General features: G+C 52.1%; 1 protein-coding gene across 1 annotated transcript; it reads left to right on the forward strand.

Moving 5' to 3' along the window:
* The first annotated feature begins 29,706 nt into the window (after positions 1 to 29,706).
* Positions 29,707 to 60,719, forward strand: Pgr (progesterone receptor). The gene is made up of 8 exons (XM_048340782.1): positions 29,707 to 31,049; positions 31,920 to 32,071; positions 41,866 to 41,982; positions 49,818 to 50,123; positions 54,023 to 54,167; positions 55,425 to 55,555; positions 57,103 to 57,260; positions 60,298 to 60,719. The coding sequence occupies exons 1-8, from the start codon at positions 29,707 to 29,709 to the stop codon at positions 60,451 to 60,453; spliced, it is 2,508 nt and encodes an 835-aa protein (XP_048196739.1). The 3' UTR covers positions 60,454 to 60,719.
* Positions 60,720 to 63,078: the final 2,359 nt, after the last annotated feature.

Raw genomic sequence — 63,078 nt, forward strand, 5'->3', positions numbered from 1 at the left:
TGCTCGGCCTGGGCTCATTACTGGGTCTACCATCTCATTCCTCGGAGGCACTGACTGTGCCAGGCCCAGGTGACTCAGACGCCTTAATACCAGCCAAACACTTCGAATCAGCAGCAATTTTGGACACATGATCATACAGTGCTCCAGATTCAGGCATTTGCTCCTCTTCCTCTAAAAAAAATGGTACTGGGTTTGAACTCAGGGACTTGCTTGCTAGGCAAATGCTGTACCATGTGAACCACACGCCCAACTCTTTTTTTTTAATTGGGGGGTTGCCTCATGTTTCTCGTGTTGGATGGCTGTGATTTGTAAACCTGCACCTCAAGTCTGCACCACATCAGTTAAGCGAGCCACCCCGAATGGTGAGGATGGACGAACGTGCAACAGCGGCCATTCTCTCAGCATTGGTCACGTGGGATAAAATGGAAATCTGATTGTGAGTGCCTCTGGAAGTTCTATGCGCTCCAGCCGGCGGGCGTGCCATCCTGTTCACTGGCCACCATTTTTCCACAGCTGGAATAAAGTGCACTGGAAAGGTGCACGGATGGGCGGCTTGCAGGGCAGTCCTCTCCAAACTCAAGGTATGAATCGGCTCTGCCAGCTATGTATTCCTGTCCCACAGAGTTTAAATCACTGTCTCAGTTCACACATTTAGTATGGGACAGACCTGGGTTGCAAAAAATAGATAAATCTTACTCTAAACATCGTGCTCTTCCCATACCTCACACTGAGAAGAAAATTGAATTTGCTTGGACTTAGGTAAGGGGTGGCAGCCCTGGCCTGCCTCGAACCTTCTTAAAGTGCAGTCAGTTCTTTTTATATTTAATCTCAGTTAAACCTGCATTACATCTCTTTTTAATGAGAAGTTATTTTTCTCCCTCCAGAAACTCTGGGATTCTGATGAGCTTGTTCATCTACCCAGTCATTAAATACCAAGTTGTTGAGCCTAACTTGTGTGTCGCACGCCATTTCAGGAAGTGTGGAAAGAAATATGATAACAGGCAGGGACTCTGCAGTCTAGTTAGAAGACAGGCAAACAACAACAAAAACCCTCAAAGACAGCAGTAATTAGAAAAGAGATAACTAAATCACAGTTATAGCGAGTGCCAGTGGCTCATGCTTGAAATCCTAGCTACTCAGAGGCCAAGATCTGAGGATCAAGATTCAAAGCCAGCCCAGTCCACGAGACTCCTCTTACCTCCAAATAACCATCAGAAAACCAGAAGTGGCGCCGTGGCTTAAAGTGATAGAGTGCTAGCTTTGAGCGAGAAAGCTCGGGGACAGCGTCCAGGAACCTGAGTTTGAGCCCCATGACCAAGAAACAACAACAGCAAACCAGTTATGCCCAACCGAGTGGCAAACTTAGAATGTCATGCACTTCCGTGGGTGAGCAGAGGTGTAGGAGCCCAAATTGGGGAGGGGGGGTGTTGCGAGTATGCAGTAGAGACAATAATGGGGTTCGCTTTAGAGACGCTATGTCTGAAATGTCTGTATGACACCCAAGCGCAGACACGGAGTAGGAAGTTGCCCGCCACAAGGTTAGGGCTGGGAGAGAAGTCTCCGATGGAGAAACCTCTGGAATTCTTCATGGCCAAAATAACAAACCTAAACGGAAAGGTCTCCGGGCACAGAAGCTTCCGGGTCTGGACACCCAATCTCCGGCCTTTCGTCACCGTGGGCCGAGGCGCACTTCCCGGGAGTGGCCGGCAGGCCAGCCTGCAGACGGGGCATGGCTACCGGAGGCCGCTGCTGGGTGCGCGTCGGAGGGAGACGGAGCCCTGCAGCTCTGCCTCCTCTGATGTGTGAGTCTCTCAGAGGAGTTCATGGAGACGCTCGATGCTCCCCAGGAACAAAGAGGAAACCCATGCTCGAGTCACCGTGGAGGCCTGGGCCCCTTGGGACGGGCTCAGAGGTGAAGGACCCCGGTAAGGATGGATGATCATTGCACCACTCGTTCCTCTCATCCATCTAGCCTGATTGTGGTGTGTGAGCTGGTGAAGACGGAGTCACTGCCACGGTGCAAAAGGCAGGCCGGGCACTAAGGTGAATTCCACTGCTGAACGAGGCTGCCTGGGTTAAACTAGGGGTGGGAAGGGGGAGAACTAACCAATCTTGTTCCAGCTTCTAGAAATGTATATAAAAGAGACCTAATCGTTCTTTTGTTCCACGTTCTTGCCTTTGTGTCTTTGTGGTGAGTCTTGCTGCTTTATCTAAAGCTACGGTGCCTTCCAGATGCCATTTTAGAGGTCCAGTGCCAGTCTCACAGGGCCGAGGATGCTGAACCTGAACTTGGCTCTCCTGAATGAAGACATGACATGCCCACTGAGGCAAACGACAGGGTGGATTTCACCCTGTGACCTGGGTGACAGCCAGTCCTAGGAACCACGCAATATAAACGCGGCAGCCGCGGTAATGAGGGGGTGACAGCCCCTCTGGATGCGAAGGCTGCTCTCAGGCACTGACCTGGCCCTCGGCGGTGAGCGAGGACGCGCCGCCCAGTGAACGGCGGCAAGCCTCATCGTACCAGCCAAAGCATTTTCCTCATTCCAGCGGAATCCTAAAGTACTGACTTTCTCACTTTTTTTCTCTTTCTGTCTTTATATCTGACAGTAGTTTTCAAACAAAATCCAAGACATCTTTAGCTTTCGGTGTTGTCTGTGTATAAAGATATTAAAAGCAGACCATCTAGGATCAAATCACGCTCTAGACCACCACTGCGGGTGCTGGAGTTAAGTCCCTACACCTCTGCAGGTGCTGGAGTTAAGTCCCTACACCTCTGCAGGTGCTGGAGTTAAGTCCCTACACCTCGTTCTCAAAGCGTAGCTCACACGTGTCTAGACCAACCTTCGAAAACACCCACCCCATCCTAGAATGAGCCCTCTACACCCTACTCCCACTGGCCAAAGAAAGACACCTGGGAAGTATGTGTCTTTCTTTGATAAGAAAACAGCATACGGCTACAGAGTTGGCTTCAAAACAAGCAAGCAAGCAAGCAAACAACCTCAGGCGCATGAAAGCCCTATGAAAAAGTCTTTGTAGATTTTATCCAAAAATAAATTTGATTTGCTATTTGGTTGTCCACTGCTGATTCCATACGATATCCAGCTTGACGCACTATGGATTGAGGTGCTGCCCGAGTTCCTGGGCCATGTGGCATCGTGTACGTAGTTTGAAGAATAAGGCTGTCGGCAGGTTATGCTTCTCTTTTATACCTTACAAATCACAATGGGCAGATTCTTTTGTTTTCAACACCAAAACTCTAGAGGAGCTACACTTAGGAGTGGGGCAGGGCGAGCCTAAGCCTCAGGCCGTGCGAAGAACGGCCTCGTGCGAGGAGATGTGTCCGAAGGCTGGCGTGCCCTCCGCAGGGGGTGCCACTGAGCCCTGGCGAGATGAGCACGCACAGCCACGCGAAGCGGATGTCTGCTTCCTCATCTGTGAAGGAGGATGACGAGGACCAGGCCAGCGTGGTGCTTACGAAACCCGGCGCTGAGTCGGACGGTGTGTCATGCCATCCGCCGCAGCCGGCCAGGGCGGCACCGCTCGGTGCGAGATGGGCGTTCACCATCACCACCCAACGGGCCAGACGCTCGGGGTTTGCTTGTGTTTCAATGGCTTCTGCCCTGTACTAGTAGACAACTGTAGTAAGAGACAAAAGGAGCAGTGGCGTTAGGGAGAGATTAAAAGACAGCTGGAGAGGACATTTTGGATTTCTTGATGCTAAAGGAGAATATAAAACACAAGTAGGTTTTGACAAACGTTCTGAGAGCCTATCCTTAGGGAACAGGAAATTACCAATGGCTGACAGCTGTGGGAGGGAGGGCTTTGCCATGTGTCGGCTATATAAGGTTCCTAGATTTCTTGTAGTCATGAAGAAACTGAATTATAATATTAAGTATAGTGAATCAGTAAGCTTGTTGTCTGTAATACTATCATATGTGATTATATTTTCTGATGAACATCGAATCAACTCTTAGGAAAGTTTTAATTGCTCCCTAAACATGGGCTTAGAGGCTAAAATAAAACATGAAGGGAATGGCTAGGATCTAAAAGAGGGCGAGAATTTAAAAAAAGGCAATTTATATTTTTAATCAGTGTAATTACTATGATTTGGAGTGTACAATGGCCCAGAAACAAAGAGTATTCTTCTTAATCTTTGATCCATGACTTCTTTCTTTTTAAAAACTTGGTCCACGGTATACATTTCCACTGATTCTTATCTTCCCCCTGTTGAAGCCGAAGTTTTAAAAATGATCACTCTGATACTTTTTTAAGTCTTATTAAAAAAAAATCTAGAGTGAGTTAAAGATTTCTGATTGACTGAATTACTTCTAGATTTTTCAGGGGTCTGGAAAGCTGGTATTTCTGACTTACCAGAAATATTTGTAAGACTCCATAAAGCCTGAAATTACACTGGCTTTTCTTACAGTCCTAGTAAATACCTAGTTAGATCTTGATATGAAATGCCATAACGTTTCTCAATAAACTCCTCTAATTCATGATGAATTTATAGCTCTGCTGATGGTATCACAGTGAAAAAATACATACAGAAGGCAGCAAACAATGCACAGAAGTTTTGCCATGGAAATGTGGAATCAGTTGTCAGTTCAACGTTTGAGATTTAGAAGTAGATTAGATAACCGAAATTAAAAAAAAAAGAATGAATATTCTGAAATTAAAGTAAATATATTTCCTATTGCAAAACCCAGCATTGTGGTTAGGTTTATGATGCCTTATTTAGACAAAGTCATTCTTCACTGTGAGGCTGGTGACCTAAGGCCATCCATAACCCAGCTCCTAGATGACCGCGTCATTAGTCTTGTTTATTAGGAGTGTTGGCCACATACTTGCCGTGGCTCGGGCCTGCTCTGCTCCTCCTCCTTTAGAACTTACACGGCCTTGGCTGGTCCAGTTGGCTCTGCTGGACATGAGAACAGCTGACCCTCAAAGTACCTCAGAGTAGTCTTATTATGAGGCTGTCACAGCACACAGAATCATTTAGAAAGCCAGAATCATTTTTTTTAAAGTCACTAAAAATATCTATCTAAGGATAAGGAATTTTTGGAGATGAAACTCACCAGACATTTTTTGGTAAGGAACATGTCACCTATCTTTGGAATTATCTTAAGAGTATGAGAAGAAAAAATTCAACAAAAGCCCTCCAGAGATTCTCTGATAAGCAATTGTCAGAGCTCAAGCAGCACATCAGGAATAAATTCTTTCAGTGGAAAGAATTACTTCAAGGCGTGACTTGAAAGAGTCTCTCCATGAAACAAAGGCCAGAATACACCGGAGTAATTTCTGAAGTGGAAGCTCATCCCTTCTTTTGCTGATCTGTGAAATATATTCCGGGGAAGGGAAAATGATGTTCATTAAGCGATGAGTAACGTGAGCAAGGAGCAGGAGGACACAGAGGCCAAGAAATGATGAACTAAACCTTCCCTCATTTGGGGTTGACTTTCTCACATGCTTCTTCACAGCAAAAGAAAGCTAACCCCACAGGTGCGGGAACAGTCCAAGCCCACTGCTCCCCAGCAAGATAAGAAATAAAGGTCAGAGCCATAATGAGGGATGAGATGGAGGATCCATTGTGGGCCATTTTAAGGACTTTGACATTTACTCAAAGTACAAATCCTGAGCAAGAAAATGACTTTTCCTATTTAGTGGTTGGAAAGATGCATCATTGGTGTATGTATTGTATATATATGTTATATAGCATGTATTTTATATATTATATATTACATATATAATTACACTACATATTACATAGATAATATATAATGTATATTACACACAATGTATGATATAATGCATCTTATATATTACATATATATTACACATACAATATGTATTAGTATATGTTAGTACATGCTAGTATACATCCAAAACTCTGAGATCATAGTGTGCTCCTATTTTCCCATTTTAAATGGGGAAGCCCAAGACAGTATCAATACAACTCCATTAATGCCAAATTACAATTTAAAAGTGGCTCTAAATATAATACCTCGGGGGTGTTAAATGGAATGGAAGAACAGATTCTTCACATAAAAGGATCATACAGAAAACCATATCTAGAATGGATTCACTGTGATATGGGGATATGCACATTATGGGAGTTTGATGTTAAATGATAGGATTCAGATCGACACTCAGAAAACTGTAGCCAAGTAATATAACTAGAGACCAAGTTCTGATCTCTGCAGGAATCTGAGGAAATCACAAAGCTGCCGGGTCCTAGCTTCTCCTGTCTGTTTTGTGTCTCTCCAAAGATTTCCACAAAGATTAAGACAGACAGCGGAAAGAGGCCCTTCGGACTGCTTAGTGGCTTCCCAGACAGCCTGGGCTACACCAGCATGCTCTGCTCTAAAGAAAAAGAAAGGAGTTCTTCTATTTTTCTGGCTTCCACTACCCAAAGAAACACTAATTCCAAGGGAATGTTCGTATGTATTCATTTGCTAATCACAGTATAGCTAAATTCAGCTGTATTAGAATCCTAGAACCTGAATCATGGTGATCATTTTAATGTTAGGAAGCATAGGCATCTACTTAAGCATCAGCTAAGTTGTCAGTGTCACCAATAACATAGGTCAATTTTCTCAAGAGGAAGGGTTTCCTCTCTACTTATTCTAAGTGGTTTATCAAATAACTATGAAGAATGTCAGAAAAACCTCAGAAATGCTTTGAAGCAACTCCCAGTCATCTACTTGTGCGTCTCTGGACACCAGGCACGCTTCTATTACTTTGTGCTTATCTCCTCCACTGGCTCACCTTTTGGTTTTCCAACCTGGTAACATTTCACTCACTCCTCAAATGCAGCTGAAATAGTTATCTGTGACAACTACTTCACCAGGTCATTAGGCCTTTGTTATTATTTAAAATACTGAAATCTCGAAGGGAGAGAAAGCAGCTGTAGAATGTAAGAGCCTAAACTAGATCAATAATGTTGATCACAACAACACATACTTCACTAAACATTTGAGCACTGTATACAAGCACATTCACAATGTACAATAGGGAGCACCAGTTCAGGTTCAACATGCTGTGGAAAAAGCCAGAATCCTGGAGCCAAACAGTTGGATCAGAATCTAGGGCGGGACATCCATTGGTTGTGGGAAGTTAAGCAACTCGAATCTCTGTTTTAGTTTCCTCAAACTGAGGGCGATAGTAATATTGTCACCATCTCTGTGTGTGAGGAAAGTGATCGAGTAAGTGGGGGAGGGCGGTCCACGCCATCAGGGATGAAGGTGGTTAAGAAGCAGTCCACCGGAGATGTGTGACATGATCCATCAAGTGTCACAGTACCCAAATATCCACAAATCATGGGCAGTCTTTTCAGCTCCTACTTCAACAGCAAAGTTACTTTTCCTACCCCAAAATTTACTTCTCGGCTAGAATCCAGAATGCTGCTCAAGCGGAACGTAGCATCCGTGTAGAAGCGCTGGGTGAAATAAGAAAAAAAATAAAAAAAAGGCCCTTGCTGAGCCAAGTACTCATGCAGTGTGGTGAATAAAAACAATGCTCCCAGTAGAGAAGTGAGTTACAGTTTCTAAACTGAACTTGAAGGACATACACAGATTGTTTTCTTCAGCAGGTAAGTTTGGTAATCAATCCCCACTTCCAGCACACCCCATCAGCCATTGCGAGCTGTGTGCTCACTTAAAACTCCACTTCGTGCAGGTCCCTGGAACACATACAACCATGGCAGGCATACCCTAGAAGCTTGGCAGAGCCTGCCCAGGACAGATAGCAAAGGGCTAGAAGAACCCGATCAGCAAGAACAGGCTGATGACATAAGCCAGGATAGACATATCTTCTTTTTTTTTTAAACCCTTTAGTTGGGGTAGCCTCTGGCTGATGTAAGGGAGCTTGATGGGTGGGCGGCTCATTACACAGGGTGTGTCTTTTTGCCTTTTAAAACACATTTTTTTTTTTGTCAGCATATATTGGTTGTAGGAGGGAATTTCCATATGTGCTTGCAATGGCCTTTGAAAAAACTCATCCCCTCCATCTTTTTCCTCTTCCAAGCTCCTTAGAACAATTTCAACGGGCTTCATGGCCCTTCTAAGTTGCCTTGTAAACTTTAAGTGTTGTTTTAACTGGGGCAACTTTCTCCAATGACTGTTACATATTCCTCTCTGGACAACATGTAACAATATATAAAATACTGCAGCAATATCTCATATAATGATAGGGAACATTGTTTATCCATTTCAGTTTCAGGCCTCCATCCCACATAGACTTACTAGGAAGTTAAAGTAGTGACAGAAAATAGTCTGGGAAACAATTTTTTTTCATATACCAACACATCTTTAAGGGTCTTAAAACAATTTGGGGGTAAATTAAAAATCACTAAAGAATATAATTTAGGCTTATCCATTTAAACTTTTCTATCCTATGGACATAGATTATGTATCTTCTCCCAAGTTCCCATGTGATTTGGGGTAAGTCATCTTTATCTTTAGCATTAGGCCTTAAACACAGGCTGTATGTGAGTAACTAAAGACTGAAAAAGGTTTCTGCTAAGATCTAGGTCTGTAAAAAGGAAGGAAAACAATTTGGGCCTTGCTGGTAGCATGCCAGGATTCACTCAATAGGACACCGTGACCCAGGGCGTGGAGAGACAGAAATACTTTAGGCAATTTCTGTTTTAAAAAAAAAATCACCAGCTTGTTTGGTTTGAAGCTGATGCTTCCTCAACCTTACTTCATCCAAATAAGTAAGACAGGGAAAAGGGATTGTAAAAGAGGCTAGAAGAAGACTCAAAAGAGTTTTAGTAGAATATTATGTGCTGGAATCACAAGGGGTTTAACTTAGTAGCTTAAAAATGTTCTGCTCACCACACATCCCAGTATTTTTTTTTTTTTAATTTCTCATCAGCTTTATTCCTCCCAATCCTTGACCAGTTGAACTGCTTGTTCCAGGTCATCAAACCCCTTTAATAATTTAAACTCTCAAAGTCAGAGAATGGGTATGACTGACCACATATTGCTGTCAGTTCATGTGGCAGAGAAAAATAAAGCAAAGCACGCAAGACAACGCTAACAGACACATAGACACGGCACACACACCCAAACAATTCATTCAAAAGCTCAGATTGAGACTCTTATCAACTGAAAACAATAAATGATTAACAAACGATATACAAATGATCCAGTATCTTAAGACTTCAAATAATTAAAAGCCTCTAGGATTTAGTTATCCAATCTATGAAGAGACTCTAGAATCTCACTATCCAATCCATGAAGAGACTCTAGGATCTCACTATCCAATCCATGAAGAGACTCTAGAATCTCACTCTCCAATCGGTGTAAAGATTTTAGACATGTAGCTATCCAATCCACGAAGAGACTCTAGAAATCCAGCTTTTCGGTATGGTCCGTGTTAGCACCACCAGGCTTTCCAGAGAGCTTGCTCACAATGCTCCATCCCGGGCTGCGCTCTGCCAGCTGCTGCCTGTCATCTATCATCCACTCAAGCGTCCAGTCTTGTCAGGCCACACATAGACCACCTCAGCAGGCTGCGGGAGAGCGGAGCGCATGTCCCCAGTGGCTCAGAAAATGGCTGTGAAGATGCAGGCCAGGAGACAGGCCTGGAGTTCTACGGAGGGAGGGAAAGGGCACCATGGCTAGCTCTGTGATCGGGATATCTAGATTGCAATTACCACCACCAGAAATGTTTTCTCTCACATTGGCGAACGAACTGGATGACCCCTTGCTGGTGACATTTGACTCTGAGCAGCCAACTGGCATTTAGGGGCAGGAAGTGCACGTGGGTCCTGGACAGAGTGACCCTGGCCCACACGTTCCATCCCAGACCCATCGCGTGCTCCCAGATACGTTGTGTCTCGAGTCCAACAAGCCATGTTCAATGTTAGGCTCGGATGAACAGCTCTTGATCTGGGCCCCCTGGCTGGGAGGCCTCACCCAGGGGTTGGAGAGAGCACTCAGAGAAAGGCTGGCTCTGTGCCGTGAGCCAGCCCACTGGGGGCTCGCTCTCGTGGAACAGAGGTCACCAGGGGAAGCGCTGAGGTCGCACTCCCCATGCGGATGGTCCCCAGGACCCTACAGAATGTCTATGTCTCTGTCACTGCGCCAGAGCTGACCCTCGAGATTACAGGGGAGCTGTCTGCGGCACACCCACTGCACAGCCAAGGCCTGGCTCACCTGTGCACGGAAGAGGCCCACGCTGAGGGCGCTGGCTTGAGCCTCTTCTGACGCTCTCAGGATGAAGGAAAGTATAAATAGGAACAGGGTAAAGAACTTCAACTGCCTCTTCCAAACCAACCCAGCAATCCCCAGGGAAGGGAGGAAGGAAGGGAGGGAGGGAGAGAGGGAGAGAGGGAGGGAAGGATTGAGGGAGGAAGGGAGGGAGAGAGGGAGGGAAGGAGGGAGGGAGAAAGGAAAGGAAGGGAAGGGAAGGACAAGAAGGGAAAGGAAGGGATCAGTGCCTTTAGTCTTATCCATTACCTATGCAAATATTTCCTCTCCTCCTTTCTTCCACTTCCACTGGCCCTTTGTCCTTCTTGAGTCCAGCAATGAGCTAGTGAAGTAAATTTTATTTGGGATCTACTTGGTTGTAGCAGGAGAAGCAGACTTTGCTGTTTTCCTAGAAGCAGAAGTTTGGGCCCCTGTGGTAGAGACGATCGGGGGGACCTTAGCTCACACCCCAGAGGCTGCCTGGCCCCGCAGGGGTGTCTGGGAAACTCACCATGCGTGTAGGCAGAAACGGGAGACACTGCAGCTGGCAACTTCCCCAGACTCTACTCCTCTCTTCTGGAAGTATATTTTCTTTATTTTATTTATAATAATATATTACTTTTATAATTATATAATGAGTGTTTCTCTTAATCCAATCACCACAACTATTAACAAACTTATTTGGGGGGATATTATTTTGTTTTGTTTTTGCTTTTTTTAGAGGGCACTCAGCACTGTTTTCCAAATGTTTCAATCGGGTGGGGTTTACTGAAATAACACTCCCCGAGCCTTTTATGCTCTCACGCTAATAAATTTGAATAGAGCTAAAAACCTTTGTGGGTTTTGTCAAACTGAAGATTTGACGCATACATCTTGAAGAGTAGCTTCAGCATGGTTGGGTGATTACTAAATTTTCATTTGACAGTACACCTTTTCCTGAACTATAGTTTCCAATCGACACAATTACTGTAAAGAATTAAAATAGCTATTTGTCACCTTGCCTGCAATGATAAGAGCAAAACAATCTTAAGAGGCCAAAATAGCTTAGTGACAATTAAACTAAAGAGCCATTCCAGAGAAAACAAGTAACAAATCTGAGTCATATGTAAGACAGAAAAGCTTCAAAACCTTTCCTAAGTATCTGGTAGCAAGATGACGCTGCAGAGAGTTTACCTGTCAAGCAGAAAGCCCAGGCAGCCCTGTTCAAGCCTTTAAGCTGGCCAGAAAACTCACATTTTGCTTTTTATTTTCTTGTCTCAGTCTTTAGCTATAAAGGTTTATCATATATTAAACTCTATGTGAAAAAGTAAAATAGCAATCAGAACACAAGATGCTAAGTGATCTCCATATGGTAGTAATTTCTCAAAATACAGACTTTTATATTACCTAAGAAGAAAATAATATTAAATTTCTTATTAGTACTTTCACTGAATGAAAAGCTAAAAAAAATGTCCAAGCACTCCATAGACTCCTATTATAATTAGAGAATCTGTATTATGTAACAACTGCACTGCTAACCAGAGGATTTCTGCTCTTGAGTTCTGTCTTCATAAAAGTAAAAGACCCTTGTATGGCCAGGAGCCAGTGGCTCAGGTCTGTACTCCTGGCTACTCAGGAGGCCGAGACCTGAGGATCCTGATTCAAAGCCAGCCTGGATAGGAAAGTCTGTGAGACTCTTATCTCCAGTGAACCACCAGAAAACTGGAAGTGGCACTGTAGCTCAAAGTGGTAGAGCACTAGCCTTGAGTGTGAAATTTAGGGACAGTACCCAGGCCCCCGTGTTCCTTAATAAGAGCTTTGAAAGTCATCAGTCATATTTATTAAATATATAAAAGCTTCAGATTCTATCAGAAAATAGTCATTACTTGTGGGAACTACAAGGTTTTGCTCCATGTACAATACTATTTCATCACACGAAGGCATGCTAGGGTATCGGCAAGCCACTGGCAATAACCCTTGCTCAACTACTCCCTTTGAAAAAATAAATCGCATCATAGCCACACAAGCAACTGATTTTAAGCCAGAGACTTAATAGACCAACAATTGTAGGTTGAACACATTTCTGGAGGTATATTTTGGTTGTGTCTAGTAATTTCAAAAGAATAAACACCAAATTCAATGAAAGGCATGTTTGCTGGCAGATAAAGATTTTTAAAGTCACTTGCTCTGGCTTGATGGGAAGTGTGCAAGGTAATTTGTACAGACACTCATAGCCCACAGCGCCCCCCTTCACGTACCATTTCTCCCCCATTGTCTCGCTTTCCCCCCAAGATATTCTGTTTCCCAATGCAAAACCGAAGGGTGGCTTAGCATCTTGAGAGGCTTTTATATATTGCCAGTTTGTGTTAAATTCTGTTAACTACCTTTTATAGTTCCTGTGTAATGGGGGTCTTCACTTGAATATCTGGTCATTGCTAAATACCAGTCATAAGAGCTGTTTGAAATTCCTTAACTTCTTTATGCTTGGCCTTCCTGATGCAATTCCTATTCCGCCTCCTTGAAAACAAAACTATAAAACTCTCCAGGCACAATTTGTAACAGAATGTAGTTAAATCTGCACCATAAATTTTCTCTTAGTATCAGTGTGACTTAGTTACATTATCTGTATTTAATTCAATCTTAAGGCCGTTAAAAATCCAAAAGATGATTCAAGTGTTTGTTTTGAAATAATCTGTTATTCATTTGTTTTCTTTTTGCATAGATGAAGACAGCTATGCTATCTGCAAATGTAATGCCTTCAATAAGGAATCCGGAAGATCTAAGTCATTAGGACAAGGCCAAATGTGGCATTCTTTATTGATTCACATTGTGGTCCAAGTAAAGTTACTGCATACAATTAAATCAAGACAAGAATTCTCCAGTAGCTCAAGACAGAGCACCAAGAGATTGTATATTGTCAAAAATTCACATTAGCATTCATTTGCAATGGTGAATACACCCAGGTTTCCTAAACATTAGAAAACTAGCTCTGTTGCTACTATGGGTAACAAGATAATTTATCATTGATGGTAAGCTAGCACTAGGTAATGATTCACTTATTAAAATGGAAAGCTTTTCTTCTATAGAACATTTAAATCAGATTTGTAAAAAACAAAAGAAAAAAGCAAAAACGAAACCCTCCCAGAAAAAAATCTTCCAAAATTTTCTCTTACAAGTAGTTATTAACTATTCTGTTTACAGATACGCTGTCATATTACATTTCTTATTTTAAATTACTTAGTAAGTATCTAATGAGTAATACTACTAAAATTTGCTTTACAAAAGAATCAAACTAACGAAAAATCCTAGATTTCAATTGACTTATATTGTAGGGCAATGTATCTAGTTACTTGTGTTATAATGAATTACAAAAAATACATATCAAGTAGGTTAATTTGGAAATTATGCCATAGTAAACCAAATGCTATGGTTGTTTGTTATTTCCTATGCCTTTTAAGAATTTTCCCTGTTACTTTGAGGGATAACCACAAAATTTACACAAGTGGGATTTGACGTTGAAAGCATAAGAGTGGCTGATTTTCCTAGATTTGTATTTTGTGTTCACGAGATAAGTACGCTGGAGTTAATCTAATTACACTTATCCTGACCTTGTTTGTCTAAAAACAAGGCAAGGAAACATACGACGTACATCGAAGCATTTCATGATTGTTTCCAAACACTGTTTTGGGCATATCTATGTCAGCAGATCTGCTGTGTGTGGTGGGTGCCGCTGGTTAGCCTCCTGACAGCTTGTGCAGGAAAACGATCACAGCAACTTCACTATCAAGATGGCTCTGCGCCAACACAAACACTAAGCCAGAGGGTTGTGCGACAGCATTTCAAGTAGTGGCAGCCTTTATTCCCATCCACTCTGTCCCCTTAGGATACCTCCTCATGTAAAAGTGATTCCCTAGTCTGCGAGGCCTCCAAGCCCAGGGGTCTGCAAGCATTCTGGAAGCTTCCTCTGAGATGCGGCCCTTCTTCTGAGCCCCTTGGGCTTTCACTCCCTTGCCCAGCCATAACCGCTCACTTCCATGGGAAACTTTGAACTTTACCAAACTTGCATCCGTGACATTTGTCTTGTTCACAGTACTGAACCAGAATGCTGAAGGGGATCATTTTTATATGTCATTTGAATAAGTACAATTATATTTTTAGGACAAATACCCAGAAGAGTTGAGGGTTATGCTGCAGGGGTAATGTTAATAATTCTGCCAATGAAATTTTGCTTTTTAATATCTTTGCCTCCGCTGTTATCGGATACTTTGTTCTAATTATTAAACTGATAAGAAAACGTGTGATTTCTCTTGACTTTTCTCTCCTGGGTGAGACTGAGCATCATCCTTAGCTCCCAAAGTCATTTCTACCTCACTTCACGTACACGGGTGGCTGGCCTTTTTCCATTCTGCACTGGCACAGTCCTTATTGAGTTAGCTAAAGTCTAGGTGCACGAGGAAATTATCCCGCTATTCATAAAAACTGCCAACATTTCCTAAGTTTGCCTTATGTATCTGGGGTATTGGGATTGAACCCAGGCTCCATTTTAGAATGGCTAGATTGAGCTCATTAGCTTTGCCCCACATGCAGTATTTTGCCCTGTGTTCTCATAGCCATTTCCAACAATATCCTGCCTTGCTCTGAACTACCATCACCATGTTTGACAGTGGAGCTCTTGAGCTTGCTTCTCTTCCCTGCCTCCAATGTTGTGTTCTCTCGATGCTTTCTTCCCATTACCTCCCCACCCCTCCTCTCCTTCCCATGTTCCCAGCAGTGACAGTCCCTGGTCCATCAATGCTTGTGGAAACCTTTCAATGTCGAGGGGATTCTATTTTGTTCTGATAAATTACGTAAGAAAAATACCACCTCGAGAGATTCTGAACAGAAGCGCCCAACATGGCCATGGCCTAGGCCTGTCAGCAGGAGGACTGAGCTCCGGGAGTGCCTGGGGGAGGGGAAGGCACCAGGTCACATGGAAACGCATCCAAGCCAGGGAGGCTGGAACTGTAGCTCAAGCTCCTGCGGTGCATGGCCCTCAGGGCAAAGCCCAGCACCATCAGAATGGGTTTTTTTTTTTAGAGATTTTTAAATCAAAGCAAATAGGAGACAACTTCCCTAGTTTACAATGGCAAGGACTGTGAGTCTGCTTGCTGCTTTGAACTTGTAATGTAGGCGAACCCAACAGCTTCGCAACAGCATCGGCATTTGCCGATTACATCCTCACCGAGAAAGGGGCCAGGCGCCGGCGCTGGTCGTGGGCTTGGCTTTCCAGTAATTCCTGCCTGATCTTCTGAACAGGAATGGCATCACTCTTTGATCAGGTAGAGTAATTTTACTTTATTATTTTTTTACTGCTCAATTCTCTCCTGACTGGGTTCCTGTTCTCCTCCTTTGCCTGGGTTAGCAATGAGCATATTTGGTCACTATAGTTGCACCCTGTGCTCTCATTTCATTCACGTTTAGATCTCATACCCACAAACAGTTGCTGTCTCCCTGCCTACGTGTGCTCTCTGATGGCGACCCACGAACCTGCATAACTTCTATCTTGTGTTTCCCTTCCTTCCGTCATCCTACAGCATTCTTCTTCCTACTTTCCACACACCTTTACTTGTTATGTAGTCATGTGGCTACTACGTATGTCAAGAAAATGGTTTCAAAGAATAATTAAAAGATCTAGCATATTTAATACATGAACAAATTTAAAAGTATAATTCAACATTCATTACATAGGTATTAAAGTACCCAGAGACCTTGGTGAGAAAATTCTGTTTTGAATGCTGCAAATGTGGAAACAATAAGGTAAAGTCATCACATCAGGTATTGCAAAAATTATTCCCAGAAGAGGGAGTTGGATGTAGTTGGCAATCTTAAACCAGTGAATTTAAACTCTGTATTAAGTGATTAATCACACAAGAAACCTATAAAGTATAGCAGTCCTGTCTTATCTACACTGAAATTAGGGCCACAAAAATACAAGCACACTGATGACAAGACAAGAGATTGACCACTGAGGAGGATGAGCCAGGGACTTCCAGCTGGGCAGAATGCCCTCATGCCTTCATGGAGGGGCGAGTCCCGTCCTGGGACAGAGCACAAGGGCCACCCACTGGTCATCCTGGATACGCACCCCCTGCGGAGCTTCTGTGGTGCTAAGGATGTGTTAGGCCTCACGGGCTGAGTACACGTCGCTTGCATCTGAGAGGGCTATGGTAATAATGGCTTGGACTTAGAAAGCTTTCAAGATCTTTCTAGACAATTCCAGCTTGAAGGCAGAACTGCGAGCCGTTATTTCGTGAGGCCAGAGCAAGCCCACGTGCCGGGTGTCGACAGTGCTGGGTGCATGGAAAGGACTCCACGCATAATGTGAATGACGGGCTGTGCCTACAACCACAAAGCCTCCCCGCCCCCCGCACCCCCCCCACACCCCCCCACCGCACCTGGTGCCGGGTGTGAATAATTGTAACAAGGCATCAAGCACAGACCAGAGGAGGCTGAGCTTTTCTGAGGCCCTCCTCCTTACGAACATCTCTGGACCTCTGCAGTGTGTCTTCCCCTCCAGGAACCCTCCTCTAACTCCCTGTCCACACTGGCCCCAGAGCTGATCTGCAATGTAATAAAATCATAAAACCAGGCTGATGCCACTTGAAAGCAGCCTTAGAGAATGCCAAGGGGGGGGGAGCGAGGAGAGGAAGTGGGGCCACACAGAGCCCGTTCCCGTGCAAGGAGGTGAAGATGGGCTGTGGGTGGGGAGAGGCTTGGCCGTGCTCCCCAACATGAGTCGCTTGGAGAAGTGGCGAAGGAGGAAGGACGAGATTTGGATAAATGTTACTTCGACGGTGCAGATAATGAGAAGAACAAACACGTACATGTGGCTCAACTCAGAAGTCCTTGATGAGGGCTCAGAACTGGGGTGAGCCAGGGACCCTGGCATCCGTTAGTTCAAGGACTAGCTGACTGCCTGCCGTATCCTAAGTGCTTGGTTGGATAGTGCAGGTCGAGCGGCAAACAAGCGCCATCCTCCACCTCAAGAGGGCAGGGGGCGGTGGAAGGGAGCGCCGTGTTGGGTTGAGCAGGGGAGGGAGGCCCTGATGGCTTCTCCCCCCCCCCCCCACCGAAGGGTGGTCATGTCCCATTAAGAAAGTACAGGCTCGGCGCTGCTGCCTAGCGCCGGATAATCCTGGTTTGAAGACAGCCCCGGCAGGAAAGTTCAATGAACCACCAGAAGATTGGAAGTGGTGCTGTGGCTCAAAGTGGCAGAGTACTAGGCTTGAGCAAAAAGAGCTCGGAGACGGGGCCCGGGCCCTGAGGCCAAGCCCTGCAATTGACAGCAAGAAAATACAGGAAGAGCAGATGGACAAAGAAGAAATGACGGGGTGTCTAAGCCCATTCATGCTACCATAACAAATTATGATGCACTCGGTTAGAATATATTAGACATTGCCAGAAACCACGCAGACATCCAGGTACAAAAGAACAAAGCAGGGCTGGGAATATGGCCTAGTGGCAAGAGTGCTCACCTCACATATCTGAAGCCCTGGGTTCGATTCCTCAGCACCACGTACACAGAAAAAGGCAGAAGTGGTGCTGTGGCTCAAGTGGCAGAGTGCTAGCCTTGAGCAAAAAGAAGCCAGGGACAGTGCTCAGGCCCGAGTTCAAGCGCCAGTCCTGGCAAAAAAAAAAAAAAAAGAAGACCAAAGGAAAAGTTTATTGGCAGCAAAGGGACTGGCAAGACCCCTTCTCCCCAGAAGTGAGAAGTGCGGTCTACTGTCTGGGGTGACCTAGGTACCCGAGGAGGGCTTAGAGGTGGGGACCTTGGTGTGGACCAGGAGCTTCACCATGGCGGGCTAGGACTGATGGCTGCTGTCAGGTGGTAGGTGAGGGGTCTGCCCGGGCCTGAGGTCACTCTAAGGGGCCTTGTTGCCTTAGAAAGTCATAATTGCCCTAAAGGAGTGCTGTCTTAAGGGAGAGGTGGGGGCTGATTATCTACTGCCCTTACTAGATGGGCCTCGTGCTGCTTAGGGAGGGAGCGTGTAAGCTCTGGGAGAGGCCACTGGGATTACACACTCAATCGTTTACACACAACAGAAAGGGGCTTGGCGTGTGGGAAGCTGGGAAGTCCAGGACCGGAGCACTGGCGAGAGCACGCGCTCACACAGCCCCCGAGGCGGGGGGCGTGGGGCCGAGCCCCCCCGCGTCCTCACACAGCCCCCCGAGGCGGGGAGCGTGGGGCCGAGCCCCCCCACGTCCTCACACAGCCCCCCGAGGCGTGGGGCGTGGGGCCGAGCCCCCCCACGTCCTCACACAGCCCCCCGAGGCGTGGGGCCGAGCCCCCCCACGTCCTCACACAGCCCCCCGAGGCGTGGGGCCGAGCCCCCCCACGTCCTCACACAGCCCCCCGAGGCGTGGGGCCGAGCCCCCCCACGTCCTCACACAGCCCCCCGAGGCGTGGGGCCGAGCCCCCCCATGTCCTCACACAGCCCCCCGAGGCGTGGGGCCGAGCCCCCCCACGTCCTCACACAGCCCCCCGAGGCGTGGGGCGTGGGGCCGAGCCCTCCCATACGCAGACACAGAGCCCCCCGAGGCGGAGCCTCGCACACAGGACACAGAGCCGAGGCGGAGCCTCGCACACACAGACACTAAGCCAGACACTGACCGCGAGCCGTGGCAGCCTCCACAGGCCCCGTGCCCTGCTCCCACCCCCAAGTCCTCCACACGGCTGTATTGGACACCAACATGCATGGCACAGCCCGAGGCAACACAGACATCAGATAACACAAGGCAGACCTCGGGACAACATTTCATCTTCCTAAAACAAAATCTACAATTCTGTTTTTTATTTGTAAGAAAACACAGGGGAGATCTTCACATTTAAACAAGAAACAAACCCTAGATAACTTACTTGTCACTCTTTGTAAGGACTTATCTGCGTGTGTTGCTGTGTGGGCTGTGGGGTAGATACGTGTGGTGTGTGCTTGTGTCGGTGTGGAGGATGTTGGCATGTAGTATATGTGTTGGTGTGGGTATTGGTATGTAGTGTGTGTTGGTGTGTGCTTGTGTCGGTGTGGAGGATGTTGGCATGTAGTATATGTGTTGGTGTGGGTATTGGTATGTAGTGTGTGTTGGTGTGTGCTTGTGTCGGTGTGGAGGATGTTGGCATGTAGTATATGTGTTGGTGTGGGTATTGGTATGTAGTGTGTGTTGGTGTGTGCTTGTGTCGGTGTGGAGGATGTTGGCATGTAGTATATGTGTTGGTGTGGGTATTGGTATGTAGTGTGTGTGTTGGTGTGTGCTTGTGTTGGTGTGGTATATGTGGTGTGTGTTTGTGTGGAGGATGTTGGCATGTAGTATATGTGTTGGTGTGGGTATTGGTATGTAGTGTGTGTGTTGGTGTGGGGTGTGAATGCATGTTGGTGTGGGAGTATGCATGCAGTTTGGTGTTTGTAGCAAGTCTCACACATTCTAGGCAAGCACTCTGTCATCGAGCTACATCCTTAGCCCTGGTTTCTTAAACAGAGTAATTTCTAGGAAGGTTATTTTAATTATTGAGCTCCCTCTAGTGAACCCAAAATGTGATCCGCTTTGCTAATTTTAGAAAGTCGCAAATATTTTCATGAAGTCAACTCTCCCTTGGCTACTGCTAAATATAATTGGAGGGAGTGCAAGACAAGCAGTGATTTAAGTGGAAGGCATTGAGATGACTAAGGAGATGGAAAGTGGGAGCAAGCTCGGAAACTTAAAGACGAATGGAATGGCCAGGGACAAGTCACTCATTTGGAGTAACAACAAGATGGGATAGTGTGACCTCGAGACAGTGGGTGAATAACGGCTTCAAACCATAGCCTGAGAAAGTCTGATCTAATATAAATAAGACATTTCTTTTTCTTTTTTGGCCAGTCCTGGGCCTTGGACTCAGGGCCTGAGCACTGTCCCTGGCTTCTTCTTGCTCAAGGCTAGCACTCTGCCACCTGAGCCACAGCGCCACTTCTGGCCGTTTTCTGTATATGTGGTGCTGGGGAATCAAACCCAGGGCTTCATGTATATGAGGCAAGCACTGTACCACTAGGCCACGTTCCCAGCACCTTGATGGACGTTTCTGTCGAGCTGTGCTGACAAGGGAATGGTGCTTGCAGACGGTCCCGGGGATGTGAGAGGGTGGAGGGCGGTGGGCGGGAGCCCTGGCAATCAGATGGTTCCGTGGTCAGGGCCTCGGCGCCCCCTGCCCCCCAGGAAACGCCTCGAGAGCCGGCCGGATGGAAGGCGCGGGCTCCGGAGGGGGCCCGTGGGAGGGCGTGGTGAGATGGCGCTCTGGACGGACGCCCCTCTCCGAGAGGAGATCTCGGACCAGGCGGTGCAGAGGCGGGCAGACCTGTGGCAGCTCGCTCAGGCGGACTGCACACACACGGAGGAGGACATGAGAGAGATCTAGATCATAAAGCACTGTGCGTAGAAAAGACGCCACGGGGTCACCCGATGGGCCATCCCACCGGCACAAGTGTGGGGGAATCCGCTCACAACTATGAGCACCATAGCAACGCAGGGACACTGCACTGGCTGCATCCGGAAACTCTAGGTCTTCACATTACTAACAGAGGAAATGGAGATCTACACACACACACACACACACACACACACACACACACACACACACAGAGAGAGAGACCAGGCCCTATAAATGGTAATAAACTTCCACAGACAGACATGAGGACATTGAAGTTGATGAGAGGATATCAGGCCAAGTTGTTGTTGAAAGACAATAGTGATGTGGTGTGTAATACTTGAGAAAAACAAGTTGCATTTCAACCTAAATAAGATTTAGGTATTTGATGTCAGAATTACTGTAGCCTGAAGAATACCTTCCTTTTGAAAATGTTAACACTTTATTAATGGCACAGAAAAAAGAAGTAGACGATTTATTGGGTCTCTCCATGGTTCCTGGTCAGCCCTTTTGGAATAAGAGCAAATACAGCCACGTTGACATTAGCTGTGTTGTTAAAACACAAACAAAGGCAGAAGAGAAACAGTTGTGCTGGCCTTAGCTCAAGTGGATTGAGTGTTGGCCAAGTTTATAAAGCATACAACAGATGGCAAGATAAACACGTTTTTAAAAAGATTTTCTGAAATAGTAGCATGATGAAACAAAACTATTATTTTACCACAAAGCAGAAATATATATATATATATTTGGCCACAAAGCAGAAAGATTGCTACCTCAGGTATACTTATGTAGATTTCACTTAGCAACCCAAGTGTGGTGTGACGTGCAACTCTCCTAGAAATGGAAAGAGAATTAAGTGATTTGAATTCACATTGTAAAACAGAAAAAAAAAGTCTCTAGGGCCTAGGACAACCTACAGAATCAGCTCACTGCGTGTCTGGTGTTATATCTGAAATAATTCCCTCAACATTCCTGACTGAAGATCTAACGAGTCTGTCACAAGACACCCCGAATACGAGGCCGACACCAAGGGCCGCGGGCATCGTCCAGCTCTGTTGGTGGCCAGAGCAGTGGCCCCGGCAGGGACTGGGAGACTGCAGACTCATGTGGGAAAGATGCTCAGAGGTTAGGTCGCCTGGCTCCGTCCCAGCCTCAGGAAGTCTGGAAAAGCCGTCTGGAAATCTGTCTTCCATGAAGTCCCCAGTTCATTTCATGGTGAGTCACGGCCAGGAAGCACGGGACTGGGGAGTGGACGGGGTGGATCCGCGAAGAGCTGTCGGCAGAAATCTCCCTGAGAAACCCGTTCACGGTGCTCTCGCAATCTCTCTGTGGCGAGGAGTGCCTGCAGGCGGGTACCGGGAACCGAGGGCCCCGAGCAAGCCAACCACGCGGGCAGGGGCCACGCCAGCAAGAGCTGCACGACGCACCTGAAGCAGGAGGCCGCACCATGGGGAGTGCCACCGAGCTTCGGGCACCGAGAGGAGGACAGGCTTCAGAGGAGAGAGAGAGGGTGCTGGAGCGGCTGCTGTGGCAAGAAAGCCCGGAGGCAACGGCTTCCACGAACACGGACGCCGTACAGCTTCACAGCATTCCCAAGTGAAATGCACAAACACCGTTGCAATTCTTCTGGTACAATTTCCAAATAAAATCACATCCGCTTTTATGATGGAGCGGTCCTCATGATATGCTAACGCAATTTTAATTTCTTTTCTACTTTTTAAGAAAATACAGAGAATGAAAAATCATCGGACTGTATCAAAGCTTGAGTCCTACCTTTATCATAGTCTGTCTGTCATCTAGCCTTGAGCTTAAAAGTGAAGCAAGAGCAAGAGGGCCTGTGTTCAAAGCCCGGTACTGGCACAAAAGGAGGAGGAAGGAGGGAGGAGGGAAGAAGAAAGAAAAGGAGAAGGAGGAAGGAGGAGGAGAGATGAAGGAGAAGAGTGAGGAGAGAAGGGAAGAGAAGGGCAGAGGAAGGAAGAGGAGAAGGGAGAAGGAGGAGCAGCAGCAGCCGCAGAGGAAGAAATGACGTGACAGAAATGTTCAAGCTGTTCACCCGACCTATGGGCACTTCTTCCTGGGTCCCTAATGCAGCCACCGTGTCCTTGCTGCTCTGTAGGCAGGAGTGACCAGGTGATTGGAATGATGAGTGAAAGACAAGCTCTGCCCCATAGGCCTGCTCGCCAAAGCCCCGGTAAAACTGCTCCATCCGGAGGTAACAGCAGTGGACGGACCCCGGAGGCTGGCAGGGCTGCCGGTCTGGGGCCTCCGTGAGCCCGAGCCACACCGTGAGTGCCGGGTACGGTGCCGTCTCGGGCTGGCAGCGGGTAAACGTGACAGGCTGTGGAAAGCCAGGGGGGCGGGAGGGGGTTCCTCACCAGTGGAATCTTACATATAAAGAAATGCAGAAGAAAAGAATAAGCCCTCCTTGGGAAAAATAATAGTCCATCTCTTAAATAAGAATGACTTGTGTTTAAGTTAGTTTGAAAGAGGCATGGAAAGATAGACGAATCAAGGCTGACTTAAAGTGAATAAAGGTTAACGAAGGACTTCAAGCCAAGGTCACAGGTCAACTTGTCAAAGCTTATTTTCCAAGCATTATTTCCCCAAGACCCAGGTCAAAGATTACACCCAGAAGTGCCTGCTAATGAATGCCACGCACAAATCGTACCAGCGAGTAACTGCGAGAGGCATTGTTTTTAACGCTGAGGCATGAGCATTTTCATAGAATTCCCTCCATATTGTTATTTTATACGTTTCTACATATTATAACACATTTCTATGTATTACTATTAAGAAAATGAATGCCCGCCTAGCAACAAATTGTAAGATGAAATGAGTATAGAAATTTGAAATAACAGACTGTTCAACTCCAATGAATTGCCAAGTCTCCCAACTCTGTTGCCAAATCCATCTTTTAAAAGATGTTTTACATGCTTTTAGCAAAACTAATTCACGTTGAAAAATGAGAATAGCTGAGTTCAGAAAGTGTCACTGTCTAACCATGTCCATGCTTAGCAACAGTTCTGTGCTAACAAAAGGTTGTAGGTTATCCCAAATCCAGGCATATCCTCCCCAAATTAAAACAAGAACAGAAAGATACTGTCTACTAGGACATTACCATCCAGCACGACATAATTTATTATCGAGGACTGCTGCTGAGGTGCCCTGGGCCTGCTATTCTGATTGTCCACCATCACAGAGATGGGCTTCCAGAAGGAGACAGAATTTTCCTGGGAATACATTATATTCATAATTGTTTTCTTCTCTCAAAGCCTAAATTCAGTAGTCCATGTATTCCTTTCACAGAAAGTGAGAGGCACTCATATTGGACTGTCTATGTAAGGTGGGAATATCTTAACATTTTAGCAGGGTTTGGCAGCATTCCCCTGTAATACTAGCCCTGAAGAGGCTGAGGTAGGACGATCACGAGTTTGAGTCCAGCTTGGGCTACATAATGACTCAAAACTTAACAATTGGCTTTTTACTAGACACTAAAAAAAAAAAAAAAAGGTTGTTTTATTTATCACATCAATACCTGGCTACTTTCATCATTTCTAATACTCATTGTGAAAATGGTAAGCTATAAATGGTAAGCTTTCAACACAGGGCTACGCCACGCATATAACGGGATGAGATTAGTGTGGAATAGTTTCTCTTACTCTGCTTTCAGCAGTGATCCACTTTGGTGTCAAAATTTGATAGTCCAGGAAAACAGCTGTCCAGTGAGGTTGTTCTTTGTGCAGGAAAATAGGTGAATTGAATAGGGGGTGTCTGGGGAGGTGGCAGGAAAGGGAGCTCGCTCCCTCGGTTCCCCTCCGCAATGTATTCTTTGTGTCCTGTGACGTCTAACGTGGAGGGCTCTCAGCAGATGTTGTGGTTCAGGGAAGCCCAGGGGAGGCATCCCCCCATGCCTGGGGAAGATGTGGGCACGGACGACACACTTGGGGGAGGAAGCAGCCCAGAGAGAATGGGCCCAGGAAAAGGACTCCTCAGAGTTGCTTGCGGGCTCCCAAGCTTATCCTGGAGATGACATCGTTTTATCATCTTATGGTAAAAAGCATTCAGAATGACTTCTCTTCGCTTTTATTTTTTTGCCAGTCCTGAGGCTTGAACTCAGGGCCTGGGCACTGCCTGAGCCTCTTTTTGTTCAAGACAAGTGCTGGACCACTGGAGCCACTTGACCATGTGGTGCTCAGGAATCGAACCCAGGGCTTCGTGAATGCCAGGCAAGCACTCTACCACTAAGCTACCTTCCCAGCCTGATTTCTCTTAGCTTTGTGCTTGTATATGTATATAAATAATCAGGAAAATGTATGAAAATAATGAGTTCACAACAATACAGAATGGTGGAATTCTTTTTCAGTGAGGAGGAAGCATTGTTTAGGATTCAGAGGAGGAGACTCCTCATCCTGCAGCTCCACCTCCCTTTCTGTTCTAACTGAACCCCAATTGTGTTCACATATTGGTAGCAAAGTGCCCTCAGCAGCGGAACTGGCTGTAGGAGATGAGTCACGGGTAGAGTAATCAAATTCTCCCTTGAGTAACTGGGTTAGTAGTGGGCAGATGACTCACTTCTAGCCAATGAGTTTTGATAGGATGTTGGTGAAGCAGGCTTCTGGGTACATTTCTTCCTTGGTTACAAAAAAAAATGCCAAGAGAAAGTCTTATTCCTAATTTTGGGTGCAGCTGGGTGATGCTTTGGTGTCTGCAGCTTCAGTCGCTGTCTTTGCACACCAGGGAACAAGGAAACAAAGCCCAGGCCCCTGCAGTCAGCTGACTGAGGAGCCCCGGACCCTGGGACAACTCGGGGCCTCTGCTGAGCCGCCCAGGGCTGCTGCTCTCCAGCTGAGGTGGTCAGACTCGGGCTGGTGTCTGTGGTGTTTGGTGGAATGCCCTGGCATGCTGACCCGCACAGGGGTGAGCCGCAGCCACCTAACACTACAAAAGTGGGAGGAACAACGGAACACTGGAGGCCAGTTAGAGACAATTATTTTGGTTATGACACAGAGCACAATTCATAAAAGTTGTCAGTTGATCATTTATGTCTCAGTCTTGTTAGGAACATCTGCTCTCGCAAAGACACCATTGAGAAGACGAAGACAAATGAGGGGAGGAGAAAATCACTTCCGCTCACACAGACAACACTGCACCAATCAGAATTCCAGAGCAAGTTTCAATGATAAGCAAGCAACTTTTTCTTTAAGCAAACGAAAGATCTGACCACTGCCAGAGATCCATGAGAAGTTGTGTTGGGAAGAAGAAAACACAACTCCACTCAGTTCCACTACCAAGGGGTAAATGGGAAGCAAAGCCATGGCGAGATACCACTGCACACCCATTTCAATGGCGGGAGCCAACGTCAATGCTCCCCGCCGTGCAGGATGCAGAGGAATGAGAACTCGAGGCAACCAACTTGGAAAATGGTCAGTAGAGTGCACACCTACCATCTCAGTCCATCCGGGCTGCGGTAAGACCGTGGATGGTGGAGTTGGGACCCAGCAGGAATCCACTCCTCACAAACCGCACGATGGTGGGGCCTGACATCAGGGTGGCAGATGCGGTGTCTGCGGAGAGAGGGTCGGCCCACTCTCTCGTTCTCAGACTGCACCTGCTCGCTGTACCCACTGCCCCGAGAGGCAGGCCAGGCCTTGTCGCCCCACAAAGTCCTCACGACCTCATCAGCCCAGCACCAACATGTTGCCCATCAGGTCTCAGCGTATGATTTTTGTGGAGAGTATAAGCATTCCAATTATAGAACACACCAGGACCACGGAATGTCCACGGCGTGGCTTTCTACTCAGAATGTCTACTCGGCAACCAAGGATGGACTTTGATGCACAGTCAGACTTACTGTGCTGGGTAAGAGAAATCGATGTAAAAATCACAGCTTAAATGGCCTAGGCCAGGGGAAAAAGCAAACCCTATCTCAAAAATAACCAGAACAGAAAGAGCTGAAGGCGTGGCTGAAAGGGGAGAGCCCTGGCCTAGCAAATCCAAAGCCCTAGCCATCCCCGTGCGTTTCCTCCCCAAACCAACAAAGCAGTCAACTCACGGAGTGGCAGCAGCCTACAGTACTTCTCAAGTCTGTCAAGGTCATAAAATACAAGGCCGTGAAATACGGGTCTGAGACACTATGCCCACCGAACAGCAGCCTAAAGAGACCACGATGAAATACAGTGTCCTGGTTGGAATACCAGAGAGGAAAATAGATGTTAAATAAAAACTGAGGATCTGCACAGCTTGTGGTGTTCCTCGATTGCTATAAAACTAGTCTCTTGATATAAGGTGCTAATAGGGAAACTGTGTTTACTATTCTAAAAAGTAGCTGGGCACCAGTGGCTCACGCCTGTCATCCTAGCTACTTAGGAGGCTGAGATCTGAGGACCATGGTTCGAAGCCAGCCTGGACAGCAAAGTCTGTGAGACTCCTACCTTCATTAAACTACCAAAAAACAAAAGCTGGAAATGGTGCTGTGGCTCAAGTGGTAGAGCACTAGCCTTGAGCAAAAGAAGCTCGGGGACAGTGCCCAGGCCCTGAGTTCAAGCCATACACACACACACACACACACACACACACACACACACACGTCTATCACACACCAATAAGCCAATCAAGAAAAAAAACCCCACTAAGATCTTCAAAACATATGCAGTATAGATAATTTTAAATGTTAACTATGATTGTCTAAAAGTGAATCTACAGTGACAGAAAGCAGATGGGTGGTGGACAATGCAGAGGAGACAGGTAAGGAAGGTAAACATTTGCATGAGGACTCTTGGAGGAGGAAAAGGAGGAGGGGGAGGAGGAAGGGGGAGGGGGGATGAGGGGGAGGGGGAGGAGGAGGGGGAGGAGGGGGAGGAGGGGAGGGGGAGGAGGGGGGGAAGAGGAGGGGGAGGAGGAGGGGGAGGAGGAGGGGAAGGAGGAGGGGAAGGAGGAGGGGGAGGAGGAGGAGGGGGAGGAGGAGGGCGAGTGGAGGAGGGGGGGAGGAGGGGGAGGAGGGGAGGAGGAGGAGGTGGTCATGTGGATCATGCTGCTTGGGCGACAGCTGCACACACGTGTGGCACACACATATTTATCACGTACAGGACAACAAATTGTCGTGTTTGTGCTTACGCATCGTGGGCTGGGGATGCGGCTTAAGTGTCAGGGCACCTTCCCAGCAAGCCTGAAGCCCTGAATTCAAACTGTAGCACTGGAATAAATGACTAAATGCAGCTCATTAACAGGTTATACAGTCTGAACTGGCAACTTAGTGTGTGACTAGAAGGCCTTCATAACACTTGTTTCCCCCATCCTGCACCACCGAAACTGAGAGAAAGAACATGGTACGCTTAACTTTTCTTCTCTTAGAGCAGCCTTTAGGAATATTGGGAGTTATCCCTGCCACGTCTTAGTTTAACCGATTACTTTTGTGTTGGTCAGAGGTTGCTGTGAGTTGTAACCCCAGCCCTGGAGAGCTGGGGGCAAAGAGGGCCGGCAGTCTGAGGCCAGCCTGGGCTACTGAGAAACTGCCTCAAAAAACAATGTTTTCTTTCAAATACTCACACATTTGGAGATGCTAACCACCCGTGAGATTTCCTGGAGTAATGAGGACACACCGTGCGGTATTATTCTTCCTCTCTCATCTCATGGAAACGGCCTGGTGAGGCAGTGCATCTTGAGGGGATTGTTACAACCAGCCTAATTTAGGCAAATACAGTCAGATTTAAAATGAAGCCAAGTGTTAATCTGATGCCAGAAACCTGGAGAAACGAACTCTGAACTGCCTGGCATCTGAAATTCCATTTGTAAGGAGTCCTGAGTTTGGCACCTTTGGCTGGGCAGTGTGCTCCTCTGTCCTGCGGCCCCCCTCTCTGGGATCCAGGCTCCTTCCTCTCTAGTGTCTCTGTCCAGGCTGGAGTCCAGCAGTCTTCCTTCCCCTCAGTCCTCTCCCCTGGGTGCAAGAAGCTGCAGAGTATCTGCACAGACAGCCCCCCCCCCAGCTTTCTTAAATAGGGGCTGTTTGAGGTGAAGCTGGGAGGCCCTGTGGCTGGAGGGTGGATTGTTAGAGACAGCGTGCGCGTGAATGCTCCTCTCTATTTAGAAAACATAATGCTAATTATTTTTAAGGATAAGAATATTGCAGGGAGAAAATACTGTGCAGCCTTTCTCCTGGGGGTCTTTCGATGAAGTGCAGGGGTGTCCACTAGGGCGAGAGAGGAAGCTGCCTTCAAAGAAGTTATTTGTTCCTTAAGCTTAATTAAGGGTGTGCCACCTGCCTTCCGCCCCCAGGTTGCTGGGTCGTGCCGGGTCACCATGGGGTGGTGGCCTAAGAAATTCGAAACCACTCACTTTTATGGACTCACGGGCAGAGAATCTATTCTTTCGGATCGTCTGTGGATCCATTTATTCTCAGGGATAGTCCAGGCAAGGGTGTCCCTCTGTGTTCGCAGTTCTGCGCCCGCCCGGCCCCATCTCCTTCCCGGCTAGGCTGGCAGCCCGCAGGGTAAGGAGCCCCGACCCCGAGAGCCCAGTGGGGGGGGGGGGCCGCCGGCCGGTCATTGGTGGAGGAGGGGCGGGCGGCTGGTGGAAAGCTCCTTCCTGCCCGGCCGTCCCGGCTGACAGCCGCCTTTCGCCCGCCCGCCCGCCGGAGCCGCTGCGTCCCGGCGGCGTGCTCGCCTCCCGGGCCGGGGAGCGGAGCGGGAGCGGCGGGCACGGGCGCGCGGAGCGCTGGCCCCGGCGCAGAGCGCGGCCGCCGGCTGCGGGGCCGGGCGGGAGGAAGCGCGGCTGCGGAGCGCGGAGCGCCAGCCCGGGGCACCGCCGGGACCGCGGGGCCGCTCCGGCTGCGGGGCGCCGGGCCCGGCCCCGCGACCAGGGCCGGCGCGGGACGCGTGCCACCCCGGCCTCTCCCCCTCGGTGGGCAGGACCGCCGACCGCCACCCTTCCCGCAGGCGGGGCGGAGCGCGGCCCGAGCCGACCTGCGCCGCGCCCCCTCGGAGGCGGGGACCCGGGGTCCCGCGTCGGCCCCCCTCCCCGTCCGTCGGCCCCTATATCAGCGGCTCCCCTCCAGCGCCCCTTCCCCTGCTCCAGAGAGCCGGGAGGGAAGGGGCGTCGGTGGCCATGACGGAGCCCAAGCCGAAGGACGCCCGCGCTCCTTGCGCGGCGGGCGGCGCGCTGGTCCCCGCGGAGGTCGGGGCGCCGCTGCTAGGCGGCGGGGACCGCGTCGCCTTCGCGGGGCCGCAGCCGTCGGACGCCTCCCTGGACGGGCTGCTCTTCCCCGCGCCCTGCCCGGGCCGGGGCCCCGCGGACGGGAAGCTGCCGGACGCGGGCGCGGACGCGGCGGCCCCGGAGAAGGACGGCCGGCTGCTGGACAGCGTGCTCGACTCGCTGCTGGAGCCGCCCGGCGCGCGCGCCAGCCCGCCCGCCTGCGCCGCCTGGTGCCTGTTCGGCCCCGGGGGCGCCGAGCTCCCCGACGACCCCCGCGGCGCGGCCACCAAGGGGGCCCCGGCGCTGCTCCCCAGCCGGCCCGAGGCCAGGGCGGGCGCCGCCGGCAAGGTGCCTCCCCGGGGCCCCGCCCCTTCCGCGCGGGCGCTGCTGCTGCCCGCGCCCGGGACCCCGCCGTGGCCCGGGGCGCCCCCCAAGCTGCCCGCCGCCGCCGCCGCCGCCCAGGGGGACGACGTGGACTCGGAGCCCGACGGCCCCGCGGGGCTGCTGCCCAGGGCCCGCGCCCTGGCGCCCCGGGGCCCCGCGGCGGAGCCGGACGCGTCTCCTGGGCGCGGGCCTCCGGGCTCCGCGGTGCTCGACCTGGTCCCGGTGCCGCTGCCGGTGCTGCCGCTGGGCCACGCGCTGCTGGCGGCGCGCACGCGGCAGCTGCTGGAGGGGGAGGCGCTGGACGGCGGCCCCGGCGGCGACTTCCCCGCCTGCGCCTACCCGCCCGACGCCGACCCCAAGGACGACGCCTTCCCGGGCTTCGGCGACTTCCAGGCCGCGGCGCTGAAGATCAAGGAGGAGGAGGAGGGCGGCGCGGACGCGGCCGTGCGCTCCCCGCGCCCGTTCCCCGCGCCCGGGGCCTCCCCCGCCGCCTTCGCGGACTTGGCGCCGCCGCCGCCGCGCGCGCCCTCCTGCCGGCCCGGGGACGGAGCGGCGCCCGGCCCCGCCAACGCCGCCTCGCTGTCGCCCGCGCCCGCCCTGGAGTGCATCCTCTACAAGCCGCCCGGCGCCGCCGCCCCGCCGGGCCCCTTCGCGCCCGCGCCCGGCAAGCCCGCGGGGCCCGGCGTCGGGGCCGGGGTCGCCGCCTGCCTGCTGCCCCGGGACGGCCTGGCCGCCCCCTCCGTGGCCGCCGCGCCCGCGCCCGCGCTCTACCCGCCACTCGGCCTCAACGGCCTCCCCCAGCTCGGCTACCAGGCCGCGGTGCTCAAGGACGGCCTGCCGCAGGTCTACCCGCCCTACCTCAACTACCTGAGGTGAGGCCGGGCCCGCGCCCCGGGCCCTGCGCCCCGCGCCCCGCGCCCTCGGGCGCCGCGCCCCGCTCCCCGCGCCCCCGGGCCCCCGCCCCCCGCCCCGCGCCCCCGCGCCCCGCGCCCCGGGCCCCCGCGCCCCGCGCCCCGCCCCGCGCCCCGGGCCCCCGCGCCCCGCGCCCCGCCCCGCGCCCTCGGGCGCCGCGCCCCGCTCCCCGCGCCCCCGGGCCCCCGCCCCCCGCCCCGCGCCCCCGGGCCCCCGCCCCGCGCCCCGCGCCCCCGGGCCCCCGCCCCCCGCCCCGCGCCCCCGCGCCCCGCGCCCCGGGCCCCCGCGCCCCGCGCCCCGCCCCGCGCCCCGGGCCCCCGCGCCCCGCGCCGCGATGGGGTGGGGAGGACGCCGCCGGGGAGCGGGGCTCCCCCGACACGTTTACAAACCGGCGAAGCGTCGGGGTTGCCGAGCTGGACCAACCTGGAGTCCGGTGCGCCGCGTCGGGTCCAGCGCGGCGCCTTCGGGTCGGGGCCGGGGCGGGCGGGCGCGCGCTGCGCAGGCTCCCCGGGCACCGGGGCACCGGCCCCTGCGGCGGGCGTCTGTAGGGGAGCACCTGCGGCGCCGGCCCCTCGCCCCGTGGAGCCCAATGAAAGGTGCATGCAAACCGCCAGCGCCGCGGGGGCTCGGAGTCAGAGCCTGGGTGCACCCGCTTGCTTCCGAGGCCGGCGGGGGGCGGGCGGGGGGCGAACCCGTGGCTCTGCAGCCGCAGAGCCAGACGCAGCGGGAGGGAGCCCCGGCTCCGCGGCCTCAGCCCCGCCTGCGCCCGAGCCGGTCAGGACACCCAGGGGCCCCGGGCATCAACGGAGCGCGGTGTCTGGCCTTTCCAGGACGGAGGCCGAGGCCGGGCCCAGCCCGCAGTTCAGCCTGGAGTCCTTCCCTCAGAAGATCTGCCTCATCTGCGGGGACGAGGCGTCCGGCTGCCACTACGGGGTCCTCACCTGCGGCAGTTGCAAGGTGTTCTTCAAGAGGGCCATGGAAGGTAGGCCCTCGCCCCCGCGCGCCCGCCTGCCCGCAGGCCGGCTCCTCCCCAGGGCCCGGGGAAGGGAGGCCCCTCCCCGCCCTGCCGAGACACCCAGTGGCCCGCGGGAAACGGAGCTATTTCTCTGCAGCTCCAAGGATAGGCTGAAAGGGCAGCAATACACATTAGCATGTGCTTGTTTACAGTGGATCACAAAGAATCCAACAGCCAGACCCAGCCGTCCCTTTGGAGTGGTCCGGTCCTTGCCTCCCCGGAGGTGCAGGGAGGGGTGCAGGGTTGTAGGGTTGGGGACCCTGGGGATTTTCCTCTGAAGGAGATGATGGCCTGAAGGTGTCCCCGAGGCCGGAAGCAGAGGGCGCACTTGTTCTTCCGGGGCCTGAGTCTGCCTTGCTGGGGCCACTTCAGTGCTGGGAAGGCAGCAGGCGCCGAGCGAGTGACAACTTGGCCACGGGCCCGTCCTCCCCACGGCCAATGCCCCACTCGTCCTCTTGGCACCCTGGGCTCCGGGAGGGCATTTCTAACTGCCTGACAGCTGCCGCGGTTGGGTGAGCATCATGTCCTTGAAATTACTCACAGGACACAAGACCACAGAGAGGAACTGAGGGGTTTTCTTAATTGTATTGGAATATCACCCACATTCCTTATTCCTGTATCCGTTATTCATGAATGAAGGAACTCATTACATTAGTTCACACATCCCTCCATTCATCACCTGCCACCACGCCCACGGCCTGAGCTGAGTGTGGGTAAAAGCCGAGAGGTGGGAGGGGAGAGAGGAAACTTCTAGTTACTTTCCATCACTGGCTGCAGATGTGGCAGGTCACTGGTTTTTTGCAGTGCGTGGACAGAGCTGACATCGCATGGAAAGTGATGCCCACAGAGTTAGGAAGATGTACTTACTTCTCAACAGGCCACAGGGGAAGCTGGGCAGAAATGAAATATTCTTGTGAATGAAGTGTTTCTTGTGGGTGCTATAGGTCAATGGGAAAAGAGTCAGTAACACAGGACATCTGGAGAAGATAAACATTCCAGTCATCACCACCACTGCGTGAGTTATTTGTCCTGTCTTTAGAGATCTGTAATGCCTTTTCTATCTCTTACAGACCACACAAGCATCCAGTAATCCTTCTACTGTAATTTATCTGATTAGTGTTTGGGCCCTTGAGAAGGTATTTTACCAATCGTCTCATTTAATTTACTTTCCTACACAGTCTGCCCTTTGGCAGTTTCCCCATGATCTTAAAAATACATTGTTATTGACCAGATTCCACTTCAAAGCTGTATACCCAGGTTCTTCTGGGTTTACTATTGAGCATGAAGGAACCATTTCACAGTGACCTGTTGAAGCCAGTCTTTGCTATACTGAAAAATAAGTCGTGACAGAGATAGCATTCAGTGTCATGAGTTCAATATTCTGCTTCTGCTCTGGCTTGAGTCCTTGTACTGCTAATTACTCAAGTGACTCAAGTGATAGAACAATAATACACCCTCCTTAAAAAAAAGACACTAGCTGGGCACTAGTGGCTTATTCTTGTTATCCTAGCTACTTAGGAGGCTTATATCTGAGGATTATGGTTCAAAGCCAGACTGGGCAAGAAAGTCTCTGAGACTCTTGTCCCAATAAACTACTCAGAAAAAGCCAGAAGTGGTGCGGTGGCTCAAGTGGTAGAGCACTAGCTTTGATCATAAAGAGGCTCAGGGACAGGGCCCAAGCCCTACGTTCTAAGCCCTAAGCCACAAGACTGGCAAAAAAAGAAAGGAAGGATGGAAGAAAGAAAGAACACAGAGACACTGCCAATAATTTAGGTCCTATTTGATCAATAATGCTATTTTTTTGGTGGTGGTTCAGGAGGTTTGCTAGGAAGGTGTTCTACCACCAGAGCCCTTGCACCTTTGCGTCTGTTTTTCAGATAGGGTCTTGTGCTTTGGCCTAGGCCAAGTTGGGGCCAGGGCCTTCCTGTCTCCACTTCCCTAGTAGCTGGGATTAAAGGTATGCAACACTATGCCTGATCCAATAGTGCTAATCTTTCCTTCCCTGTGATTGTCCTTATCTGTACCTCAGTGTTTACATGCGTGTCTATTACGCATGCTTAGGATGTGTTAATATGTAATCAATACCCTGTATAATACACGCGTCATCTTGTTTTTTCATATAGTAACTTGGAACCCTAACTGTGTTTATATGCATGCATGCGTCATAATGTAAGGCATCTGTGAATATAGAAGCAAGCACAGGCCAATCCTTTCCTCAGTCATCTTGTTCTATTCTAGCCACTTGTCCACAGCACCTGACCGACTTGAATCAATCTGAACTCACATAGAGGTGTTTTGTACTCCCTGTGAATATATTTTGCTGCATAAAAATGTTTCCTTGTGATGTGTTGTTTTCTATCATCTTTCTAAAGTACAGTAGTTCTTTGCCCTGAAAGGGAAGTGGTTGGGCCCTCGTCTTTATGAGACTCATGAGCAGGTCCAGTCACCTTGCACAGAAGACCTTGGAGAGTCTCGTAGACTCTGAGGACAGGTAACCCAGCCTTGCAAAAGTACCAGAAGCTTCTATGTATGCAGTGGGACACAGGACCTCATCAGTCACAGAGCCAGCCAAAGCCTGGCCCATGTACTTCCCAGCTTCCAGAACAGTGAGGCAAAGACTTGTACCTGTAGAAGCCAGCCTGGTTCACTGAGCTCTGTTACTGCAGCCCCAACGGATTAAGACAACTGAGTACTCAGAATGTGGATCCTGCTGTGGTCAGGTGGAGGCCATCCTGTAAGGTCACGTGGTACACAGGTCAGCTGGAGGCCATCCTGTAAGGTCACGTGGTACACAGGTCAGCTGGAGGCCATCCTGTAAGGTCACGTGGTACACAGGTCAGCTGGAGGCCATCCTGTAAGGTCACGTGGCTTGTGCTGTGGTCAGCTGGAGGCCATCCTGTAAGGTCACATGGATCATGCCGTGGTCAGGTGGAGGCCATCCTGTAAGGTCACGTGGATTGTGCTGTGGTCAGGTGGAGGCCATCCTGTAAGGTCACGTGGCTTGTGCTGTGGTCAGATGGAGGCCATCCTGTATGGTCACGTGGTACACAGGTCAGCTGGAGGCCATCCTGTAAGGTCACGTGGTACACAGGTCAGCTGGAGGCCATCCTGTAAGGTCACGTGGTACACAGGTCAGCTGGAGGCCATCCTGTAAGGTCACGTGGCTTGTGCTGTGGTCAGCTGGAGGCCATCCTGTAAGGTCACATGGATCATGCCGTGGTCAGGTGGAGGCCATCCTGTAAGGTCACGTGGATTGTGCTGTGGTCAGGTGGAGGCCATCCTGTAAGGTCACGTGGCTTGTGCTGTGGTCAGATGGAGGCCATCCTGTATGGTCACGTGGTACACAGGTCAGATGGAGGCCATCCTGTAAGGTCACGTGGATCGTGCTGTGGTCAGGTTCAGGCCATCCTGTAAGGTCACGTGGATCGTGCTGTGGTCAGGTGCAGGTCATCCTGTAAGGTCACGTGGATCATTCCGTGGTCAGGTGGAGGCCATCCTGTAAGGTCACGTGGCTTGTGCTGTGGTCAGGTGGAGGTCATCCTGTAAGGTCACGTGGCTTGTGCTGTGGTCAGATGGAGGCCATCCTGTAAGGTCACGTGGCTTGTGCTGTGGTCAGGTGGAGGTCATCCTGTAAGGTCACGTGGCTTGTGCTGTGGTCAGATGGAGGCCATCCTGTAAGGTCACGTGGATCGTGCTATGGTCAGGTGGAGGCCATCCTGTAAGGTCACGTGGCTTGTGCTGTGGTCAGATGGAGGCCATCCTGTATGGTCACGTGGTACACAGGTCAGCTGGAGGCCATCCTGTAAGGTCACGTGGTACACAGGTCAGCTGGAGGCCATCCTGTAAGGTCACGTGGTACACAGGTCAGCTGGAGGCCATCCTGTAAGGTCACGTGGCTTGTGCTGTGGTCAGCTGGAGGCCATCCTGTAAGGTCACATGGATCATGCCGTGGTCAGGTGGAGGCCATCCTATAAGGTCACGTGGATCGTGCTGTGGTCAGGTGGAGGTCATCCTGTAAGCTCACGTGGATCATTCCGTGGTCAGGTGGAGGTCATCCTGTAAGGTCACGTGGATCGTGCTGTGGTCAGGTGGAGGCCATCCTGTAAGGTCACGTGGATCGTGCTGTGGTCAGGTGGAGGCCATCCTGTAAGGTCACATAGTAGGTGCTGTGGTCAGGTGGAGGCCATCCTGTACAGTCACGTGGTACACAGGTAAGATGGAGGCCATCCTGTAAGGTCACGTGGATCGTGCTGTGGTCAGGTGGAGGCCATCCTGTAAGGTCACGTGGCTTGTGCTGTGGTCAGGTGGAGGCCATCCTGTAAAGTCACATGGTACGCAAAGGTCAGATGGAGGCCATCCTGTAAGGCCACGTGAATCGTGCCGTGGTCACATGGAGGCCATCTTGTAAGGTCACGTGGTACACATGTCAGGTGGAGGCCATCCTGTAAGGTCACGTAGTACATGCTGTGGTCAGGTGGAGGCCATCCTGTAAGGTCACGTGGATCGTGCTGTGGTCAGGTGGAGGCCATCCTGTAAGGTCACGTGGATTGTGCCGTGGTCAGGTGCAGGCCATCCTGTAAGGTCACGTGGATTGGGCCGTGGTCAGGTGCAGGCCATCCTGTAAGGTCACGCAGTATGTGCTGTGGTCAGGTGGAGGCCATCCTGTAAGGTCACGTGGTGCACAGGTCAGATGGAGGCCATCCTGTAAGGTCACGTGGATTGTGCTGTGGTCAGGTGGAGGCCATCCTGTAAGGTCACGTGGTACACAGGTCAGATGGAGGCCATCCTGTAAGGTCACGTGGATTGTGCTGTGGTCAGGTGCAGGCCATCCTGTAAGGTCACGTGGTGCACAGGTCAGATGGAGGCCATCCTGTAAGGTCACGTGGATTGTGCCGTGGTCAGGTGCAGGCCATCCTGTAAGGTCACGTGGTGCACAGGTCAGATGGAGGCCATCCTGTAAGGTCACGTGGATTGTGCTGTGGTCAGGTGGAGGCCATCCTGTAAGGTCACGTGGATTGTGCCGTGGTCAGGTGGAGGCCATCCTGTAAGGTCACGTAGTACATGCTGTGGTCAGGTGGAGGCCATCCTGTAAGGTCACGTGGATTGTGCCGTGGTCAGGTGGAGGCCATCCTGTAAGGTCACGTAGTACATGCCGTGGTCAGGTGCAGGCCATCCTGTAAGGTCACGCAGTATGTGCTGTGGTCAGGTGGAGGCCATCCTGTAAGGTCACGTGGATTGGGCCGTGGTCAGGTGCAGGCCATCCTGTAAGGTCACGTGGTGCACAGGTCAGATGGAGGCCATCCTGTAAGGTCACGTGGATTGTGCTGTGGTCAGGTGGAGGCCATCCTGTAAGGTCACGTGGATTGTGCCGTGGTCAGGTGGAGGCCATCCTGTAAGGTCACGTAGTACATGCTGTGGTCAGGTGGAGGCCATCCTGTAAGGTCACGTGGATTGTGCTGTGGTCAGGTGCAGGCCATCCTGTAAGGTCACGTGGTACACAGGTCAGATGGAGGCCATCCTGTAAGGTCACGTGGATTGTGCTGTGGTCAGATGGAGGCCATCCTGTAAGGCCACATAGTAGGTGCTGTGGTCGAGTGCAGGTTTCTGTAAGGGCACGTGGCACACGCCGTGGTCAGGTGCAGGTTCCTGTAAGGTCATTTGGTACACACTGTGTCAGGGTCTGGCTGTCCTCTAAGGTCACATGGTACCTGCTGTGTTCGGGCACAGGTTTTCTGCAAGGTCACGTGGTTCTCACTGGGGTGGGGGCAGGCTGTCCTGAAGGTCACGTGGTTCACATGGTGGTCATGCACAGAATTCCCTCCACCCAGGGAAGCATGGAACCTCTTTTGCCTGAGTGTAGTCATGGCGGGTAAAAATCCAGGCATCTAGGTTACTGCTCTTTCTGCCATCCTATAAATGGCTCAGAGAACACAAGCAAAACAAGTCGGTAGCCCCTGCTAAACACTCACCAAACCGCTGGGGAGGCAATAAGGAACTCTTGGGAAATGTGAGGGAGGCCGTCCAAAGTGTTGTTTCCGCGCAGTGGAGGGCTGGTGAGACAGTGGACGTGGGAATGGCAGGGCTGCAGGCCGCGGGAGCCCACGGGGCTGGAGCTTGGACTGGCCTGTCCATCTGGCCCCAGCACTGCTTCTGTACCATGCTTGGCCACCAATGCAGAAGATTCTGGATCTCCTGGGCACAGTCTCTGGCTTGCTGGCTTCTGCTTCGTCCGCCCCCCTGGAGTGCGGCGTGGGTTAAGCCTTGTGGGGTTACCTGATTTCTCACATGAGCTTCCCGCCATGTCTCCCTGCTTGTAAGCTAGGAGCTAGCTGGGGCCAGGAGCCACTTGAGAATGACATTTTAGGCGAGTTAACATGATCACTAGATGCTTTCTGACAGAGTTTTGATGGCTGCTAGGTTTTGTTTGAATCATGAAAAATATAAAATCACTTTTCCATAAGTTAATAAAGTTAAGGTATATAGAGAAGATGAACTCAGTGGCATCTGCTTCCTTTGCTACAAAGAAAGTTGCTCCTCTGCCCCCCCCCCACCTCCCTCTTTCCCTCCTGTTTCTGATGTCTGAAATCCAGGTCCTCACTTGCTAGTCAGGTGCTCTTCCCCTGGACCCAGCCACCTATTCTGCTTTAGCTCAGGGCCTGACTGGGCCTCTGATCTACACCCCCAGCCCGCATCAGGAGCTGGAATGGCAGGTGTGTGCGACCATGTCCGGCGTACTTGGTGCCATGAGATCTTTCTAGCTGTTCATCTGGCCTGCCGTGAAGCCACCTTCCATCTTCCCGTCACCAGCTCCCTCACGCTCGGGATCCTTGGCTAGACAATGGCCATCTCTTTTGATCGGCCCCCTGTCGTTGCTTGGTACTTACAGGAGTTTGTCAATGCGCAGATGAGCTGCGGTTTTGTTCTGTAGAAGGACGTGTGCAGGACAAGTGTCTCTACAGTCTGAGACTTAGAAGACACTCAGCAAACAGCGCCTGTCATCCACCTCTTCAACTTAAACAATAGATTTTGCTAGAAAGAAAGACATCTTTGTTATATACAGAATATTTGAAAAGCAAGCGTTGGAGTGACGATGCCCTTGGTGAAGAAGTACTTTGGGAGGTGGGAGTCGCCCAGCTATGTACTTGCACACTTACAGATCGGATTTTCTGAATTGTCGGCCAGAGGGGTTCTGAGCCTATTTGTCCTCACAGTTGTCTTTGCGGAACCCTTAGAGCATGCTGGGAACCCGGCCAGCCGGCTCACAGGAAGCAATGAACTCACACACACTGGAAAGCACGAATCAGGGTCCCTCTGCTTATTTCCTAGTGTCCCTTTGTACTCATGATTTGTAAAAGAGACAGACAAAGCCCTGCTGATATCAGGTGAGGTAGAAGTGTGCTACATGGATTTCTGGGGGTGGGGGAGAAAAGGGGTCTCACGATAGCGTGTACTCTGTCCGCTCGTTCTGCGTGGCGTCAGGGGGTCCTTCCGCCCTCCCGTTCTTCCCGCTTTCCAGCCGTTTCTCTGTCCTTTTTTTTTTTTTTTCCCCCAGCACAGCTCCTTTGAGTCGTCTTCTCCCTTCCTTCTAAATCCTAATTCAGAATGGAGTTTTGAGTCCTGGCCACTCCATTACCGGGTGTCTTGTCATCGCCTCCTTCTGTCAGGCGATTGTCAGGACCACGTGCTAGGCCCACTGGCGCTTTACAGCCTGACCGGTGTCCCAATCAAGTACAGCTCTGATCTGCGGTAATCTACATTCGATCCGTTATGAGCCCCACCTAGACCGAGACTTGTTGCTCCCATGGGAGAGCTTCCTTCAGAGCGACAGGAAAGAGCAGACCGCTGGAAATGAGGAGCCCTGCCGTTATTTTTGCTATGAACCATCACTGTGGCCACTTTGCCTGACTCGGCTAATGTATCCAGGATCGCCGGCCTGTAGGCAGCTGGCCTTTGTCTCTGCATTACAGGTGGGGCAGTGACGAGATCATTTTCTCACGATGTGGAAGTGAACAGGTGGATGCTTCCTCGGAATGGGCTGTATATGGTCTGAATACCTTGATAGCATATATGATGGATAAGGAACAGTTAACTAGTCCACTAACAGTGCTTCTGAAAACAGGAACTAAAACCAAAGCAAATGCGGTAAGAATATTCATTACAGACGGTAAATTTCAGTTACCAGGAGCAGCCGCTCATACTTCTAATCCCAGCTTCTCAGAAGGCAGAGGTCAGGGTCACAGCTTGAGGCCAGCCTAGGCAAAAATGTTAGAAGATGCCCAGCTCAACCAAAGGCTAGCTCTGATCATTTTTGAGATGGACATGTTCTGAAACTTAGATCTCTCTCTCTCTCTGTGTCTCTCTCTCCCCATATTTACTGTAGTTGCACTGCACAGGCTTCTGAATCTGTGACAAGAGTATGTGTCAACGTCTTCCCTGTTGTTCTAGAATAAAGATAGCATGTGCTTACATTATGGGAGGGGGCGGTGTTGTGTCACAGCCATCCCCGGGGGCCTTCTTGCTCTCTCGGGCACTCGGCTGGTCAGTGGAAGCTGGGCACCCCACCGGCTGGACACACCCTGTTAAAGCCCAGGCCCGCCTGCATTCCCGTGGACTGTACAAGTGGTCATGGTCTTGTTGGAAAGAGCAAAGGATGTCGTTTAACTTTTATTATCCATCCTGATTGTTATCAGCTCTTAATTTTTTTAATAGTGCTGTCTTAATTCCCCGAGGCGATTGTGTAACCTAAGATACAGTTTATTGCGCAAGCCGGAGATGTGTAGTGACCTCCCTTGAATGGCTGATGTTCTGGGTGGCAAGTCTGGGCGGCGGCGGTGGCCTCGGTGGGCTTGCTCCCCCTCCCCACTCCCCACGTGCACCCCCGGCCCACGGAACATTCCATGTGCCTAGTCACTGCCGTCTCTCCACGTTGTCCCATCCCGGCTCAGTGTCTCGGTCCGCTGTCCCTGGCCGACCACACGCTTCCCTGGGCCGGGTGAATGAGGAAGGTGCGGAGTATCGGGGCTCCTGTCCTGGGGCCGCACCTCGTGCTGGCGTGCTCTGGCCAGCCGGTTGGCTCGGAGCACCGCACGGCGTGGCCTGGAGCCCCGGTGCTCTCACTGCGGGCCCCCCGCGGGCCCCCCGCGCCCTCCGCCCCCAGTCCCACGAAGCACCTCCCCCGACGACCAAGCCATCCCCGCAAGCACCTTCAGCAGCCAGCGCGGACGCGGGGCCGCCAGCCCGCCAGGAAGGCAAAAGCCCCACGGCCGCCGAGGAGCCCCCGCCCCGCCCCGCGCTTCCGGCCCGGTCCCTGACCAACGCTTGCTCCAAGAAACAGCCCTCCCGCGCTTCGCCGGCGTCGCGTCCGCGGGCGGCCGCGTGGAGGAGGGACCGAGCTCCCAGGCCTCCGGCCGCCGCGCCCGCCGCACGGGCAGCCCCCGGGGGCGCCGGTGTCCCCCTCCAGGGCCGTGCTCCACGCCTGTGCTCCGGGCCATCGAAAGCCCCCTCCCACTCAGCCCCGCCCGGCCCAGCCGCGCGGCTCCGTCGTCCACAGACGTGCGCGGCTGGCGCTTTCAGGGGCTGCGGAGTTGGGTGACTCAGTGCCCCCAGCCTTCCTCAGCCCCGGCCCGGGTGACGGGCGGGGCCGGCTGGCCGGGCCATGGTCCTGGTACCCAGCACCCTCGGCGTGCCCACCCCCCAGCAGGGGCGGCCCCGGCGCGCGGTGCTGGCAATCATTCTGACCCCTTTGTTGTTTGTTTCTTTAGGGCAACATAACTACTTATGCGCTGGACGGAACGACTGCATCGTGGATAAGATCCGCAGGAAAAACTGCCCCGCGTGTCGCCTTCGGAAGTGCTGCCAGGCTGGCATGGTGCTGGGAGGTGAGTGCTCCCCGCGTGTGCCGGGAGGGGAGTGCTCCCCGCGTGTGCCGGGAGGGGAGTGCTCCCCGCGTGTGCCGGGAGGGGAGTGCTCCCCGCGTGCCGCCGGGAGGTGAGTGCTCCCGCGTGTCGCCTTCGGAAGTGCTGCCAGGCTGGCATGGTGCTGGGAGGTGAGTGCTCCCTGCGTGTGCCGGGAGGGGAGTGCTCCCCGCGTGCCGCCTGGCGTGTGCTGGGAGGGGAGTGCTCCCCGCGTGTGCTGGAGGTGAGTGCTCCCCGCGTGCCGCCTGGCGTGTGCTGGGAGGGGAGTGCTCCCCGCGTGTGCTGGAGGTGAGTGCTCCCCGCGGGCCGCTGGGAGGGGAGTGCTCCCCGCGTGTCCTGGGAGGTGAGTGCTCCCCGCGTGTCCTGGGAGGTGAGTGCTCCCCGCGTGTGCCGGGAGGGGAGTGCTCCCCACGTGTGCTGGGAGGGGAGTGCTCCCCGCGTGCCGCCGGGAGGGGAGTGCTCCCCGTGTGTGCCGGGAGGTGAGTGCTCCCCGCGTGTGCTGGGAGGGGAGTGCTCCCCGCGTGTGCCGGGAGGGGAGTGCTCCCCACGTGTGCTGGGAGGGGAGTGCTCCCCGCGTGTGCCGGGAGGGGAGTGCTCCCCGCGTATGCCGGGAGGGGAGTGCTCCCCGCGTGCCGCCGCCCGTTCCGCTCACGCAGAAGCGCCGAGGGCCGGAAGCCCTGGCGGGCGTCTTGGTTCCCCTCCGCCTCGGCTGCCTTTGTCTCGGTGACTGGACGTGGCTGTGTGTGAATGCGTGTGCAAGTGGTGCAGCAGTGAACCGCGAGAGCACGTCAGGACGACAGGCCGGCGGCTGGCGGGGGTGGCGGGGAGAAGACGCGGTGGGCCGGCGGGGGTGGCGGGGTGAAGACGCGGTGGGCCGGCGGGGGTGGCGGGTGAAGACGCGGTGGGCCGGCGGAGGTGGCGGCGGGGTGAAGACGCGGTGGGCCGGCGGGGGTGGCGGGTGAAGACGCGGTGGGCTGGCGGGGGTGGCGGGGTGAAGACGCGGTGGGCCGGCGGGGGTGGCGGGGTAAAGACGCGGTGGGCCGGCGGAGGTGGCGGGTGAAGACGCGGTGGGCTGGCGGGGGTGGCGGGGTGAAGACGCGGTGGGCCGGCGGGGGTGGCGGGGTAAAGACGCGGTGGGCCGGCGGAGGTGGCGGGTGAAGACGCGGTGGGCCGGCGGAGGTGGCGGCGGGGTGAAGACGCGGTGGGCCGGCGGGGGTGGCGGGTGAAGACGCGGTGGGCTGGCGGGGGTGGCGGGGTGAAGACGCGGTGGGCCGGCGGGGGTGGCGGGGTAAAGACGCGGTGGGCCGGCGGAGGTGGCGGGTGAAGACGCGGTGGGCTGGCGGGGGTGGCGGGGTGAAGACGCGGTGGGCCGGCGGGGGTGGCGGGGTAAAGACGCGGTGGGCCGGCGGAGGTGGCGGCGGGGTGAAGACGCGGTGGGCTGGCGGAGGTGGCGGCGGGGTGAAGACGCGGTGGGCCGGCGGGGGTGGCGGCGGGTGAAGACGCGGTGGGCGCCTGTGCCACGCGCACGCTGGCCGCCCGCAAGACAATGAGAGGATGGAGCAGCCGGGGCGGGAGCGGAAAGGAAGGAATCAGCCCCGCACGGGGCCGGGGCTGGTCAAGGCCTCGGTGAGGAGCCTCTCGAGGGCAGACGGGCGGACAGACCGCAGGCCGAGAGATGCGCTTTGTGGGCGAGAAAGCATGGCGCCCTGCGGCGTTTCTAGAAAGGACGCCAGTGAGCCGGAAACAGAAGGACGAGAAGGCGAAGGGCCGCCTGGGCCACGGGCCTTCGGGGCCTTGGCGCAGCTCGGTGGTGACGGAGTGGTGGGCTTTCTGAACAAATGAGCGGGTGCAGCGCGCAGGGGGAGGCGTCCCTGCCTCACAGAGCCCGTGCCCGGCGGGCAGACCCATCGCCTCCCCCCCCGCCCCCCGCGTGACCACGGAGGTCACGCTTAGCCCCTTAGTGACGCTTCATTTCATGAACACCCTATATTGCTGCTCTCTGTTCTGATGCGCACGGGTATTTGTTTATCATTTTTCATAATTGTCAGATGTCCCGCAGCAGACGTTCTTGATCCGGTATGCTTGTCCCTGGGTGTTAGGACCGGTTCCAGGTTATTTGCCAGTGAGGAGAATTCCTGGTGTATTGAGCCCTTCTGGGCCGTGGGTGGCTTCTAACACCTGGCATCCCCGGAGGTGGAGATCAGGACGATCACGGTTCAAGGCCCACGTCTCACTTTTCTGTCCTTTCTTTCCTGTCCCTTCTCCCGCCCTTCCTCATTCATTTACGTATCTTGCTCCTTCTGATATACGAACAACACCATTTGATGCGTGTGGCGCACGGGACAGCACTGGAGAGCGTGTTGAAGGGCTGCCTAAGGCCCGGGGTAGGGCAGCCCAAGTCAGAAGTGCGGTGTTGACATGTCAGCCCGCAGATCCTGTTCACGGGCGGTTTACTCCTGTGTGTGCCAGTGACTCAGTTCTCGTCGTGAGGGTGATGTCTGAGCTCTGTCGTCGGCCGGTGCACACGAGTCTCGCTGTACTGAATCACTTCCCTCGCTCGAGCAGGTCACGGTGAACTCCGGCGCGGAGCTCACTGCCGTGCGCTGCTCCGCGGAAGGGAGCGACGGCCGCGGACGGTAATCTATCTCCTCGTTTAGGTTTTCTGCTTTAACGTCTTTCCTTTAGAAAACATTCCTGCTCCGTGACTCACAAAACATTCCAGAATGAATGCGGCTCCATCTGTAGTTTGCATTTATGGTAAGCACGCCGCACTGTTGCCAGGGTCATTCGTTCTTTCAAAGATAAGGGCGTCGTGGAGTGATTCCGTGAACGGCTCGGAGCTGTGCAGGGGCATTTTTTTTTAAGATATAGATTATTTTCGTGGCTTGTTTTGTTTGTTTTTCCCTTTCAGCTCAGCTTGCACTGTTCGTCTGGCTTTTACATGCTTTTGGTAGTATTTCTACAGATATTGTTCTGTTACTCAAACACATTTGAACCTGGGCCATTTTGTCTCAACCTCCCCTTTAACTGTGCTATTATTTACTGGCTCTCCTTGGCTGGCTCTCCTGTTTGCCTGAACGTTATTCTCCCCTCATACTCTGAGCTACAGGACTTGGACTTTGGGGTGTCTGGCTGAACATGGACGTGAAGGGGCCGGGCGGGCGGGGCTCAGTGCAGGCAGCTCCCGTGGGAATGGTGAGCGGCTCGCGGCTGGGCACAGCTGCTCCACCAGCCTGCGGCGTGCCACGCCGCCCCTCTGCCCGTCTCCCCCCTCAGGCTGCATCTGCCCCCTCTCCTGTCTCCCCCCTCAGGCTGCATCTGCCCCCGGCCACGTCTCCCCCCTCAGGCTGCATCTGCCCCCTCTCCTGCCTCCCCCCTCAGACTGCATCTTGCATGCTGGCGGCGCACCCGCGTAGACACAGTGCTCCCGCCGGGTGTGGGTTCTCAGCAGAGCCGCCACTGGAGCCGGGCCCCGGGGGTCGCGGTGTCTGCGGCGCTCAGGAGGGGAGCCGGGCTAGAACCACGCGGAGAGGAGGGGAGTGTGGATCCCCAGGGCTAGAACCACGCGGAGAGGAGGGGAGTGTGGATCCCCAGGGCTAGAACCACGCGGAGAGGAGGGGAGTGTGGATCCCCAGGGCTCGGGCACTCCGGGGTAGATGCCGGCGAGATAAAGAAGAGCAGACAGGAAGGTGAGTGGCGCCGGGTGTGGGAGTGAGGGGGCTCACGCGCGGGTCCTCCTGGTGGGGAGCAGGGACTGAGGGTGGACCTGCCACGGGGATGCACTGGGGAGCTGGGCCGTGCTGAGCGCAGCGGTGTGGGCTCGGCACTGGGGTGGATTCAAGGGCGGAGGGCTGGTGGAGAGCGCTTGGCTCGCCGGGCCCAGTGTTTTTTTTTGTTTTTTTGGCCAGTCCTGGGCCTTGAACTCAGGGCCTGAGCACTGTCCCTGGCTTCTTCCCGCTCAAGGCTAGCACTCTGCCACTTGAGCCACAGCGCCACTTCTGGCCGTTTTCTGTATATGTGGTGCTGGGGAATCGAACCTAGGGCCTTGTGTATCCGAGGCAGGCACTCTTGCCACTAGGCTATATCCCCAGCCCCAGGGCCCAGTGTTTGCTGGTGTTTGCCAGCATTCCTTGGCGTTTGCTGGCGCTCCTTGGCGTTCCTTGGCGTTTGCTGGCGATCCTTGGCGATCCTTGGCATTCCTTGGCGTTTGGTGGTGCTCCTTGGCGTTCCTTGGCATTCCTTGGCATTCCTTGGCGTTTGGTGGTGCTCCTTGGCGTTCCTTGGCATTCCTTGGCGTTCCTTGGCGTTTGGTGGTGCTCCTTGGCGTTCCTTGGCATTCCTTGGCGTTCCTTGGCGTTTGGTGGTGCTCCTTGGCGTTTGCTGGCTCTCTTTGGTGTTTGCTGGCATTCCTTGGCATTTGCTGGCATTTGTTGGGATGGACGGCTCAGAGTCTGAGTTGGGAGAGCCGACGGTTTCTGAGGAAAGTCCAAGGGCACACGGGAAAGCATAGGATTTGGCGCTGAAGCGACAGCCAGCAGAGGCAACTCCATGACTAAGACACAGCAGAAGCACAGGGAGGCACGCCCTAACTGCAGGCCCCAGGAGCATGGGGAGACGTAACCGTTTCCTCAGCGCCCTCCTCCTGCACTGCCTGCGTGGAGATCACATCCGCGTGTGTCGTTATGAGACCCAGCCCCTCCAGCCTCAGCCCCTTTCGTTCCAACCTCAGCGGAACATGGTGCGAGGTGTCAGGGGTATGGGAAGAGGAGCCTTCCGCGCTTCTCTCGAATTTGTGGTCACATACAGTGGATGTGTCCTTACAGTTCATATGTCATTGAATACTAAGAAGAATATGGCTGGGCACCAGGCCCTCAGGCTTGTAAATGTAGCTACTCCCAACAGTGAGAGGCGAGCATGATGGTTCAATGGCGGCCCAGGCAGAAAAGCCCATGAGATTCTTATCTCCAACTAACCACTGAAACGCTGTACGTGGAGGTGTGGCTCAGGTGATAGAGCACAAGTCTGAGCGAAACAGTCTAGTGAGTGTTCAAGGCCCTGAGTCCATGCCCTAGTATATAGGAAAGAGAGAACATTATTGCTGACTGTACTATAGTAACATCACACAGCCAAATGATTTACAGTTTTGTTTAAGATGCTAAGAGAAAAAAAAAATGTGACCCCCATGCTAAAATCCTATGCTCAATCTCACATGTAAACATCACCAGCTAAAATCAGTCTGAAGAAATGCTTCCCACATGGTTAATTTGGGGATAGTCAATGGGTTCTTTTCATCAGGTGGAAGACACAAGCTCTGTCTGGGATAGCGTGGTCTTCAGTCACCCGCTCTCGAGCTGGAGAGTCGCCATGTCTCCAATAGAACATTTTCTGAAAAATAAAACTGAGGTTCACAGTAGGTGGTAGACTGTAACCTTGGCAAAACTGTAACAATGTAGCCCTTCAGAAAATATCTTTTAAATATGATGCATTTCCCCCTCAATTCTTAACAGTATGTCCCCTGGTGCGCAAAGCTCTCCTTTGGTTGGGCATTGCCTGATTGGATCCCAAAGAAGAATTAGCCTGCAGAGTTCAGAATACAGGCAACGGGACAGAGAAGCACTGAGGGCCGGCCGCACTTCCTCGTACTGCCCTCCTTCCTGTCCTTCCCTCTTACATGGCCTTAATCTCCTCATGGGCGAGCTGCTCCGTCTTCTGCCCCCTTAGGCACAGGGTTTACACTCCCTGAACAAAGGCCGCCTGCTGGCCACTGCTGGCACCGAGGAGTCAGCCTGGCCAGGGAGGGAAGGAATGTGTGAGTGAAGAGAGAGTAAATGCAATCCCGATGGACCCCCACCCCCACCCCCATTCACCACCAGAACCCAGAGATGGACGGGACCTCCGTAAACCTTCCCTTCCCAAAGAAACTGTGAAGGTTCCTTCCCAAGTGTTGATTTGGTTAAAAAGGTATACGAGACCTAGCTCCCAGTGGGTTCCCGCTTCAGTTTGGCTTTTGTCATGTGATGTGTCTCCCTGTTTTCCCCAGAGACTCTAGGCTTAGCAGCAGGTCTGAGGTATGGATGGAGGGAAGTTGAGTCAATGGAGGAGTGAGAGGTGTGGATGGAGGGAAGTTGAGTCCATGGAGGAGGAGTGAGAGGTGTGGACGAGGGGAAGTCGGGTTCATGGAGGAGTGAGAGGTGTGGACGGGGGGAAGTTGAGTCAATGGAGGAGTGAGAGGTGTGGACGGGGGGAAGTTGAGTCGATGGAGGAGGAGGCAGAGCCCAGGCAGGCTGGCGTTGCCTTCAGTGATGGGGACAAGGTCGAGGCAGCCATTTGGAGTGCTGAGTAAAAGCGCAGCCGGTGCGTGAACCTCCCGCGTGGACGTGAGCGTGGGAGGGCGGTCCCGGCTGCCGGTGCACAGCTCTGAGCCCTGTGGCCGGCGCACGGGTGGGGCGCCTCCTCTGCGGCTCTCCGTCCTCACCCGCAGCCGGAGCAGACGAGCCTCCCGATGGGGGACGGAAGCCGGAGGGCGACACCGTGCGCCGTCCCCAGCACAGCTCCTCCCTCGTCCTCTTGGCACACTTCCTTTAGTGACGCCGGCAGCTGTCCCCTCGGCTTCAGGTTCTTGCTCTACACGACGGCCGGGTAGCACGGGCACGGCCCTCCATCTGTATAGTGATACCTGAGCTCAGAAGTCACAATGGCCACGGACACGGCCGTGGGTAGAGCTGGAAGACTGAAGGCCGCTGGCCCTCTGCTCGTCTGTGCAGTACCAAGCCGACTGGACAGTCCACGTCTTGTCTAAAGGCCCAGGATCCATACTCTGCTACCGACCGTCTAGTGGACTCAGGGCGTTGTCATAAAAGGTCACATTGAATGAGCCAGATGGCTGGGGGCAGCTCAGGGACTCAGGCGGGGGGTGGGGGGCTCCGTGTCCACCGCTGTCAGCCTCAGCAGGCCTCTGCAGCTGAGCCGCCGCTCCTTCCCCACACGCAGCCGCAGGATCGAAGCCCACTGTGCTCCGGTGACTCACCTCCGGGAACACAGGGGAGCGCCCTGCGGGGGGGGGGGGCCTTGTCTCTTGCCATCCTCCTCCGAATGCCAGTTCCACGCATGGCCTCCAAGCCTTCCCTTCCTGAGTCGAGTTCCACGCATGGCCTCCAAGCCTTCCCTTCCTGAGGCGAGTTCCACGCATGGCCTCCAAGCCTTCCCTTCCTGAGGCGAGTTCCACGCATGGCCTCCAAGCCTTCCCTTCCTGAGGCGAGCCTTCACGAGAAGAGAAATCCTGAAATGTCTAGGAAGACAAACATCCAACCAGCTGCCGCCTCTGTCCCCCCTCAACCACAAGGGGGCTTCTTGATTTCGTCCCGACCGCGATCCATAGACTGATTTCAAGGGACCTGGGAACTCAGAAGACTGCAGAGACAGACGTCGTCACGTTTCATACTTATGCATATTCTTCAAATAATGCAACGTCACGCAAGGCTCAGCGAGTGTCCGGGGAAGGCTGCTGCAGTAGCTCTGGACGCCATCTCGTCTGAACTGGCGGGTGGAGCTCGGCGGCCGCCGGGCTCCGTCTCTTCCCACCGAGCCTCACGAGCGCCTGCCGCGCGCCCCACGAGCACACTGAGTGCTGTTATTCTTAATAACCATTTGCACCGCTTGGGACTTATCTCGTGTTCTTGGCGTTATGCTAAAACCTGTGATGCGATGATGATGAGGCTTCAGGCAAATGGCAGGCGGTGAGGGTATTTAGCACCCCCATGGGTCCATGCGCACCACCTCTCCTTTTCTCTTCTCTGTAGGTCGAAAGTTCAAGAAGTTCAACAAGGTCCGGGTGGTACGAGCCCTGGATGGAGTGGCGCTCCCTCCGTCTGTGGGCCTCCCGAGCGAAGGCTCCGCCCTGGGCCAGAGAATCACCTTCTCCCCGAGCCAGGAGATCCAGCTGGTGCCGTCCCTCATCAACCTGCTCATGAGCATCGAGCCCGACGTGATCTACGCGGGACATGACAACACGAAGCCGGACACCTCCAGCTCCCTGCTGACCAGCTTGAACCACCTCGGCGAGAGGCAGCTCCTGTCTGTGGTCAAGTGGTCCAAGTCCCTGCCAGGTAATGGGCCTGCAGGGGGCCAGGTGTGAGGGGCCAGGTAACAGGAGCTGAGGGGGATGGGCTGTAGTTGAAAATGCCTGGCAGTGGGGGTGGGAGATAACACCTGACGTGTCTACTCGCCTAACCAACCGTAACCACATTCAGAGCGCAGAAAGCCTTCCAAGGTCAACGAAGAAAACAAAATCCCTACACCTAAGTAAGTCCTCCGGACACAGAGAAATGAACCTCTGCTTCACTTACGGCCTGTGGTTTGCTCCTGGTGACAGGAACTCGGCCTGGGATTGTCGTGGGTGCGCCTCTGTGGCCCCGCCAGCTGCTAGCCTCACCGGACTCCTCAGGAGCCAGGAGGCTGGGGAATTTGCCAGAAGGACATTTCCCCTCACTCGATCTCGGGCTGCAGAGGCGGGAGTCACAGGCACGCCGAGCTCAGGATTAGAAGTCCACCTCTCCTTTTATTTTCTCCAAAAAATTACAGTCTCTTTGCATCCGTAATATCCTTATACTTTTGGAGGCCAATTTATTTTTCTAATATCTGATCAAGAAGTAAATGTATTATGTTTTTTTAGTCCCCAAGTAAATTCAATAATTTTTCTTATAAAAAGAATTTCTTTCCATTTTGCCTTAATATATTTCTTGGTTATTATTCATTCTCCCTGAAAGGCTAGAAATATAATAGATGAATTGTTATTGAACATTCAAGGTTATACAAAACAGAAAAGTAGATTCCTGCTTGTTGAGTCGTTAAAAAATATGCATTGAGCAAAGTTAATGAAACCTAGTATTCTAATGGAGATGAAGTAATTTTATAGAAAAACCCAAAATGCCCAGGTCCTTCTCAGCTTTATTTTAGTTAAAAGACCTTAGACAGGTAATTTTCTTTCTATTAGAGAAGTTCTGAATATTTAAAACTTGCTTTGAGGGGGTTATTAAATTTGACAGATCTTTACTAAGCAAAATGTCATAACAGCACTGATAAATTATTCTGTTTTAAAATGAACGTTCAAATGTGTGTTTAATTTTCTCTTGTTTAGAGATGGAGATTTCTTTGTTGGTTTTGGTCATCTCCCCTTTGTTGGCATTCCGGGAGGTTCTTTATTGCTGAGGAAGACTGCAGACTGTGCAATTAAGAAGATAATTTATTCACTGAGCTCAGAGCTCAGCTCTTTCAGCAGGCACAGTTATATGTCCAGATTTTTTTTGAACCCCATATAACCTTATAAAAGAAAGGAAAAATTTTTACATTGAATTTGGGTGGCAACTCGTTTTCTGTGTTGCAAAACGTAATTTATATGTAGCCTCACCCAGTACACAGCGCGCATCCACTGAGTCAAAAGGAGGGAAGTGTGACGTCACCCCCGGGCGGCGTGGCCTGGGGTCCCGTGGTGTCTCCTCGGGTGGCGTGGTCTGGGGCGGCGTGGCCTGGGGTCCCGTGGTGTCTCCTCGGGTGGCGTGGCCTGGGGTCCCGTGGTGTCAACCCTGGGCGGCGTGGCCTGGGGTGGCGTGGTGTCTCCTCGGGTGGCGTGGCCCGGGGTCCCGTGGCCTGGGGTCCCGTGGCCTGGGGTCTCGTGGCACTGCCCCCGGGTGGCGTGGCCTGGGGTCCCGTGGAGCGTTTCGTGAGCTGGCCTCAGGGAGCGAATGCTGAGGTGGCCGATGAGCGGTGGTGATGGCTTCGGCCCCTGAGGAAGGCTGAGACCCTGCTCACGGTGGGGGTGGGGGGGGCTCTGCCACGCGACTCCAGGCCCAGCGCCGGACACGTGCCTTTGCGAGAGACCCCTCGTTTCCAGCATCTTCCTCCACGCGCTCCCATCTACTGCTCACTCTGGATGGTCTTCCAGAACCTTCCCTCACCCTGCCACGTCTCTACCGCACTTGTCAGCCAGCTCACCATCATGGTGGGCTCCGTTTCCTGTCTGCCTCCCAAGTGCTGAAGGCAGAGCCGGTCTCTGCTGTCTGTGAGCCCCCAACACCCCCATGGCCGGGGGCTCAGGCCTTGGCAGGGTGGTGGGCACTGGAAATCCCAGCAGTCCAGAGAAGATGGGCGGGGGAGGATCATGGGCTCGAGGCCGACCTGGGCTACATAGTGAGTTCAAGGCCAGAGTGAACCACATAATTAGACCCTGTCCAAAAGACAACAACAACAAGAAATCTCATAATTTTTAACTATGGAGTTGATACAGAAGTGGCTATTAAAAGGGCTGTCCTGCCTTAGATCATTTAAACACCACGTCCTTGTTATTAAATATAGATTGGTGACAACAGAACTGCGTTAGAACTTCTCTGCAGCCCTCAAGATCCGAGGGCCACTGGCACTGGGCCACACCTGTATTCCGTATCCCCACCCTTGAAGTGAGAGCAGGTCACGCCAGACTCCCCTCCTGTACGTCTTGACACTTTTTACGCCTTGAGAACCAGGCAGCTTCTTACTAAAGCTTTCTTTCTGGAATTGTCAGGTCAAATCACTTCAAATAAACCACTTCATACTAGATGGCTAAGTACAATTAGTGATCCTCTGCTGTTTCTCTGTGTGAAGGTTTTCCGTTTTCATCTCCTATACACTGAACTTTCCTGATTATCACCATGGGAATCTGTTCTCAGTGTTCCTGTCTTTACGTATGAAACGTCACAGTCAGTGGGGGCGTTGCACTTCGGAACCAGGCCTATTTCAGCCAACCGAAGGGTGCACAGTTATTTTTCTCAGATAAGACCTCTAGATGGAAATATACTTCCTGGTGGAAATATTAGTACCTGAGTATGTGTTTATATATTTAAAATTGTCTTGTATATTATGAGCATTCTTTTGTTTCTTGTCATTAGTGATCCTAGATCCTCGAATGCAAACACAGAAAAGCAGGCTCGGGCCTGTAACCCTGGCTCCTCGGGAGGCTGAGATCTGAGGATCATGGTTTGAAACCAGTCGGGCAGAAAAATCCATGAGATTCTTATCTCTAACAAAGGACTCAGAAAATTCTAGAAGTGGCACTGTGGCTCAAGGGGTAGAGTGTTAACCTCGAGCAAAAGAAGCTCAGGGACCGCACTTAGGCCCCGAGTTCAAGCCCTAGGACTGGCAAAAAAAAAAAAAAAAAAAAAAAAAACCCCAAGCCCCCAAAAACAGAAAAGCAAGAAGATGGAATAAAAAGTGAATGCAAATATAAACAGAATCTCTTTTCAAATAAAGAACAATTAAACTACCTAATGTATAATTTTGCAAAATGCTTCAAGCTAGTAGGAGATTAAAAGGCAAAGTGAAAAAAATCCCAGAATAGACTGTCAATAGTGTAAAAGACTTTCTTTAGAAGGACACGAGAGTGAACAGAAGTAGGTCAGGTCCAGTCGCGCACGCTGCTGTAGCTCCCAGATAGATACTTGGGAGGCAAAGATGAGGAGGACTGCAGTTCAAGGCCACCACAGCAAAAAGTTAACCCGACCCCATCCCAACCCCAGAAACAGGAATGTTGGCACTTACCTATCACCCCAGTGAAGGGAGGCACAGGAGGAGCTATCTGAAAGACACCTGGAAGGCAGCTACCCTCCAGGCGACGGTGCCCTGTCTTCTGGCCATCTTGTGTGTGCGTCTCTCCTGCTTGTGGAGGGCGACGGTCGGATCGAGTTTGCCCTCCTAACCCCGGAAAGCTGATACTGGGCCTGGGGCACACTCACAGGGCTCGGGAGATGGGCGTGACACGAGTGAGGGCCGGGCAGCAGAGTCACCGCGCAGATTTCCCCCACATGCCACGTCGCATTTCCGGGCGGCGCGGCGTGTAAATGCCCCCTGACTCTGGGGAGGGCAAACCGTCGCCTTCTTCACACCTGCTGTCGAGTTGACACAGGTTTCCAGCCGTGTGCGCAATAAAAGGGTACCAGAAACGTGGCGATGACCGTACCTTTCAACCATCGCGCAGGCTTCCGGAACTTGCACATTGACGACCAGATCACGCTGATCCAGTACTCGTGGATGAGCCTCATGGTGTTCGGGCTGGGCTGGAGGTCCTACAAGCACGTCAGCGGCCAGATGCTCTACTTCGCGCCCGACCTGATCCTCAACGAGTAAGTCGCGCCCGGCGGAGCGGTCCCCGCGCTCGCTGCCGGAGGCGGGGTCACGGGGGCGCCCCTCGGCGGGTGAGCGCACCCCGGGCATCCGCCGTGGCACCACGTTCCTGACATCTGCTCCGAATGACCTCCCGCCACCACGGGCCTCAGTCCGCAGCCGCAGCCTCCCCCGGGTGCGCGGCCGGAGCTGCGCCTCTCCTTCCCGGGCGCACGGGTGTCCGAGGTGGTCTGAAATGTTGTTTTAACGCTTCAAAAATGTATCAAGGCGCCGGTGGCTCACGCGTGCCCTCCTAGCTGCTCAGGAGGCTGAGACCTGAGGATCACAGTGTGAAGCCACGCCGCGTAGCCAAGTCCACGAGACTCTCGCCTTCCATTAACCGTTGAATAGAAGCCGAAAAGCAGAGCTGTGGCTCAAGTGGTAGAGCCCTAGACCTGAGCCGAAAGAGCTCGGGGACAGGGCTCAAGCTCGCATCCTGAGCTCGGGCCTCAGGTTGGGCACAGAAAAGAAAACGTATCCGCGCCCTTAAGCACACAGTTAAATGCTTGCTTTATCAAATTTAGATTCAGACCTTGGTATGCGTGGAGATAATGAGATAAATTCGAAGTGGTTTTGCTTGAGAGGATTGACTTACCTTCAAAGAGTAAAACCATTCTGTGCCCCCCCCCCCCCGCCGGGAAAACCAGACCGGTGATTTACGTTTACCATAAAGACGATGAATAGTTCAGGAATCCTGGCTGCTCTGCAGGCTCAGGCCCCGGGTCCCATTCCAGGGTCGTTAGGTCCTCGTCAGCCACGGAAGGCTCGCTCTTCTCTTCTCTTCTCTTGTACGCCACCTCCCCCCCCCCCCCCGACGGGCACAGGGTGGCGGGAGCCTGTGGAGGGAAGTGGCTCTCCCACGAGCCGCGCACAGAATGCATGCACACACGTGAAGTCACGCGCACACACACACACACACAGACACTCGGGCATGTGTGCTGTCAGGGAAACATGAATGGATAGGTACATCCTTCCCCTCCGCCCTCACCCGCTCCGCCTCTGCCGCCATCTCCCGCTCCCCCTGCACCTGCGCACCCCCGACTTCCACCACCTGTAGCCTCCATCGCCTCCATTAACAGTACCCGAAGTTCCACACGCTGCGCTCGCTCGCCCACTGCGGCGGCCCCCCTCCCCCCCCGCTGCGCCAGCGCCTCGCGGGGTCCCCCGGGCCGGCTGAGACACTGTGGCTCCCCGTGGCTTTCTCTCCCTCGGCCCAGGCAGCGGATGAAGGAGTCGTCGTTCTACTCCCTGTGCCTCACCATGTGGCAGATCCCCCAGGAGTTCGTCAAGCTGCAGGTCAGCCACGAGGAGTTCCTGTGCATGAAAGTGCTGCTGCTGCTGAACACGAGTGAGTCACGGGGGCGAGGGCGGGGACGACGCGTGGGCGCACACTCGGCCCTCCGTGCCGGGCGGGGAGGTGCGGCTGGGGGGGAGAGGACCACATAGCCCCCCAGACCCTCGCTCGGCCAGCACAGAGCCGGGCCTGGTGAAACACGCCGGTCAGCCCGGCCGTGTGGGAAGCGCACGCAGGAGGCTGCGGCTCGGGCTGGCTGGGGAGGAAGCATGAGGCCCTACTGGCAAATTAACGAGAGAGAGAGCCGGGGAGCGTGGCCCGGCGCCCCCCCTCCCTGCACACCCCTGCGAGGCGAGCAGAAGCGGAAATCCGTGTCCAGTCCCCAGGAGGAAGTGTAGGCACGATGGGAAGTTGGCAAAGGAGAAATCTGGTGGCGACAAAGGGAAACGTTCCCTTTGCCAATAAGGCTGACGTGCGGAGCTCCGGGAAGAGGCGGCGGGCGGAACGCGGCCCGCACCCCTCACCCCTCCATGGTGACGCCAAAGTCGGGCACGGGCTTGGCTAAGAAAGTGTTAAGAAAAATAGTTCAGGAAAAAGTTATTATTCATGTTTAGCAGTGAGGGAAATGTGGGCATTGTCTGGAAACCTTAGAGGGGTGGAAATGTTTTGAAGCCACACTAGAGGAGGTAATTGAGAGAAGAAGTCAGAGAGCAGTTAAACATGCAGAGCCCAAAGCTTAGGCTTTCTTGGACCTATGTGGGAGGCCCCGCCTAGCAAGGCGAGCGGAAGACAAGGATGGGTTGGGGTGCAGGTGATGCGCAGGCTTAGAAAGAACGTTTCTCTCTGCTGTCACGTATCGTTGCCTTTCACCCACGTGCACGTCATACAGAAATCCTGCTAAGGGTCAAGGTCATGAATCCAGGCAGCCTCGTGACTGCTCTGTCCGCTGCCTGGTTGTCACCGCAGAGGAAGCTCACACGCGGTTTCAGCTTCCTCGCGTCTCTGTTTTTTTAAGAAGTGCAGCCGGGAGGCTGGGGCAGGAGTTACTGAGAAAGCGAGAAGGGATGACAGAAGGAGCGACAAGGTTTGGGAGAAACCAAAGGTGGCACGGGTTCTTGGGTGAAAATCCCAGGGTGAGCAGTCCTGTTCTGGAGCTGTTGAGTGCACCAGAAAATGGTGATTCAGAAATGAGAACCACAATTATTGCAGGTGAAAATGCTTGAAAGTAGCATTTTTGTATATCAGAAAAGCAAAGGTCCTCCACCTCAGATTGCTGAGATTCAAAACAAGAATTAAAAAACAACAACAAGCCTAAGTGGGTGGAGATGAGACGTATTTAAATAGCCCAGAGCCTTCTTTCCATCCCGGTAAGAAGGCATCACAAGATGGAATGAAGAGATTTAGAATGCAACCACAAAAAGTGGTAAACTTTGGGGGAATAATCATCTATGAGCAGTCGTTGAGCTTTGCAGGACAAGGGTAAAACGTCCCAGAGAAAGCCGTGTATTGAAACACCCAAGATCTAGCTGAGCCCGGTCTGTGGTAAACGGCTGCCGCCGTCTTCTCAACCTCCGCTGCCGCCTGCCCTTGCCTCGCTGCAGTTCCTTTGGAAGGCCTGAGGAGCCAGAGCCAGTTTGAGGAGATGAGGTCCAGCTACATCCGGGAGCTGATCAAGGCCATCGGCTTGAGGCAGAAAGGTGTCGTGCCCAGCTCGCAGCGCTTCTACCAGCTCACGAAACTCCTGGATAACTTGCACGATGTAAGTACGCCCCATGCCGGGGCTCAAAGGTCCTTCTCAGGACCACGTGTTACGTGTCTGTATCCCTCGAGTCCTGTTTGTGTCACGTGGCTTGAAGTTCAAGTGTGTTCCTTCCCAGGGTAGTTCAATGCGGTCCACTGGTATTGGTATAACCGAGGAGTAAGTGAATATCCATAGGAATTGTAGCATATTTTTTACAATATGATCCCAAGTATTTTTGCTTTAAAATTTGAAAAATAGCTGGGCACTGGTAGTGGCTCATTCCTGGAATCCTAGCTATTAAGGAGGCTGAGATCTGAGGATCACAGCTCAAAGCTAGCCCTGGAAAGTCCACGAGACTCCTACGTCCTATTAACACCAAAGCAAAACACAAAACCAAACCCCCAAACCCAAACCTGGAAGTGGAGCTATGGCTCAAATGGTAGAGCTCTAGTGTTGAGCACAAAAGCTCAGAGACAGTGCCCAGGCCCTGATTTCAAGCCCCAGGACCAGCAAAAGTAAAAATAAAAAATGACATGAGTCCATGTATATACACTAAAGGCAAAAGTATGGCTGGAATGACAAATAACTGCTAGTGGGCGGTCAGTAACTGCAAATCAAGAACTAAAATCTGCCTGCTTTCCAAATTTCTGTTTTTAGGCTTTATCTTGGAGAAATAACTAGGCAAGAATTTAAATTCTTTAAGTTCCTTCTGAGTTGTTTTTGGTTTCTTTCCTCTCTGCTATGACGAAACCCCAGAGGTGCCCAAAACCTTAACTATATTAATAAAAGAAGATGTGTGGTTAGATATGTGGCTAGTGAAGACATATTGAATACAGACTTTTTATTACTGTTGGGTTCAGAAACCACATTAAAATGACAGTCAAGGCATAAAAAGCTCTCCACTCACCAGGTCAAATTCCAAGGGCCCAACTTGAATTATGAGCAGACCGCCAAGATTACGAGCTATTTGAGTAGAGCCTCTAAGATGAAAAGCAGAGAGAAAAATAAGCAGGATAAAAAGCAACTGGAAGGACAAAGTGCCAGTGGGGAACAGAATAAGACATGTAAGGTCTTCAGAAAAGTGGGAATACTGTGGAATCCAAGAACGGAAAATAGAAAGCCACTCCAAAAAAAGTAATGTTTGGTGAGAAAAAAATACTTTGGCACGGTCACATATGGAAGAGATACTTAAAAATGAATTCAGATGTATGAAACATAAAGGAAGTGAAAATAATTTCAAGATCAAATCCTGGAAAATCAGAGAAGAGATACAAAGTCTTGGGGATTGATCTTGTGGTCCTAAGGGTGCCATGAATGAAAAATTCCAGGAGAAAGAATAGCAGAAAACTGAGGAAACTCTATAATAATAAATGATTCTGGGGGGCTGGATACACACACCAATAATCCCAGCCATGCCAGATTTTTATCAAATTTGAGGCTAACTAAATATGAAACCATGTTGGAAAGTAATTAAAGTAAAAACATGGGAGAGAGGCAATGGCTCAGCAGGAGCAGGACAAGTTCCTCAACTCAAATCCCAGCAATGCCCCTAATAACAAGTTGCTATGATGACGGAGAGGAGCTGGGGTAGACACCACACACACCATTGAACCAAAGAACGCTATTAAAACACACCGGCATCCTAGGGATGAAAAGAATACCTTAAATAGACCCAGGCATAAAGCATATGCAAATGATTAGCACTCAGAAATTCTCTTAAACTTCTGAGCAGAGACAATGGAAGCTGGAAGACAATGGGACAATGTCTACTGCATTTTGATGGCAAAGAAGATCCTCAGCCAAATCATCAGACAAGTAGAATGGCAGCCCTATTTCACATTTGCAAGGGCTCCCAAGAGCCTTTCCTTAAATGCAACCTTTTTCAAGAACTACTTTAGGATGTGTTACAATGAAATAGTTAGAAGAAGAAATAGAGAATCAAAATGATGTCCTAGCACAAGAACTGGGCAAAACCGTGGCGTCATAAAGCAGGTCAGGGGTGCGATGGAACCAGGAGATATCCGTGAGTGGGACTGTGTTAAGATGATACCTTTGAGCCAGGCACCAGTGGCGCGCACCTGTAACCCTAGCTACTCAGGAGGCTGAGATCTGAGGATCGTGGTTAGAAGGTAGCCTGAGCAAGAAAGTCCATGCAGACTACCAGAAAAACTGGAAGTGGCACCGTGGCTCAAGTGGTAGAGCCCTAGCCTGGAGCCAAAGAAACTCAAGCCAAGAATAGTGCCCAGGCCCTGAGTTCAAACCCCAGGACACAAATGCACGCATGCGCGCGCGTGTGCGCGCACACACACACACATACACACACACACAATACTTTCGCATTGCTGTCAGAATTTATCAATGACTTTGCAATAACTGTGGAGGAAACAAACAGGTAAGGAAGCTCTTGCAAAATAATGTCATGTTAGAAAGGAAGTGGGACTCGAGGACAAGACAAATCCAACACAAATGTATCAATATTAAAATTGTACGACAAACTTTATTCGAAACACAAATATCAAAAACACACAAGCCCCCCGCCAATCATTGAGAGTATCTGTGTGGGGAAAGCTGGGATAGGAGCAGGGAGCTGCTGGGTATTTTTGCTGCTGCTACTTTTGGTGTTCTGAAGCTGGCAGTACTGAGTAACTTTTAAAATTATATACATGGATTGCTTTGGCTAGAATGAAAGTTAGACTGAGATTCATTCCGTTGGGTTACTGATGTAACAGTCAATACATTGTCATATGAATAAAAAGAAATTAACAAATAGACTTTCTCAAATAACTGAATTTTGAATGTGTGTGCAATACTGCTTGCATGTTTGTGCATGCCCAGACACACGCATCTTAAAGAAGAATTGAAAATGGCACCAAAGTGTTCGACTTGGCTACCCCGTGGAAATGCAGATAGCTTTCATTGCCGCTGTGTCGCTGCGTGTAGATCCTAGTTCTCGCTTTTTCTGGCGGGTGGGAGGTGGGGATGTTTCCTTTCGGTTGTTTCTACTGTTGGAGCGCACGTGTGTTACGCGTGTCACGACCCCCTTGTTCCCCCGCAGCTAGTGAAGCAGCTGCACCTGTACTGCCTCAACACCTTCATCCAGTCCCGGACCCTGGCTGTGGAGTTTCCGGAAATGATGTCGGAAGTCATTGCTGCCCAGTTACCCAAGATCCTGGCGGGCATGGTGAAGCCCCTCCTCTTCCACAAAAAGTGAGCGCCACGCTCTCCCTCTCCAGGAAAAACAGCGAAAGCTTTGCGGACTGTCCTTCTGCTTCGGTGAGGGTGCGGGTGGTCTCGAGTTTTTATAATATCCTTCGGAAAGCCTTACATTTACAACATATCATATTGTGTACATTTAGGAGAAAAAAATGTGAGATTCGAATTTTCTTTTGTAAAGCATAGTTTGAATTTTTCAAGTGTACTTGTGTACCTATATTTTCTTTTAGAGTTTACAAGATTGAAAAAGTACTAAAATCGATGGTTGAAACAAACTATATATTATGCATATATATCGTTTAAGTGGAGATTTTTAACTTTGGCCTCTAACAAATCTCCCTTAGACGGGGGAAGGCCTTACATTTGAAATAAAATGTTATTGTACATGTTACTTCCACACCCTTTGTCTCCCTGGTTACACTTGCAAATTGGAGCCTGAGAAACGACTGTGCACGAGTTAAAACATCTGATGTTTTAACTAGATTTCCTATAGCATTCTAAATGCAAAAAATGTCAATGGATATTTAAAAAAAATCACAGTCAGAGACTGACGTTTCTCAGAGCAGAGCTCGCTCCCTGTCCAGTGTGTCTGTCACCGACTGGAAGCGGAGCCCCAGGGAGGCAGAGCCGTGGGACCCCAGAACTGGGGGACCCCAGAACTGGGGGACCCCAGAACTGGGGGCTGTCTAGGTTTGCTTTTGCTTTTTTAAACTGACATTTTGGGGGATGGAATTGTCCTCAGATATGATGTTGTGAATAGAAAAAGCTGCACAAAGTTCTGTGGTGAATTCAAGCCCTCGCTGCCGGGGTGTGCAGAATCCCCGCCCCCCCCCCGCCCCGTCCAGCTTCCCTCCCCTCTAAAACTGATGTCCCCCTCCCCCCTAGGATGCTGTGGCCCTGCAAAGCTAAGATCAGCTTCCCAAACCAAAGAGAAGGGGGACAGGGAGGGAGGGGGGCGAGCTGGAGGGAGGGCAGGGGAGGGGAGGAGGGAGGGAAGTGCTCTTTTCTTTCTCCACTGCTTGCACAGTTGGAGGTGTTGTTTTCGGTGGAGTATGTAGAATAGGTGAGTCTCAGGTTGAACTGTCTTGAGTGCCTCGGATGGAAATCTGAGAGAGTTGCTTCAGGAAGTACCAGACAGTGGTTTAAAACAATAGTCAGTTACAGTGGCCTAAACGCAACACACGTTCTGCTTCATCATTTGAACTGAACACAGACACCCTTCTCTCCAGCCAGTCACTGGAACGCCCTTATTTAAAACAGCCACATGTATATGTCCATGTGCAACAGTGCCTACGTCATAATACATATACATCAAGTGCATGTCTGAAGTGATTTATATCCATTTTAGGTACACATGCCTATTTAATTTTCTTAATTCAGAGAAAATATGAGACCCAGTTTTTTTTTTAAACTTTCTTTAGAAATCCACACATTGCAATCTCACAAATAAAATGTAATTCTTATGCAGCTTAGTTACTAATGAGGAAACTAAACTTTGGGAAAAACATGGGAAAAATCTCCATGAAAGTTCCTGGTTTCTCGATGCATTTTGATTTATCTGGTTCTTTCAACCCACAAATGTTTGCAGCTTGGATAGGGGCTGTGGCGTAAGAGCATGCTTTGTTAAAAACCAACGTGGCCTCCCAAACGAGGTACCGTGGCTTCTTCTGATCAAAAACTGACCGTTATGTTACCATAGCTTTTGAAAATAATAGGTTCTTCAGTATGAAGAAGAATGAACTGTACTGCACCAGTACTGCAAACAGTACGTTCCTGTAAGGCTTCTGAGGCTGATTAAAGTGAGCACTGCCCAGGCTCCTGCCTTGGTTTTCTTTGGCCTGGGTGAGCAGGACGCTGGGTACCGCGCCCGGCCCTGGTTAGGGTGCTGACGCCGGCGAGAGGCTGGCGAGGCGGGAGGCCGGGCCCCCGGCTGTGCGGAGCGCTACTTGCACGACGCCCTTGACTGCTGTTGGCCTCTTCAAAACGGTTGCACACCCCCCCACCCCCCCTCCCTGAAGAATCTGTGCACACCATTTCCTCTCCAAAAAGCTGGCTTTCAGGCACTAGCACTCGTACCTACCTGGTTTTTGAGTGAACTTTAAAAGTATAGATCATTGCTCAAAAAAAAAAAAAATCAACCCCACTGTATCCTGGCTCCATCCTCTGAAATTGTGTTTTAGTTGACACAACGTAATATTCTCATATCCAGCCATGCCGATCTTCTACCGTGGGTTTTTTTCTGCCAGAATTTCCCCCCTTGGGACGCCATTTCCGTGCGTTTCCCACGCTTCGGGGCCCGGCCGCGTGTCACTTCTGTAGCCTTCTCGCGTCTTCCGGTGTCTTCTTCCCCCCGAGGTCGCCTGGCGCGGGGTGCACCGAGTTCCCGCCCCGCAGCCGGACCCCCGAGGCGACGCTCGTGCTGAAACCCCCGGAAGGTGTGGGGCCCCGCAAACCTCAGTGTGAAAACGTCCCTCGCTTGCTTTCATCCAGCGAACACGGGCTGAGTACTTACTGTGAACAAAGAGACATAAGCTTTCTGACGAGTCAGAGCCGAAGACAAAACTCAGAGTTACCACGCACAATATTTGATACGCGTTGACAATCAATATTTGTTGAGTGTACG

Source organism: Perognathus longimembris, chromosome 3, assembly GCF_023159225.1.
Source record: "Perognathus longimembris pacificus isolate PPM17 chromosome 3, ASM2315922v1, whole genome shotgun sequence".
Taxonomy (NCBI): Eukaryota; Metazoa; Chordata; class Mammalia; order Rodentia; family Heteromyidae; genus Perognathus; species Perognathus longimembris.

Bases quoted from the DNA above. Each gene is read 5' to 3' on its own strand.
- Pgr (XM_048340782.1), top strand. From the start codon at position 29,707: ATGACGGAGCCCAAGCCGAAGGACGCCCGCGCTCCTTGCGCGGCGGGC. The intron at 41,983-49,817 runs GTGAGTGCTCCC...TCTTCTCTGTAG, and splicing joins GGCTGGCATGGTGCTGGGAG to GTCGAAAGTTCAAGAAGTTC. The intron at 54,168-55,424 runs GTAAGTCGCGCC...CCCTCGGCCCAG, and splicing joins CCCGACCTGATCCTCAACGA to GCAGCGGATGAAGGAGTCGT.